This window comes from Apteryx mantelli, chromosome 25, assembly GCF_036417845.1.
Source record: "Apteryx mantelli isolate bAptMan1 chromosome 25, bAptMan1.hap1, whole genome shotgun sequence".
Lineage (NCBI taxonomy): Eukaryota > Metazoa > Chordata > Aves > Apterygiformes > Apterygidae > Apteryx > Apteryx mantelli.
In genome coordinates this window covers 79,344-150,784 of record NC_090002.1, presented here as the reverse complement: position 1 = coordinate 150,784, position 71,441 = coordinate 79,344, and positions in this window count along the sequence as shown.

Sequence of the window (71,441 nt, the reverse complement as noted above, 5' to 3'; positions counted from 1 at the left end):
TTAGACTCTGTACAAGAGCAGGGAGGAGAATGCTTCAGAGTCAGGCACTTGCTCCTCCTCTTCAGTAGATTCCTGGGCAGAATGTTGCTCATCATCATCAGCGGAGGATGGGGAATCGCTGCTGTAGACTGCGTGTTTCCATCTGCAAGCAATTCAAAGGCAATAACAAAAACAAGATTAGGTCACACTAAGTCAAAAATCAAGTGCAGTCTACCCCAGAAGGTACTGTGAGATCTAGGAAGTTTCCAGCCCATTATATGTATTTGTCGTGCATCTGATTTCAAACTGCATTACATGTTCTTCCTTGGGAGAGCAAAATTCCATCTTTGTTGGGAAGTTAAAAAAAAAAAAAGGCACATGGTACTTATATGCAGCTTGACTTTGGCATATGATAGGCCAGAGCCTTGCAAAGTAACTGTAAAGCCTTGCAAAGCAGCTGTATTTGTGAATCTATTGCCCCTGATTTCCCCTGAACTTCGTATTCACAGCTGTTACCAAAAACAGCAGGACAAGTCAAGAAGGGAGCTCCTGAGAGAGCTTCAATTAATTACGATGCATACAGGATGATAATTATGATGCATACAAGTTTTGGCTTGAACCTTTTTATAGGTTTTTATTCCCCTTGTTCAAGTCTTGCACAGGCTGCGGAACATGGGCGAGGTACTGCCTTCACGAGGTATTGCATAATTACCCCTCTTCCTCAAGGCATGATCAGCTCAACTACTGCAACATCCTCTTCTGTCCTGAAGTACAGCCTTGCCCCACTCAGATCCATTCAGAAAGTTGCTCTAAAGGTCATCTTCTGACCTTATTCCCTTCATCACAAAGCGCATTCTCCTGAAACCCTTCAAGTGTCTTCTCTCACAGCAAACAGAGTTGCTAAGGCCTTTCATGAATTACCCTCCTTCCTACATTATCTCCCACTGAGTGCCCAGAAAACAGCTCTGAATTCTGAGCTGGCCCTGACAGCACCTCTCACTGACTAACCCCTCAATACAAAAATGCAGAAGCATGTTCTCTTCTTACCTGCCACCTTCACGCTTGGGAGAAGGTTTGCATATGCACCTGGCAGTCTTCCTTACCTCCTGAAAATTCTTGCTGGGCTGCTCAAAACCCATGAAAACTGTCAGGCTACTGCTGCAGTGAGAGCAGTGCTCATCATTCAGAGTAGGACTGCGTTTCCTTGTATTCCCACCTCTTGACAGCCATCTCTTGCTTTTTCTCTTGTGCTCGGTTATAAGCATTTGGGAAAAGGACTGTTTTTGTTTGCTGACTCTCTGTCCGGAGCTTACCGGCAGGGCCCTGGAGTCCCCGACTATGGCTTGTAAGCGCTAAGGCTATACAGAAATGTGAATAGATTAAAAAAATATCCAATAGCTCAACTCATTTCAGCTGTTTCAGAGGAGGCTTTTGGCCAGAACACAGTAAAGAAAATTGAAAGCCAGAACTAACCTGCACTGCCATCTTGAGTGTCAGCGATTTCCCCATCAGTTCTCCTCGGGAGTACGTATCCAAGTTTTCCTAATGAGAAGAAACAAGAAGGGTCAGTCACAAACACGCAGAAAATCTGACGTATGCACACTTGGTGCCTACACAGTAACTTTATCAAGGCTCTGCATGGACACAAAAGATGAGCATGCAGTTCTACGATGCAGAAAGCAAGGAAGCATTGCTGGAATCCAACCATCTAGTTTTACCTATTTTCACAAGAGGCACCTTCTGGTTTAGGCCTATATCTGTCAGTCTAAGAGAGATGAGAAAATGGATGCATATTTTAAGACAAGAAGAAAACCTGTACTTTTAAATTCAGTTCATGGCCTACTTTGTCTCTCTGTTAACATGTTGATTCATGGCCCAGGACAAGTTTTTTTTAAAAAAAAAAACAAAAACCCCAGACATCCACAGAGATTCCTGAAGTATATGAATTTATCTTTGCTTTTTCTCCTAGAGTTCACAGAATCACAGAATGGTTGAGGTTGGAAGGGACCTCTGGAGATCATCTAGTCCGACCCTCCTGCTCAGGAAGGGTCACTTAGCACATGTTGCCCAGGACTGTGTCCAGATGGCTTGAATATCTCCGAGGAAGGAGCCAACCACAGCAGGCATTGCCCACACCAAGGCACCTAGGACAGGAGCCTGGAAGGTCTTGAAGGTGGTGAGCTTCAAAGGGAGCTGAGCTGACAACACAAGGGGAAACAGATGACAACACGAATCAGGCAATCGGAACACCATGGTGTGCGTTCGACTGGCTGCAAGATGGCTGTTGGCATGCAAGCGTGCTTAAGGAAGGCAAAGCGTTAAGAGAAAAAGCACGAGTCAGCTTTCAAGGACAATTAGATGTACGGGGCTGCCAGTTTATGGGGGACAGTGCGGGCAGCTTCCTAACACTCACTGCTGAGCAGGAAGCCCGAACTCTGACAAACAGGCCTTTCAAATATCCTGTGAAAGTCCATGAGCACAGAAGCAAGGCAGCTGCTAGGGGTTTCATGTCGAGACTCCACACTGGACCAAATTAGGCCCCTAATTCCAGCACCTACTCAAAAATAATTACAAAACCATATATCTGCATAATAACATCAGACACGTAAAAAGAAGTACTTGTGAACTATTCTTTAAATAACAAACAGGGTTAAAAAAATAAAACCTCTTTGGGGCAATAGTAAATGCGTACACATGACATTCTTACAAACTGCAGGATAAGGAAGAAAATTGTTTGTCAGCAAACCAATTTAACCTGACCTCTCTGCAGGGCACAGTTCAGGACACCCTCACAAGTTACATACCTCCAATTTTCTAGAGAAGGTCCAGAAAAGAAACTACCTTGATAAAAACAGTGGAACGGGGCTTGTCCAGAAAAGATGTGATTTGCTTACTTGGTTTGGAAGCTCTGCCAGCATAAAACAAACAAACAAGAAAACAAACCAAAAAACCATACACACACACACCAAAGAGTTACAAAGGGATTATTTAAGAGTCTTGTCTAAACTCTACCTTAATTTAAGTAAAGGGCTCCTAAGGATGCACAAGGAATTTATCTTCCACCGTTACTGCAAACGGCAGGACACTACAAAGGTCACCCCTAGGAGAAGGGCGTTCAGACTACGCCTAAAAGAGCCACTGGCACACTGAAGGCTCTCATTCACTTTCAACATGCATTTTCCCTTTCACGAAAACCTTACAAAGCCACTTCAGCCAGTAACTAGCCAGGAGGGTTGGTTCCCCCCCAACCCCCTTTTTTTTCTTTCTTTCCAGAGAGAGCTTGTTGTATTCTACAGCTTCCGACAGAAGCTATATTAGCATAAATGCTCCAGCTGATTTAGACCTCCTCGACCAAAAGATCTTAGACTTTCGGCTGAAATGCCCTCGCTGCTGCCCATGGGGAGAGGCACAGAGCCAGAAAACAATGCCTGGAGTCCAGGGCACTCTGCTGACGTGGGCATCTCTCCTGCTGGCACTAGAAATAGAGCATCCCGTCACATTCGCTTCGCACAGATTATATGTGACCTCACAACCACAAATTGCAGGCACATGACCAGCACTGGCCTATCAGGCACTGAGCCACAAGTGACCTCAAAACCACAAACTGCAGCCACGTGACCAGCAGTGGCCTAACAGATCCTGAGCCACAGGTGACCTCACAAACACAAAACTAAACACGTGCCCAGCACTGGCCTATCAGGCACTGAGCCACAAGTGACATCACAACGACAAACTTCAGCCACATCACCAGCACTGGCCTATCAGGCACTGAGCCACAAGTGACATCACAACCACAAACTGCACCCACATGACAAGCACTGGCCTATCAGGCACTGATCCGCAAATGACATCACAACAACAAACTGCACCCACGTGACCAGAACTGGCCTATCAGGCACTCAGCCACAAGTGACATCACAATCACAATCTGCACCCACATGACCAGCACTGGCCTATCAGGCACTGAGCCACAAGTGACATCACAACCACAAACTGCACCCACATGACCAGCACTGGCCTATCAGGCACTGAGCCACAAGTGACATCACAACCACAAACTGCACCCACGTGACCAGCACTGGCCTATCAGGCACTGAGCCACAAGTGACATCACAACCACAAACTCTATCCACATGACCAGCACTGGCCTATCAGGCACAGAGCCACAAGTGACCTCACAAACACAAACTGCAGCCATGTGACCAACACTGGCCTATCAGGCCCTGAGCCACAAGTGACATCACAACCATAAACTGCACCCACAGGACCAGCACTGGCCTATCAGGCACTGAGCCACAAGTGACATCACAAACACAAACTGCACCCACATGACCAGCACTGGCCTATCAGGCACTGAGCCACAAGTGACATCACAACCTCAAACTGAACCCACATTACCCTCACTGGCCTATCAGGCACTGAGCCACAAGTGACATCACAAACACAAACTGCAGCCATGTGACCAGCACTGGCCTATCAGGCCCTGAGCCACAAGTGACATCACAAACACAAACTCCACCCACATCACCAGCACTGGCCTATCAGGCCCTGAGCCACAAGTGACATCACAACCACAAACTGCACCCACATGACCAGCACTGGCCTATCAGGCACTCAGCCACAAGTGACATCACAACCACAAACTGCACCCACATGAACAGCATTGGCCTATCAGGCACTGAGCCACAAGTGACATCACAACCACAAACTGCAGCCACATCACCAGCACTGGCCTATCAGGCACTCAGCCACAAGTGACATCACAAATATAAACTGCAGCCACATGACCAGCACTGGCCTATCAGGCACTGAGCCACAAGTGACATCACAACCACAAACTGCAGCCACATCACCAGCACTGGCCTATCAGGCACTGAGCCACAAGCGACATCACAAACACAAACTCCACCCACGTGACCAGCACTGGCCTATCAGGCACTGATCCGCAAATGACATCACAAAAAAACCTGCACCCACGTGACCAGCACTGGCCTATCAGGCACTGAGCCACAAGTGACCTCACAACCACAAACTGCACCCACATCACCAGCACTGGCCTATCAGGCACTGAGCCACAAGTGACATCACAACCACAAACTGCAGCCAGAGGACCAGCAATATCCTATCAGGCACTGCGCCACAAGTGACATCACAAACACAAACTGCAGCCACGTGACTAGCACTGGTCTACCAGGCCCTGAGCCACAAGTGACATCACAAACACAAACTGCACCCACATCACCAGCACTGGCCTATCAGGCACTGAGCCACAAGTGACATCACAAACACAAACTCCACCCACATGACCAGCACTGGCCTATCAGGCTCTGAGCCACAAGTGACCTGACAACCACAAACTGCACCCACATGACCAGCACTGCCCTATCAGGCACTGAGCCACAAGTGACCTCACAACCACAAACTGCAGCCACAGGACCAGCAATGTCCCATCAGGCACCGAGCCACAAGTGACATCACAACCACAAACTGCACCCACATCACCAGCACTGGCCTATCAGGCACTGAGCCACAAGTGACATCACAACCTCAAACTGAACCCACGTGACCAGCACTGCCCTATCAGGCACTGAGCCACAAGTGACATCACAAACACAAACTGCACCCACATGACCAGCACTGCCCTATCAGGCACTGAGCCACAAGTGACATCACAAACACAAACTCCACCCACATCACCAGCACTGGCCTATCAGGCACTCAGCCACAAGTGACATCACAAATATAAACTGCAGCCACATGACCAGCACTGGCCTATCAGGCACTGAGCCACAAGTGACATCACAACCACAAACTGCAGCCACATCACCAGCACTGGCCTATCAGGCACTGAGCCACAAGCGACATCACAAACACAAACTCCACCCACGTGACCAGCACTGGCCTATCAGGCACTGAGCCACAAGTGACATCACAAACACAAACTCCACCCATGTGACCAGCACTGGCCTATCAGGCACTGATCCGCAAATGACATCACAAAAAAAACTGCACCCACGTGACCAGCACTGGCCTATCAGGCACTGAGCCACAAGTGACATCACAACCACAAACTGCAGCCAGAGGACCAGCAATATCCTATCAGGCACTGCGCCACAAGTGACATCACAAACACAAACTGCAGCCACGTGACTAGCACTGGTCTACCAGGCCCTGAGCCACAAGTGACATCACAAACACAAACTGCACCCACATCACCAGCACTGGCCTATCAGGCACTGAGCCACAAGTGACATCACAAACACAAACTCCACCCACATCACCAGCACTGGCCTATCAGGCTCTGAGCCACAAGTGACCTGACAACCACAAACTGCACCCACATCACCAGCACTGGCCTATCAGGCACTGAGCCACAAGTGACATCACAACCACAAACTGCACCCACATGAACAGCACTGGCCTATCAGGCACTGAGCCACAAGTGACATCACAAACACAAACTCCACGCACGTGACCAGCACTGGCCTATCAGGCACTGATCCGCAAATGACATCACAACAACAAACTGCACCCACATGACCAGCACTGGCCTATCAGGCACTGAGCCACAAGTGACATCATAAACACAAACTCCACCCACATCACCAGCACTGGCCTATCAGGCACTCAGCCACAAGTGACATCACAACCACAAACTGCAGCCATGTGACCAACACTGGCCTATCAGGCTCTGAGCCACAAGTGACCTGACAACCACAAACTGCACCCACATGACCAGCACTGGCCTATCAGGCACTCAGCCACAAGTGACATCACAACCACAAACTGCAGCCATGTGATCAACACTGGCCTATCAGGCACTGAGCCACAAGTGACATCACAACCACAAACTGCACCCACGTGACCAGCACTGGCCTATCAGGCACTGAGCCACAAGTGACATCACAATCACAAACTGCACCCACATGAACAGCACTGGCCTATCAGGCACTGAGCCACAAGTGACATCACAACCACAAACTGCACCCACGTGACCAGCACTGACCTGTCAGGCACTGAGCCACAACTGACATCACAAACACAAACTGCAGCCACGTAACCAGCACTGACCTGTCAGGCACTGAGCCACAAGTGGCATCACAACCTCAAACTGAACCCACACGACCTTCACTGGCCTATCAGGCACTGAGCCACAAGTGACATCATAAACACAAACTACACCAAAAGGACCAGCATGGCCTATCAGGCCCTGAGCCACAAGTGACATCACAACCACAAACTGCAGCCACATCACCAGCACTGGCCTATCAGGCACTGAGCCACAAGTGACATCACAACCACAAACTGCACCCACATGACCAGCACTGGCCTATCAGGCACTGAGCCACAAGTGACATCAAAACCACAAACTGCACACACAGGACCAGCACTGGCCTATCAGGCACTGAGCCACAAGTGACATCACAACCACAAACTCTATCCACATGACCAGCACTGGCCTATCAGGCACTGAGCCACAAGTGACCTCACAACGACAAACTGCACCCACATTACCAGCACTGGCCTATCAGGCACCGAGCTACAAGTGACATCACAACCTCAAACTGAACCCATGTGACCAGCACTGCCCTATCAGGCAGTCAGCCACAAGTGACATCACAAACACAAACTGCACCCACATCACCAGCACTGGCCTATGAGGCACTCAGCCACAGGTGACATCACAAACACAAACTGCACCCACATCACCAGCACTGGCCTATCAGGCACTGAGCCACAAGTGACATCAAAACCACAAACTGCACACACAGGACCAGCACTGGCCTATCAGGCACTGAGCCACAAGTGACATCACAACCACAAAATGCAGCCACATGACCAGCACTGGCCTATCAGGCACTCAGCCACAAGTGACATCACAACCACAAACTGCAGCCATGTGACCAACACTGGCCTATCAGGCCCTGAGCCACAAGTGACATCACAAACACAAACTGCAGCCACATCACCAGCACTGGCCTATCAGGCACTGAGCCACAAGTGACATCACAACCACAAACTGCAGCCACATCACCAGCACTGGCCTATCAGGCACTGAGCCACAAGTGACATCACAAACACAAACTCCACCCACGTGACCAGCACTGACCTATCAGGCACTGATCCGCAAATGACATCACAACAACAAACTGCACCCACGTGACCAGCACTGGCCTATCAGGCACTGAGCCACAAGTGACATCACAAACACAAACTGCAGCCATGTGACCAACACTGGCCTATCAGGCACTGAGCCACAAGTGACATCACAACCACAAACTCTATCCACATCACCAGCACTGGCCTATCAGGCACTGAGCCACAAGTGACATCACAAATATAAATTGCAGCCACATGACCAGCAGTGGCCTAACAGGCCCTGAGCCACAAGTGACATCACAAACACAAACTCCACCCACGTGACCAGCACTGGCCTATCAGGCACTCAGCCACAAGTGACATCACAACCACAAACTGCAGCCACATGACCAGCACTGGCCTATCAGGCACTCAGCCACAAGTGACATCACAACCACAAACTGCACCCACATGACCAGCACTGGCCTATCAGGCACTGAGCCACAAGTGACATCACAAACACAAACTCCACCCACATCACCAGCACTGGCCTATCAGGCACTGAGCCACAAGTGACATCACAACCACAAACTGCACCCACGTGACCAGCACTGGCCTATCAGGCACTGATCCGCAAATGACATCACAACAACAAACTGCACCCACGTGACCAGCACTGGCCTATCAGGCACTGAGCCACAAGTGACATCACAAACACAAACTCCACCCACATCACCAGCACTGGCCTATCAGGCACTGAGCCACAAGAAACATCATAAACACAAACTCCACCCATATCACCAGCACTGCCCTATCAGGCACTGAGCCACAAGTGACATCACAACAACAAACTGCAGCCACATGAAAATCACTGGCCTATCAGGCACTCAGCCACAAGTGACATCACAACCACAAACTGCACCCACGTGACCAGCACTGGCCTATCAGGCACTGATCCGCAAATGACATCACAACAACAAACTGCACCCACGTGACCAGCACTGGCCTATCAGGCACTGAGCCACAAGTGACATCACAAACACAAACTCCACCCACATCACCAGCACTGGCCTATCAGGCACTGAGCCACAAGAAACATCATAAACACAAACTCCACCCATATCACCAGCACTGCCCTATCAGGCACTGAGCCACAAGTGACATCACAACAACAAACTGCAGCCACATGAAAATCACTGGCCTATCAGGCACTCAGCCACAAGTGACATCACAACCACAAACTGCACCCACATGAACAGCATTGGCCTATCAGGCTCTGAGCCACAAGTGACATCACAACCACAAAATGCACCCACGTGACCAGCACTGGCCTATCAGGCACTGAGCCACAAGTGACATCACAACCACAAACTGCACCCACATGAACAGCACTGGCCTATCAGGCACTGAGCCACAAGTGACATCTCAACCACAAACTGCAGCCATGTGACCAAAACTAGCCTATCAGGCTCTGAGCCACAAGTGACCTGACAACCACAAACTGCACCCACATGACCAGCACTGGCCTATCAGGCACTGAGCCACAAGTGACATCACAACCACAAACTGCAGCCATGTGATCAACACTGGCCTATCAGGCACTGAGCCACAAGTGACATCACAACCACAAACTGCACCCACAGGACCAGCACTGGCCTATCAGGCACTGAGCCACAAGTGACATCACAAATATAAACTGCAGCCACATGACCAGCACTGGCCTATCAGGCACTGAGCCACAAGTGACATCACAAACACAAACTCCACCCACATCACCAGCACTGGCCTATCAGGCACTGAGCCACAAGTGACATCATAAACACAAACTCCACCCACATCACCAGCACTGGCCTAGCAGGCACTCAGCCACAAGTGACATCAAAACCACAAACTGCACACACGTGACCAGCACTGGCCTATCAGGCACTGAGCCACAAGTGACATCACAAACACAAACTGCACCCACATGACCAGCACTGGCCTATCAGGCACTGAGCCACAAGTGACATCACAATCACAAACTGTACCCACATGAACAGCACTGGCCTATCAGGCACTGAGCCACAAGTGACATCACAACCACAAACTGAACCCACGTGACCAGCACTGGCCTATCAGGCACTGATCCGCAAATGACATCACAACAACAAACTGCACCCACGTGACCAGCACTGGCCTATCAGGCACTGAGCCACAAGTGACATCACAAACACAAACTCCACCCACATCACCAGCACTGGCCTATCAGGCACTCAGTCCCAAGTGACCTGACAACCACAAACTGCACCCACATGACCAGCACTGGCCTATCAGGCACTCAGCCACAAGTGACATCACAACCACAAACTGCAGCCATGTGATCAACACTGGCCTATCAGGCACTGAGCCACAAGTGACATCACAACCACAAACTGCACCCACGTGACCAGCACTGGCCTATCAGGCACTGATCCGCAAATGACATCACAACAACAAACTGCACCCACGTGACCAGCACTGACCTGTCAGGCACTGAGCCACAACTGACATCACAAACACAAACTGCAGCCACGTAACCAGCACTGACCTGTCAGGCACTGAGCCACAAGTGACATCACAACCTCAAACTGAACCCACACGACCTTCACTGGCCTATCAGGCACTCAGCCACAAGTGACATCACAAACACAAACTCCACCAAAAGGACCAGCATGGCCTATCAGGCACTCAGCCACAAGTGACATCACAAACACAAACTGCAGCCACGTGACCAGCACTGGCCTATCAGGCACTCAGCCACAGGTGACATCACAAACACAAACTGCAGCCACATCACCAGCACTGGCCTATCAGGCACTGAGCCACAAGTGACCTCACAACCTCAAACTGAACCCACATGAACAGCACTGGCCTATCAGGCACTCAGCCACAAGTGACATCACAACCACAAACTGCACCCACATGAATAGCACTGGCCTATCAGGCACTCAGCCACAAGTGACATCACAAACACAAACTCCACCCACGTGACCAGCACTGGCCTATCAGGCACTGATCCGCAAATGACATCACAACAACAAACTGCACCCACGTGACCAGCACTGGCCTATGAGGCACTGAGCCACAAGTGACATCACAACCACAAACTGCACCCACATGAACAGCATTGGCCTATCAGGCACTGAGCCACAAGTGACATCACAACCACAAACTGCACACACAGGACCAGCACTGGCCTTTCAGGCACTCAGCCACAAGTGACATCACAAATATAAACTGCAGCCACATGACCAGCACTGGCCTATCAGGCACTGAGCCACAAGTGACATCACAAACACAAACTCCACCCACATCACCAGCACTGGCCTAGCAGGCACTCAGCCACAAGTGACATCAAAACCACAAACTGCACACACAGGACCAGCACTGGCCTATCAGGCACTGAGCCACAAGTGACATCACAACCACAAACTGCAGCCACATGACCAGCACTGGCCTATCAGGCACTGAGCCACAAGTGACATCACAACCATAGACTCCACCCACATCACCAGCACTGGCCTATCAGGCACTGAGCCACAAGTGACATCATAAACACAAACTGCACCCACATCACCAGCACTGGCCTATCAGGCACTGAGCCACAAGTGACATCACAAACACAAACTGCACCCACATCACCAGCACTGGCCTATCAGGCACCGAGCTACAAGTGACATCACAACCTCAAACTGAAACCATGTGACCAGCACTGCCCTATCAGGCAGTCAGCCACAAGCGACATCACAACCACAAACTGCACCCACATCACCAGCATTGGCCTATCAGGCACTGAGCCACAAGTGACATCACAAACACAAACTCCACCCACATCACCAGCACTGGCCTATCAGGCACTGAGCCACAACTGACATCACAAACACAAACTGCAGCCATGTGACCAACACTGGCCTATCAGGCCCTGAGCCACAAGTGACATCACAAACACAAACTGCACCCACATGACCAGCACTGGCCTATCAGGCACTGAGCCACAAGTGACATCACAAACACAAACTCCACCCACATCACCAGCACTGGCCTATCAGGCACTGAGCCACAAGTGACATCACAAACACAAACTCCACCCATGTGACCAGCACTGGCCCATCAGGCACTGATCCGCAAATGACATCACAACAACAAACTGCACCCACATTCACCAGCACTGGCCTATGAGGCACTGAGCCGCAAGTGACATCACAAACACAAACTGCACCCACATGAACAGCAATGTCCCATCAGGCACTGAGCCACAAGTGACATCACAAACACAAACTCCACCCACATCACCAGCACTGCCCTATCAGGCACTGAGCCACAAGTGACATCACAAACACAAACTCCACCCACATCACCAGCACTGGCCTATCAGGCCCTGAGCCACAAGTGACATCACAAACACAAACTCCACCCACATGAACAGCACTGGCCTATCAGGCACTGAGCCACAAGTGACATCACAAACACAAACTGCAGCCATGTGACCAACACTGGCCTATCAGGCACTGAGCCACAAGTGACATCACAAACACAAACTCTATCCACATCACCAGCACTGGCCTATCAGGCACTGAGCCACAAGTGACATCACAAATATAAACTGCAGCCACATGACCAGCACTGGCCTATCAGGCACTGAGCCACAAGTGACATCACAAACACAAACTCCACCCACATCACCAGCACTGGCCTATCAGGCACTGAGCCACAAGTGACATCACAAACACAAACTGCAGCCTCATGACCAGCACTGGCCTATCAGGCACTCAGCCACAAGTGACATCACAACCACAAACTGCAGCCATGTGACCAACACTGGCCTATCAGGCCCTGAGCCACAAGTGACATCACAACCACAAACTGCAGCCACATGACCAGCACTGGCCTATCAGGCACTGAGCCACAAGTGACATCACAACCACAAACTGCAGCCACATCACCAGCACTGGCCTATCAGGCACTGAGCCACAAGTGACCTCACAACCACAAACTGCAGCCACAGGACCAGCACTGGCCTATCAGGCACTCAGCCACAAGTGACATCACAACCACAAACTGCAGCCATGTGACCAACACTGGCCTATCAGGCTCTGAGCCACAAGTGACCTGACAACCACAAACTGCACCCACATGACCAGCACTGGCCTATCAAGCACTCAGCCACAAGTGACATCACAACCACAAACTGCAGCCATGTAATCAACACTGGCCTATCAGGCACTGAGCCACAAGTGACATCACAAACACAAACTGCAGCCACATCACCAGCACTGGCCTATCAGGCACTGAGCCACAAGTGACCTCACAACCACAAACTGCAGCCACAGGACCAGCACTGGCCTATCAGGCACTCAGCCACAAGTGACATCACAACCACAAACTGCAGCCATGTGACCAACACTGGCCTATCAGGCTCTGAGCCACAAGTGACCTGACAACCACAAACTGCACCCACATGACCAGCACTGGCCTATCAAGCACTCAGCCACAAGTGACATCACAACCACAAACTGCAGCCATGTAATCAACACTGGCCTATCAGGCACTGAGCCACAAGTGACATCACAACCACAAACTGCACCCACATGAACAGCATTGGCCTATCAGGCACTGAGCCACAAGTGACATCACAAACACAAACTGCACACACAGGACCAGCACTGGCCTATCAGGCACTGAGCCACAAGTGACATCATAAACACAAACTGCACCCACATCACCAGCACTGGCCTAGCAGGCACTCAGCCACAAGTGACATCAAAACCACAAACTGCACACACAGGACCAGCACTGGCCTATCAGGCACTGAGCCACAAGTGACATCACAAACACAAACTCCACCCACATCACCAGCACTGGCCTATCAGGCACTCAGCCACAAGTGACATCACAACCACAAACTGCACCCACATGAACAGCACTGGCCTATCAGGCACTCAGCCACAAGCGACATCACAAACACAAACTCCACCCACGTGACCAGCACTGGCCTATCAGGCACTGATCCGCAAATGACATCACAACCACAAACTGCACCCACATGAACAGCATTGGCCTATCAGGCACTGAGCCACAAGTGACATCAAAACCACAAACTGCACACACAGGACCAGCACTGCCCTATCAGGCACTGAGCCACAAGTGACATCACAAACACAAACTGCAGCCACATGACCAGCACTGGCCTATCAGGCACTGAGCCACAAGTGACATCACAACCACAAACTGCAGCCACATGACCAGCACTGGCCTATCAGGCACTGAGCCACAAGTGACATCACAAACACAAACTGCACCCACATGACCAGCACTGCCCTATCAGGCACTCAGCCACAAGTGACATCACAAACACAAACACCACCCACATCACCAGCACTGGCCTATCAGGCACTGATCCGCAAATGACATCACAACAACAAACTGCACCCACATCACCAGCACTGGCCTATCAGGCACTGAGCCACAAGTGACATCAAAACCACAAACTGCACACACAGGACCAGCACTGGCCTATCAGGCACTCAGCCACAAGTGACATCACAAACACAAACAGCACCCACGTGACCAGCACTGGCCTATCAGGCACTCAGCCACAACTGACATCACAAATATAAACTGCAGCCACATGACCAGCACTGGCCTATCAGGCCCTGAGCCACAAGTGACATCACAAACACAAACTGCACCCACATGAACAGCACTGGCCTATCAGGCACTGAGCCACAAGTGACATCACAACCACAAACTGCACCCACATGAACAGCACTGGCCTATCAGGCACTGAGCCACAAGTGACATCACAAACACAAACTCCACCCACATCACCAGCACTGGCCTATCAGGCACTGAGCCACAAGTGACATCAAAACCACAAACTGCACACACAGGACCAGCACTGGCCTATCAGACACTGATCCACAAATGACATCACAACAACAAACTGCACCCATGTGATCAGCACTGGCCTATCAGGCACTGAGCCACAAGTGACATCACAAACACAATCTCCACCCACATGACCAGCACTGGCCTATCAGGCACTGAGCCACAAGTGACATCACAAACACAAACTCCACCCACATCACCAGCACTGTTCTATCAGGCATTGAGCCACAAGTGACCTCACAATCACAAACTGCACCCACAGGACCAGCACTGGCCTATCAGGCACTCAGCCACAAGTGACCTCACAACCACAAACTGCACCCACATGACTACCACTGGCCTATCAGGCACTCGGCCACAAGTGACCTCACAACCACAAACTCCACCCACAGGATCAGCACTGGCCTATCAGGCAGTAGAGGAACAAGTGACCTCTCAACCAAAAACAGCAGCCCTGGACCTAGCACTGGCCTATCAAGCACTCAGCAGAAGTGGCCTCACAGATACAAAGAAGTAGCAACGTGGCTGCTGGTGGCCTAGCAGGTACTGAGGCCAAGTAACTGCACAAACACAAACAGCAGCAATATGCATCAAGGTGGACTCTCAGGTGCTCATGCTGAAGTGACCTCACAGGCAGCCATGAAGCCAAATAGCTGCTCCTGGCCTCTTTGCAACTGAGGCACAATTGACCTCAACAAGCACAAACAGCAGCAATGTCCATGCTGATCGCCAGTCACATACTGATGCACAACTCACCACAAAAGCACCAACAGCAGCAAAGGGTCTGCTCACCCTTTAGGAGGCACTGAGACACAAGCATCACCAAAGCTATGGGCATGCTGTTGGCCTACCAGCTTCAGAGGCACAACTCACCTCACAAGCACAAATGGCATCGACCTGCCTGCTGCTGCCCTATCTTTGACTGAGTCACAAGGGAGCTCAAAAGTGCAAACCTTCACAGAGGAGAAGCTCACCTGGGCCACTCGCACGTCCCTTGATTACGCTGTGATCATTCCGTACAGAACAGTCTTCTGCAAAAGGCTTTCATCTCCTGACAAGACTCTCTCCAGATCATGCAACAGCTCCACTCTGCCACCCTGCACACAAATCACAAAAGGAACAATTGGTCTCGCTTTTCCTTTAGTACCATCAAGTCCGAGCTGGGAGCCTTCGCACTGCAGCACCTACACAATGGCAGCAGCATGCCACTTCCATTTCTAGTGCATTTCTAGGGACAGAGATCAGCTGAGGGAGCAGCTGCACTGCAAAGGCTTTCTGACACTCTCAGATCAACTCGGCACTGCACCAGGCATCAACCTGACGCCAGACCTCTGCTCTGCCACCTACTCTACAAACACACTGCCTCTGCCCCACACAGCTGCCTCTTCTGCTAGATACAACCAAGTGCCAGCAAGAAGAGATGCATGCAGGACACTCGCCACTTGCACACTCCCCAGCCACTGCTCTGCTCGCTGCCTTCCCTTGGCTTCTCAATCCAGACACTCAGGCAAGCTCTTGCGGTAACACCACAAGGTGGCCAAGGCACTCTAGGCTCACAAGGCCTGTGCAAATGAGCAGCACAAGATCAGGCACAGAGCTGCCTCCTTGGGTGATGCTGCTCTTTTCAGAGGGAAGCATCCTGCTTTCTTTGGGCACAGCAGGCTGCTGCTTTCCACCCCCATCCCCTCACGAACCTCCTGCTAGGGATGGGGACATGGGGATTTTCTGTAGTAATACAAAAGTTACAGATACAACACAGAAACACTTGAGAGTCCGGAAGGCCTCCTGAGCCCAAAGGAACCTCCCTTCCTTTCCTTTAGTTACTTGGACAAGGAGCTTGGACGGGGAAGGGAAAAAGGGTGCAGAGCCTTTGAAATGAGGCCCAAGCAATGAGACAGCCCCACACTGGACGGCTGCTGAAATGACAGCTCTCCTGGCTGCGCAGCCTCTGCAGCACCAGTCCGCGCTCCACAGCTGGCTTCACAGAGCACTGAGGGCTGCGTGCCACGGGCAACCTGGCCCTGGGCACATCTTCACCCCTCGCAGAGCCGGCAGCCCAAGAGCTCTGAGACTTCCACAGGTCAAGCTATGGACGCTTTGGGGCACTCACACAAAGGCACTCCAGACATGCTGGCATCTATTATAAGGGTCTTGGACTCGTCCTATATGGCACCACAACCTCCTAGGAAAAGGAGGGGGCACCGTAGCATTTGTTGAGCGGGCTGGCAATAACAGCACTTGTGCGAGGCGGAATTTGCAGCACAGCAGAGGTACCAGGAGCTGAACCCACAACCCAAGTCACCCAGGGAAGACAGGCGCATTTATGGAAGCCTTCGCATCCATACGTAGCCTCTTCTCAGTCACTTGCAGCTGCTTTCACAGAGGGCTCACGACGCTGGCCAAGATGTTGACAGGTACAGGGACACAGCCTGGCATCCTGCCTCCATCCTCAGCGCCTCTAGCACTGCACTGGGAACCTCCATGAGTGGAGCAACCTAGAAAGAAAGAAAGAATCGGAGTGTTACTGGCAGTTCTGCTGGCCTTACAGAGTCGCAACAGGCAGGGGCAAATGTCTCCCCTCTGTGCTGAGCTCTATTGGTGAGAACACAGCCAGCAGGGCCACCAAGACGTTCTACCCCTCTTTTTGGCACAGGTGACACCATGTCTGTATACCAGGTCCTCTTTGCGCTCTCCAGTTCTGCACAGGCGCTAACACACTGCAGGGAGTCCAGCACAGGGACACCAAGACGGTCAGGGGCTGCAGCGTGGGGCATAAAAGGAGAGGCTGCGAGAGCTGGCTTTGTTCAGCCTAGACAAGAGAAGGCCAACGGGGATCTTCATGCTGTGCACAGCTACCTTATGGAGGGCACAGAGAAGACGGAGCCGGATTTTCTTGGAGGTGCACACTAGTAGCATGGGAGGCAACGGGGACAAATCGGACAATGGGAAATGCTTCTGAGACATTAAGAAGAAACCTTTTTCTCCGTGACGGTGGCCAAACTGCGGCACAGGGATCCAGAGAGGTTCCCAGATCTCCATCCTTGGAGGTAATCAAAACTTCACTGGAAAAGGCCCCAAGATACCTCCTCTACTGGCACCTGCCTGGAGCAGGGCGTTGGAGCCCTGCTACCTCCACACGGCTCCCCCATTGCAGCCTCAAGGAATATGCTATTATGAGACTCTTGCCAAAGGCACCAGAGGCTTTGGAGATGCCGCCTCCACCGCTCAACAAGGACAGGTGTCTCAGAGCCACCCATCGCCCTCACAGGCCTGACTTCTTGTGAGGGGGCATCTCCCCTCTCTGCAAGGCTCTGCGTAGGCACAACGTGCAGAAATGCCTCTGACTGCTTTCATTAACTACCCATCTCGCTGAGGGACTGGAATGGATTAGCGTCTGAGATGGGAAGATGCAATGACGGTCCAGATTCAGCAGAAAGCCTTTAAGGAGGGAGAAGAGAACTCTCTCCAGCAGTCGGTAAAATCCCAAAGACTCACGGAAGCATCAAACCCTTCCGAAACTGCAAGCCTGAACCTCAGCTGACACAAACCACCAAACTGGGAGCAGCCCTGCCTCGCACCACGATGCTCCAAGGAGGCAACACGGTCACCAACAGTCCTCACCCACGTCTCCCAGAAGGACACCGTGATGGCAGGCTGGGCCTTGGGAGCAGAGCACTGCTCTCTCCAGACACCTCCTCCCACGCTGAGCACCAAAACACTGGCGCCACCACCCGGCTCCACCACAGGGCATCTCGCACTGTAACACGCCGTTACCTCCACACCTCACAGAGGGTTGGCAACCAACACACGCCTCTGCATCAGCGACACACAGCCCACAGCACCACACACGGCACCACACAGGGCACCCCAAGCACCCCACAACACACAAAGCCCAACTCTCCAGACCTTCCATTCCTTTCTAGTCCTCCAAGGCCTTGCAACACGCTCTGCCTCTGAACAGCCACTCACAGCCCGGGGCCTGCTCACTTCCCACCTTCCCACCAGCAAGCAGAGAAGAAGTGCTCTCACAGGGGCTGATCAGGCCAGCTTTTCCCTCTCGCTTGTGCCTCAACTTCTCTGAACAAGAAATCTCTTTCAAAATGTGGCCCATACCCTTTTTGGGGGGTGACATTCCTTCCATCTCCTCCAACAGCCTTTGCACCCATTCTCCAATGACTGCATACGTGCACAGAAAATCAGAGACCCCTAAAGTGTTACAGTTCTAAACGTGTCATAAAAGCAGCTGGACACCTCAAAGACAGACACAGCATGCAGACCTTGCAATAAAATCTCACAAGCTCCCTGCTCTTTTGACAGGGGCAACTTCTAAAGCACACACACACCCTGGCAAGAAGAGATTATTCACACCACTGCTCACACCAGCACTACATTCACTTAGCAGCCTCAAAAGTCTAGCTGGACTCCCTAGCTGACTGCGAGGACGCTGCAAGCTTCTACTTAGCAACAAGTGGAAAGGCCAACTCCATGTCCATGCTCACCACAGAACATCATCTGCATTTGAAATGTAGCAGTACTAACTCATGATGATGGAGTGGAATAAAATTTGTGTCAGATGATGTGGAATATCGACTTCTGCTTGATTAATGAGTTGCATTTCTGTATTGCTGTAGAGCTCTGCAGGGGTCAATCCCTCCTCTGAGCACACGCAACAAACCCAGAAGTGACCTCACCACCAGCATCCAAGCCATGCATCTTCCCTTGACCTGTCAGCTGCTCACACAGAGGTGTCATCACATCACAGATTCACATCATGGCCTCATAATACTCACAGTGCTCTGAAACACCCATTGCCTACCAGTTACTACACCAAAAGATTAGCTTCTGCTATGCATTATCAACACCTAGCCTATGAAATTTAAGAATTGCAGAACAGCCTGCAAGTAATTCTTGGCAACATTTTCTAACGGGAGGATTGCATGGGAGCAGCGATCATCAAACTGAAGACAGCAGGGCCTCGTGTCCCAGGCACAGGGAGAAGCCTTCCCGCAACTCAGAACTCTGGTTCCTTCCCCAATGCTGAACAAAACCAGAAAATCCTCTACACATCCAGGACAACAAGCATTCTCCTATTTTAGGCCCTGACAACTGGAGGCACGTGGAAGGACTCAGGCCAGGGCATCTCAGTTGGTGAAACCAGCAGAGACACAATTCAGCAACTCTTCACCCTGACCTAGGAGCATGGAAAGAACAACAGCAAGTGCAAGCAATGGCCGTTCATCAACTTTCAAGGCCCCTGACAAGCAAAACAGCTCACACTTACAGAGCTCTTCTGCAAACACCCTTCACCCTGCTGCCAGGCTCACAGGTCTCGGTGCAAAGCAAGAGGCAGGGAGCAAAAACAACGGCTAAGGCACGGCATCACATGCGGGCACAGCCTCTCTCAGAGCCACTCGGAAATGCAGTTTTCACAACAAAAGACACCATCGGGAAGGGCACCTCGCGACGACACCAGCAGCCTGCTCACACTTTGCCCAGCACCTCCCAAACGCACCTCGAAGCAGCACCTGGGGCTGCACTGGCAGCAGCAGCTCAGGAAAATGCTTTAACAGGGATCCCAGAGCCACCACAGGGCCAAAGCTTCCTGCCCCCAAACCCCACCGAGCCGCCCCGGCCCAGCTGCTCGCGGCAGGCCACCACGTCTGGCTGCAGGGCAGCTCCCCCCTCTGGCCCACGTCGCTCTGGCCCCTGCTCACGGCCCCACCAGCCCCTGCTGCAGCGCCTGCAGCAAAGCAGCCCCGGCAAAGCCAGCACCGCTGCCCCGCCCCGGCGGGAGGGCACCCGCCGCCATTTGAACGCGCCCGCAGCCCCCACCAAACGCTCTCGCCCGCTCGCTTCTCGCCTGCTTTGCTCCCGCTCCTCTTCCACCTCTTTGACGTCTTTTTTTTCCCCACATGCTGGACTGCAATTGGCTGGCAGAGCCATCAGTGAAATCGATGCCCGCCCTCCTCCTCCTGACAGCCAATAGAAGGGCTGCACTGCGGCGATGCCATGGCAACGCTGGGCCCTCCTGCCCTGGCGGCCAGCTCCGCCCCCTCCCCCTTGGTCGGGCGCCATGTTGTGGGCGGCAGCGCGGGGCGCGGCGGGGCCTCGGTGCAGCGTGGTGCTGTGTGGGCGGGCAGTGCGGGGCCCCGGGGTGCGGCCGCTGCCCCGGCGGGGCTGGGCTGTGCGGCAGGGGCCCCGCGGGGCTGCTGGCTGCCCTGCGCCCTGGGGGCTGTGCGGGGCGTGGGGGGGGGCAGCACTGGGGCCTGTGCTGGTGGCCTCCGTGGTGCCGCTGTGGGGGCCCTGGGGCTGGCTGTGGCACCAGAGCCCTCAGGCAGCGTCCTCCTGCCCCCAGGGCAGGGCAGGGCAGGGCAGTGTCCTCTCGCCCCTCCTGCCCCGGCCGCCTGCCCACGGCAGCCCTAGGGCTTGGCTAGGTAGCGGTGGTGTGGGGTCGTGAGGGTGCTGGGGGAGATGGCTGTGTTGGGCTCACCCCAGCGCTGCCCACCCAGCTCAGAGAAAAGACCTTGGTGTCAGCCAGGACCTGTTGAATGAGGATTGCACCTCCGCCTGTTTCCAGGCTGCTCTCTCCAATGTATTTTCTTTTGGGTGCAGAGGTTTGAGCCCAATTTGCAGGAGGACAGGGGCAGTGGCCATCTAAAGATGGCATCTCTGAGCCCAAAACATGCTGCGCCAAGTTGGAAGGATAAAAGGATCGAGGGGGAAGGAAGAGAGATTTTCCCAAACACCCAGAGGACTTGGGGTTATTAAAAGGTGAAGGTTTTATTATCATATACGGACATTTCCAGCAGGGTCTTGAGAGCCCCATGGAGCTGCAGGCCACCTCAGCATCTGGGATGCAGGACCCCTTTCCTCTCAGAGCCAGACCCCAAAGAGGACCCACTCCCAGGGAAACCTGTCATGGATTCCCATGCCCCCCCCACCCTAAGAGGCGATGGAGCTGGCCGCACAGAAGCCTTGGGGCTCAGGACAGCCCCATCCCCAGGACCCAGCAGTCCTGGCTGCCACATTGTCGCCCGAGCCAGAGGGGACCCTCAGGCAGGGCTCTCGCAGCAGCCCCCAGCCCTGTCCAGGCACCCCCACAGCCCGGGATCCACAGCAGTTTTGGCAGTTAACAGTCTCTGTGCGACACCTCGGGAAGGATCTCCCAAAGCCCTTACCCTCGGTGGAGAGCCGCAGGAGCGCAGGGGACAAGGAGCTGTGGTCCTGGCTGATGGTGTCCATCCAGCAGTCCTCCATCTCGCTTGCCCTCTTGCTCTCGTTTCACCTCTCCAGCCAGAGAAACAGGACGCTCTTCCCATCTCATTACCCAAAACTCCTTTCCAACATGCCCCTGCTCCTCCATCTGTTGGTGAGGGGCCCCAACGTGGTCCCACTGCCTCCTGTCCCCTCTCCTTGCCATGGAGCCACTAGGAAGGGCAGCCGTGGGGAGGGTGTGAGCAGTGCCCAGGAGTGCCTGGGCCTCACAGGGAAGTGAGGGTCCCCACCCACGACACCGGGGAGACCTCCCTGTGATGTGGCACGTCCCATTGTGACCTCAGCTCGTGTCATCTGGGGGCTCAGTAGGTCACTGTCATGGAGATGGCACAGCCAGGGAGAGAGCAGAGAGATTTCCCCTCATGTCCTGGAAAGCCATCACTTCCCTTCACTGCAGTTATTTTCCATAATTTTCTGATAAATCCTTCAGGAATGTCTCCAGACAGTGTCAAAGACTGTGAAATATCTCAAACGGGGCACTGGAGATGTCACTTCTGCGCCCCTGCACTGACAGGTCACTGCACTGGGCAGACCTGTGCAGGAATCTGGGGTTTGGGGGTTGGCGTTTTTACAGGATCCAAGGCATGTGGGATGAACCAGCACAAAGCATGGCCACAGGCTGAGAAATGCTTTGGTGAGCCTCAAAACTGGTTTCTGCTGTGGGCCCCTCTTTTTGTGGAAGCAGGATGCAGGACAATGTGGGACAGGACGTAGCTTTCCTCCTTTAGGCACCAAGGCAGGATCTCTGCTTTTAAAAGTGCTCAGCAAGGTTTCTCAGTCGGCAGTGCTTGAGCTAGAGATGCTATGCCAGAGAAGAGCAAACATAGCCTTAACACACGTCATCCAGAGGCCCTTATCCAGGACCCTGGAGCCTGCCAGGCTCCAAAGCCATGGGCGAGGCCAGGTAGCAAATGTGGGGAAGTTTTCCCATTTCCCATGAAGTTTGCCCATCTTTCCTTCTGGCTGAGCCTGAGGAAGCCATTTCTCATCCCTGGGCCTCATTTGGTCCTTGTGCTTTTCAGTGTCACCTTGGGGCTGTGCGAGAATTCTCCCCTGGGTACGCTCCTCAGCCCCCTGCCCTCCTCCCCAAAGGCACCCTTGCTCTCCCGGGTCTGTACAGCCCCGACATCCTGGATCTCCCACATTTTATGACTCTGGGCTTCTCAGGACATGCTCACACACTGCAGTGCTGCTGTCCAGGCTCCGGTGCAGAGCCTATGAGGCAGTGCAATGCCTCAGGACGTGCATTTTGACTCACTCCCAAGTTTGTGAGATGACCAGCTCCCAGCTCTGCAGCTGCTGAAGTTTGAGAACATCCCTACAACCAGCCTTCCTGCTCTTCCTAATCTCTGCACAGTTTTGGGGCAAATCTTGCAGAAGAGAGACTCCATTTGCCTTGAATACTGTGAGAGATGTGGCTTTCCAAGTCACTGCAAAAGGAAGGACTCCTTTACTTCTTTGGGTTGCTTCTTGAGCCTGTGGCACCCCCTCTGTGATGCTGGGAGCCCCAGCTCTGCAGCCTGGTGTCTTTGCCCTTTCTCTCCCGTGTCTCCTGTTTGTCTACCCAAAGTCTTCTCTCCACACCAGGGGCATGGGAAGTGCTGCTTTAGAGAGCTCATTTGAAGCTGTGACATGTTGTGAAGCTGAAGGCCTGAAGGAGGCTAGTCTGGGACATGGCTGTGCCCACAGACCCCCTCCTGTTCCCAGCCTGAGGATCCAGGAAGGTCTCCAGGGAGAGCAGTGGGCTTGGGGGTGGGTGAGATGGGTTTCCCTCAACACCCCTGGGTCCTGCATGGGTTTCTCTGAGTGCTCAGGAAAATCCCTCTTCTCTAGTGCCTTGCATCAAGACTTTTCCAGACTTTTGTACAGAAACACAGCCTGGTCTGGGATCCCCAAGAGCAGCACGGCCCCCAGCATCGCCCGGGACCCCCAGGAGCTGTCTGGCTCTCTCTTCTGTTCCCCCATTCCCCGATTAAATGGACAGTTTGTAGCCTCACCTTTACAACACTCCATCTGGACACTGCAACATTGTGACTCCTCCCCTAGCTCATTCCCATAGGCAGCTGCTGATTTGCGACCTGCCTATTGGCTGGCAGGAGGAGGGGGGCGGGTCTGGATTTCACTGACGGCTCTGTCAGCCAATCGGAGTCCACCATGTGGAAGAAAAACAGACGTGAAAGAGAGAAGTGAAAGAGGAGAGGGAGCGAAGCAGGGGAGGCTTTGGGTGGAAAGCAGGACCGGGCTTGGGCAGCTTGTTTCTCACAAGACCGTGAGAAACGCTCTGCCCCCCCTGGCCAGTATAACTGCTCTGCCTGGCACTGAGGCACAGGAGGACTCAGGGTGGAGATCGGGCTCTGCAGAGAAGAGCCCCAGGGGCAGAGTTAGGAAACAAGAAAAGACCTCGAATGCGAAAAAACAGCATCTTTAAGTACACCAGAAACCAGCAGGGGCTGGAAAATGCCCCAAGCTGTCATAAAAGTTTCTGAGCATAAAGAAAAATCAATGAAAAAAAAAAAACCCTGTTCAAATGTGAATAATAGATGGATGTAACCGAGTAACCTTAAAAGAAATAGCTTCAGCAGTTACAGTTAAAACCAAACTATAACAACCGAATGGCCTTGGTAGGCTTTTCTTTTTGTTTGGGTTCTACAGAGTGACCCTCTGAAGAGCAACAACTTGAAAAGAAGCAGCCAGAAAGAGTGGTAGAATTGTTAGGCTAAGTAATGTGTTTTTTAAAAGTATCTAAATAATAGAATGAACCTAGGAGCCAGGAGAGAAGTAACATCAAAGGAAGATGGCAGACCTAAGAATGAGGGGATACACGTACCAGGCTGATAACGAAACTCAACGGCTGTATTCTAGTGTTTGTAAAAATTGATGATCCTAAGGAAGGGGCTAACACCTTCCCTTGATGAAAGGAAAGGAAAGAAAGAGAAAAAGATGGTAAAATTAAGCATAAATGTAACAGCTGTTGATCTGAAGTTAAAGTTGTCTGTTTCCTATAGAGAAGACAGGGAAATACGGAAAAAGAATAATAAAAAAAAGGTGACCAACTCTATTTGAAGCTCCTCTAAAGGGAACTATTCCAGCTTGGGGAACAAACTGATCTTTCGGTGCAGGAAAGAAATGCCTGCAATTAAAGGAAATAAGATTTCTGTGTTAAGATATGGAGCTGGAACAACACTCGGATTCACCGAATTTGGGTCAATAGGCCAGACCAATCATGTTGCTATTAGGATTAAGACTGTTATTTTTAACAGTTGTTTACGTGTTACTGCAAATGGGCATGCTTTGCTTTTGGCGTCTATTAATAGCAGTGCGCATTTCCCCAGTACACTGTGCTTACCCAAAAGCCGCCCACTGCACACCAAGGGGAATTAGCTGACTTCTGAAATAAATGCGTGTGTCTGGCGGTGTCAAGGGGTGGAGTGACAGGCGCCACACAGGCAAGCGTGGGACTCTGGATGGTGCAGCCCACAGAAGAGGGGTTTGCTCTGGGGTGATCCCAGGAGTTAAGGAACCCCGGGTGCATCACGGCTGGAGCCACCACACTGTGGGGTTGCTGCAGCCTGGGGGCAACCGTCTAACGACCCCACGACTGACAATTCCAGACAGAGGAGAAGTGACACCACAGACTCACCCCATAAACATCTAGGTGCTGTGGAACCATTCCCCACAGAAAGACCTGTTAGTGGGCAAGTTGTTACTAACTGAACAGTGCTGTGGGCTGAGCACTAGGTTACCTGTTGATGTGCATGCTGTTATTGACTGAGGCCATACAGCTTTTGTGTAACTGCGGTCTGGCGTTGTTTTGACTCGCTATAGAAAAGAGTAAGCCACAGAAGTTGGTGTGGACTCTGACCGACCATCAGCTGGCCTGTGGATGTCAATGGCGTGATGAGGAGAATCCAGGCAAACTACCAGGTTTGTTATAAGCTCTTATCTCTAATAAATTCTCATACTTGACAAATGATGATCTCTTGGAGTTCAGTGCAAATAACCCCCGAATCCGAAAGAATCACAGACACCCCTCTATTGGCGTGTCACAGGTAACACTCACAAGGGGCATCAAATCTCTTGAACGGGATGGTTGGTTACTGTCCAGATGGTGGTGGCAGTCTCCTTTGCCGGGGTCCTTCCAACAGTGGCTTCCACTGGATCAGATGAGACTCCCCGAACTGTTCTTCTGGGGAATTTTTATAGTCCAGCTGGCTTGTGGTCCTGTGTGACCTCTCCAGCATATGCATGATCCATTGCTACTGATTACCTTAAATTGCATATCAAAGCATCTCCTAACTCTCCTAAGAATGCACAAAAGACTGTCCTACATAGCCGCTTCTTCATTTGCAGGAGCAGTTTGTACTGTCGATTTTCAAGGGCCTTAAGTATTTACAGTTTAATCAGTTCTGCAGCAGGAGCTGCTGCAGAGATTCTGAAACAGCCAGATACTCCACCTGAGGTGGTACTCACCACATTTAAGCACAGGAATTGGTCCAGGCACAGCAGGATCTGCCTCTAGAAATCTCTAGAACTGTCTGAAATACCCACTTGGAGAGGTTCTGCACCAGTCAGTCCAACACTTAATTTGGAAAGTGGTAGGAGTTCTGTCAGTCTCCTAGTTTTAAGTCCATCCCCTGTTTCAGACGACCAGCCCCAGGGCCCCCACGCTGGCGCCAGGGCTGCCACCAGCACAGGCCCCAGTGCTGCCCCCCCCCACGCCCCGCACAGCCCCCAGGGCGCAGGGCAGCCAGCAGCCCCGCGGGGCCCCTGCCGCACAGCCCAGCCCCGCCGGGGCAGCGGCCGCACCCCGGGGCCCCGCACTGCCCGCCCACACAGCACCACGCTGCACCGAGGCCCCGCCGCGCCCCGCGCTGCCGCCCACAACATGGCGCCCGACCAAGGGGGAGGGGGCGGAGCTGGCCGCCAGGGCAGGAGGGCCCAGCGTTGCCATGGCATCGCCGCAGTGCAGCCCTTCTATTGGCTGTCAGGAGGAGGAGGGCGGGCATCGATTTCACTGATGGCTCTGCCAGCCAATTGCAGTCCAGCATGTGGGGAAAAAAAAGACGTCAAAGAGGTGGAAGAGGAGCGGGAGCAAAGCAGGCGAGAAGCGAGCGGGCGAGAGCGTTTGGTGGGGGCTGCGGGCGCGTTCAAATGGCGGCGGGTGCCCTCCCGCCGGGGCGGGGCAGCGGTGCTGGCTTTGCCGGGGCTGCTTTGCTGCAGGCGCTGCAGCAGGGGCTGGTGGGGCCGTGAGCAGGGGCCAGAGCGACGTGGGCCAGAGGGGGGAGCTGCCCTGCAGCCAGACGTGGCGGCCTGCCGCGAGCAGCTGGGCCGGGGCGGCTCGGTGGGGTTTGGGGGCAGGAAGCTTTGGCCCTGTGGTGGCTCTGGGATCCCTGTTAAAGCATTTTCCTGAGCTGCTGCTGCCAGTGCAGCCCCAGGTGCTGCTTCGAGGTGCGTTTGGGAGGTGCTGGGCAAAGTGTGAGCAGGCTGCTGGTGTCGTCGCGAGGTGCCCTTCCCGATGGTGTCTTTTGTTGTGAAAACTGCATTTCCGAGTGGCTCTGAGAGAGGCTGTGCCCGCATGTGATGCCGTGCCTTAGCCGTTGTTTTTGCTCCCTGCCTCTTGCTTTGCACCGAGACCTGTGAGCCTGGCAGCAGGGTGAAGGGTGTTTGCAGAAGAGCTCTGTAAGTGTGAGCTGTTTTGCTTGTCAGGGGCCTTGAAAGTTGATGAACGGCCATTGCTTGCACTTGCTGTTGTTCTTTCCATGCTCCTAGGTCAGGGTGAAGAGTTGCTGAATTGTGTCTCTGCTGGTTTCACCAACTGAGATGCCCTGGCCTGAGTCCTTCCACGTGCCTCCAGTTGTCAGGGCCTAAAATAGGAGAATGCTTGTTGTCCTGGATGTGTAGAGGATTTTCTGGTTTTGTTCAGCATTGGGGAAGGAACCAGAGTTCTGAGTTGCGGGAAGGCTTCTCCCTGTGCCTGGGACACGAGGCCCTGCTGTCTTCAGTTTGATGATCGCTGCTCCCATGCAATCCTCCCGTTAGAAAATGTTGCCAAGAATTACTTGCAGGCTGTTCTGCAATTCTTAAATTTCATAGGCTAGGTGTTGATAATGCATAGCAGAAGCTAATCTTTTGGTGTAGTAACTGGTAGGCAATGGGTGTTTCAGAGCACTGTGAGTATTATGAGGCCATGATGTGAATCTGTGATGTGATGACACCTCTGTGTGAGCAGCTGACAGGTCAAGGGAAGATGCATGGCTTGGATGCTGGTGGTGAGGTCACTTCTGGGTTTGTTGCGTGTGCTCAGAGGAGGGATTGACCCCTGCAGAGCTCTACAGCAATACAGAAATGCAACTCATTAATCAAGCAGAAGTCGATATTCCACATCATCTGACACAAATTTTATTCCACTCCATCATCATGAGTTAGTACTGCTACATTTCAAATGCAGATGATGTTCTGTGGTGAGCATGGACATGGAGTTGGCCTTTCCACTTGTTGCTAAGTAGAAGCTTGCAGCGTCCTCGCAGTCAGCTAGGGAGTCCAGCTAGACTTTTGAGGCTGCTAAGTGAATGTAGTGCTGGTGTGAGCAGTGGTGTGAATAATCTCTTCTTGCCAGGGTGTGTGTGTGCTTTAGAAGTTGCCCCTGTCAAAAGAGCAGGGAGCTTGTGAGATTTTATTGCAAGGTCTGCATGCTGTGTCTGTCTTTGAGGTGTCCAGCTGCTTTTATGACACGTTTAGAACTGTAACACTTTAGGGGTCTCTGATTTTCTGTGCACGTATGCAGTCATTGGAGAATGGGTGCAAAGGCTGTTGGAGGAGATGGAAGGAATGTCACCCCCCAAAAAGGGTATGGGCCACATTTTGAAAGAGATTTCTTGTTCAGAGAAGTTGAGGCACAAGCGAGAGGGAAAAGCTGGCCTGATCAGCCCCTGTGAGAGCACTTCTTCTCTGCTTGCTGGTGGGAAGGTGGGAAGTGAGCAGGCCCCGGGCTGTGAGTGGCTGTTCAGAGGCAGAGCGTGTTGCAAGGCCTTGGAGGACTAGAAAGGAATGGAAGGTCTGGAGAGTTGGGCTTTGTGTGTTGTGGGGTGCTTGGGGTGCCCTGTGTGGTGCCGTGTGTGGTGCTGTGGGCTGTGTGTCGCTGATGCAGAGGCGTGTGTTGGTTGCCAACCCTCTGTGAGGTGTGGAGGTAACGGCGTGTTACAGTGCAAGATGCCCTGTGGTGGAGCCGGGTGGTGGCGCCAGTGTTTTGGTGCTCAGCGTGGGAGGAGGTGTCTGGAGAGAGCAGTGCTCTGCTCCCAAGGCCCAGCCTGCCATCACGGTGTCCTTCTGGGAGACGTGGGTGAGGACTGTTGGTGACCGTGTTGCCTCCTTGGAGCATCGTGGTGCGAGGCAGGGCTGCTCCCAGTTTGGTGGTTTGTGTCAGCTGAGGTTCAGGCTTGCAGTTTCGGAAGGGTTTGATGCTTCCGTGAGTCTTTGGGATTTTACCGACTGCTGGAGAGAGTTCTCTTCTCCCTCCTTAAAGGCTTTCTGCTGAATCTGGACCCTCATTGCATCTTCCCATCTCAGACGCTAATCCATTCCAGTCCCTCAGCGAGATGGGTAGTTAATGAAAGCAGTCAGAGGCATTTCTGCACGTTGTGCCTACGCAGAGCCTTGCAGAGAGGGGAGATGCCCCCTCACAAGAAGTCAGGCCTGTGAGGGCGATGGGTGGCTCTGAGACACCTGTCCTTGTTGAGCGGTGGAGGCGGCATCTCCAAAGCCTCTGGTGCCTTTGGCAAGAGTCTCATAATAGCATATTCCTTGAGGCTGCAATGGGGGAGCCGTGTGGAGGTAGCAGGGCTCCAACGCCCTGCTCCAGGCAGGTGCCAGTAGAGGAGGTATCTTGGGGCCTTTTCCAGTGAAGTTTTGATTACCTCCAAGGATGGAGATCTGGGAACCTCTCTGGATCCCTGTGCCGCAGTTTGGCCACCGTCACGGAGAAAAAGGTTTCTTCTTAATGTCTCAGAAGCATTTCCCATTGTCCGATTTGTCCCCGTTGCCTCCCATGCTACTAGTGTGCACCTCCAAGAAAATCCGGCTCCGTCTTCTCTGTGCCCTCCATAAGGTAGCTGTGCACAGCATGAAGATCCCCGTTGGCCTTCTCTTGTCTAGGCTGAACAAAGCCAGCTCTCGCAGCCTCTCCTTTTATGCCCCACGCTGCAGCCCCTGACCGTCTTGGTGTCCCTGTGCTGGACTCCCTGCAGTGTGTTAGCGCCTGTGCAGAACTGGAGAGCGCAAAGAGGACCTGGTATACAGACATGGTGTCACCTGTGCCAAAAAGAGGGGTAGAACGTCTTGGTGGCCCTGCTGGCTGTGTTCTCACCAATAGAGCTCAGCACAGAGGGGAGACATTTGCCCCTGCCTGTTGCGACTCTGTAAGGCCAGCAGAACTGCCAGTAACACTCCGATTCTTTCTTTCTTTCTAGGTTGCTCCACTCATGGAGGTTCCCAGTGCAGTGCTAGAGGCGCTGAGGATGGAGGCAGGATGCCAGGCTGTGTCCCTGTACCTGTCAACATCTTGGCCAGCGTCGTGAGCCCTCTGTGAAAGCAGCTGCAAGTGACTGAGAAGAGGCTACGTATGGATGCGAAGGCTTCCATAAATGCGCCTGTCTTCCCTGGGTGACTTGGGTTGTGGGTTCAGCTCCTGGTACCTCTGCTGTGCTGCCAATTCCGCCTCGCACAAGTGCTGTTATTGCCAGCCCGCTCAACAAATGCTACGGTGCCCCCTCCTTTTCCTAGGAGGTTGTGGTGCCATATAGGACGAGTCCAAGACCCTTATAATAGATGCCAGCATGTCTGGAGTGCCTTTGTGTGAGTGCCCCAAAGCGTCCATAGCTTGACCTGTGGAAGTCTCAGAGCTCTTGGGCTGCCGGCTCTGCGAGGGGTGAAGATGTGCCCAGGGCCAGGTTGCCCGTGGCACGCAGCCCTCAGTGCTCTGTGAAGCCAGCTGTGGAGCGCGGACTGGTGCTGCAGAGGCTGCGCAGCCAGGAGAGCTGTCATTTCAGCAGCCGTCCAGTGTGGGGCTGTCTCATTGCTTGGGCCTCATTTCAAAGGCTCTGCACCCTTTTTCCCTTCCCCGTCCAAGCTCCTTGTCCAAGTAACTAAAGGAAAGGAAGGGAGGTTCCTTTGGGCTCAGGAGGCCTTCCGGACTCTCAAGTGTTTCTGTGTTGTATCTGTAACTTTTGTATTACTACAGAAAATCCCCATGTCCCCATCCCTAGCAGGAGGTTCGTGAGGGGATGGGGGTGGAAAGCAGCAGCCTGCTGTGCCCAAAGAAAGCAGGATGCTTCCCTCTGAAAAGAGCAGCATCACCCAAGGAGGCAGCTCTGTGCCTGATCTTGTGCTGCTCATTTGCACAGGCCTTGTGAGCCTAGAGTGCCTTGGCCACCTTGTGGTGTTACCGCAAGAGCTTGCCTGAGTGTCTGGATTGAGAAGCCAAGGGAAGGCAGCGAGCAGAGCAGTGGCTGGGGAGTGTGCAAGTGGCGAGTGTCCTGCATGCATCTCTTCTTGCTGGCACTTGGTTGTATCTAGCAGAAGAGGCAGCTGTGTGGGGCAGAGGCAGTGTGTTTGTAGAGTAGGTGGCAGAGCAGAGGTCTGGCGTCAGGTTGATGCCTGGTGCAGTGCCGAGTTGATCTGAGAGTGTCAGAAAGCCTTTGCAGTGCAGCTGCTCCCTCAGCTGATCTCTGTCCCTAGAAATGCACTAGAAATGGAAGTGGCATGCTGCTGCCATTGTGTAGGTGCTGCAGTGCGAAGGCTCCCAGCTCGGACTTGATGGTACTAAAGGAAAAGCGAGACCAATTGTTCCTTTTGTGATTTGTGTGCAGGGTGGCAGAGTGGAGCTGTTGCATGATCTGGAGAGAGTCTTGTCAGGAGATGAAAGCCTTTTGCAGAAGACTGTTCTGTACGGAATGATCACAGCGTAATCAAGGGACGTGCGAGTGGCCCAGGTGAGCTTCTCCTCTGTGAAGGTTTGCACTTTTGAGCTCCCTTGTGACTCAGTCAAAGATAGGGCAGCAGCAGGCAGGTCGATGCCATTTGTGCTTGTGAGGTGAGTTGTGCCTCTGAAGCTGGTAGGCCAACAGCATGCCCATAGCTTTGGTGATGCTTGTGTCTCAGTGCCTCCTAAAGGGTGAGCAGACCCTTTGCTGCTGTTGGTGCTTTTGTGGTGAGTTGTGCATCAGTATGTGACTGGCGATCAGCATGGACATTGCTGCTGTTTGTGCTTGTTGAGGTCAATTGTGCCTCAGTTGCAAAGAGGCCAGGAGCAGCTATTTGGCTTCATGGCTGCCTGTGAGGTCACTTCAGCATGAGCACCTGAGAGTCCACCTTGATGCATATTGCTGCTGTTTGTGTTTGTGCAGTTACTTGGCCTCAGTACCTGCTAGGCCACCAGCAGCCACGTTGCTACTTCTTTGTATCTGTGAGGCCACTTCTGCTGAGTGCTTGATAGGCCAGTGCTAGGTCCAGGGCTGCTGTTTTTGGTTGAGAGGTCACTTGTTCCTCTACTGCCTGATAGGCCAGTGCTGATCCTGTGGGTGGAGTTTGTGGTTGTGAGGTCACTTGTGGCCGAGTGCCTGATAGGCCAGTGGTAGTCATGTGGGTGCAGTTTGTGGTTGTGAGGTCACTTGTGGCTGAGTGCCTGATAGGCCAGTGCTGGTCCTGTGGGTGCAGTTTGTGATTGTGAGGTCACTTGTGGCTCAATGCCTGATAGAACAGTGCTGGTGATGTGGGTGGAGTTTGTGTTTGTGATGTCACTTGTGGCTCAGTGCCTGATAGGCCAGTGCTGGTCATGTGGGTGGAGATTGTGTTTGTGATGTCACTTGTGGCTCAGTGCCTGATAGGCCAGTGCTGATCACATGGGTGCAGTTTGTTGTTGTGATGTCATTTGTGGATCAGTGTCTGATAGGCCAGTGCTGGTCCTGTGTGTGCAGTTTGTGGTTGTGATGTCACTTGTGGCTCAGTGCCTGATAGGCCAGTGCTGGTGATGTGGGTGGAGTTTGTGGTTGTGATGTCACTTGTGGCTCAGTGCCTGATAGGCCAGTGCTGTTCATGTGGGTGCAGTTTGTGGTTGTGATGTCACTTGTGGCTCAGTGCCTGATAGGCCAGTGCTGTTCATGTGGGTGCAGTTTGTGTTTGTGATGTCAGTTGTGGCTCAGTGCCTGATAGGCCAGTGCTGGTCATGTGGCTGCAGTTTATATTTGTGATGTCAGTTGTGGCTGAGTGCCTGATAGGCCAGTGCTGGTCCTGTGTGTGCAGTTTGTGGTTTTGATGTCACTTGTGGCTCAGTGCCTGATAGGCCAGTGCTGGTGATGTGGGTGCAGTTTGTTGTTGTGATGTCATTTGCGGATCAGTGCCTGATAGGCCAGTGCTGGTGATGTGGGTGGTGTTTGTGTTTGTGATGTCACTTGTGGCTGAGTGCCTGATAGGCCAGTGCTGGTCATGTGGGTGCAGTTTGTGTTTGTGATGTCACTTGTGGCTCAGTGCCTGATAGGCCAGTGCTGGTCATGTGGCTGCAGTTTGTGGTTGTCAGGTCACTTGGGGCTGAGTGCCTGATAGGCCAGTGCTGGTGATGTGGGTGGAGTTTGTGTTTGTGATGTCACTTGTGGCTCAGTGCCTGATACGCCAGTGCTGGTCATGTGGGTGCAGTTTGTGTTTGTGATGTCAGTTGTGGCTCAGTGCCTGATAGGCCAGTGCTGGTCATGTGGCTGCAGTTTATATTTGTGATGTCAGTTGTGGCTGAGTGCCTGATAGGCCAGTGCTGGTCCTGTGTGTGCAGTTTGTGGTTTTGATGTCACTTGTGGCTCAGTGCCTGATAGGCCAGTGCTGGTGATGTGGGTGCAGTTTGTTGTTGTGATGTCATTTGCGGATCAGTGCCTGATAGGCCAGTGCTGGTGATGTGGGTGGTGTTTGTGTTTGTGATGTCACTTGTGGCTGAGTGCCTGATAGGCCAGTGCTGGTCATGTGGGTGCAGTTTGTGTTTGTGATGTCACTTGTGGCTCAGTGCCTGATAGGCCAGTGCTGGTCATGTGGCTGCAGTTTGTGGTTGTCAGGTCACTTGGGGCTGAGTGCCTGATAGGCCAGTGCTGGTGATGTGGGTGGAGTTTGTGTTTGTGATGTCACTTGTGGCTCAGTGCCTGATAGGCCAGTGCTGGTGATGTGGCTGCAGTTTGTGGTTGTGATGTCACTTGTGGCTCAGGGCCTGATAGGCCAGTGTTGGTCACATGGCTGCAGTTTGTGTTTGTGATGTCACTTGTGGCTCAGTGCCTGCTAGGCCAGTGCTGGTCCTGTGTGTGCAGTTTGTGGTTTTGATGTCACTTGTGGCTGAGTGCCTGCTAGGCCAGTGCTGGTGATGTGGGTGCAGTTTGTGTTTATGATGTCACTTGTGGCTCAGTGCCTGATAGGCCAGTGCTGGTCCTGTGGGTGCAGTTTGTGTTTGTGATGTCACTTGTGGCTCAGTGCCTGATAGGCCAATGCTGTTCATGTGGGTGCAGTTTGTGGTTGTGATGTCACTTGTGGCTCAGGGCCTGATAGGCCAGTGTTGGTCACATGGCTGCAGTTTGTGGTTGTGATGTCACTTGTGGCTGAGTGCCTGATAGGCCAGTGCTGGTCCTGTGGCTGCAGTTTGTGGTTGTGAGGTCACTTGTGGCTCAGTGCCTGATAGGCCAGTGCTGGTGATGTGGCTGCAGTTTGTGGTTGTGATGTCACTTGTGGCTCAGTGCCTGATAGGCCAGTGCTGGTCATGTGGCTGCAGTTTGTGGTTGTGATGTCACTTGTGGCTCAGTGCCTGATAGGCCAATGCTGGTCGTGTGTGGAGTTTGTGGTTGTGATGTCACTTGTGGCTCAGTGCCTGATAGGCCACTGCTTGTCCTGTGGGAGGAGTTTGTGGTTGTGATGTCACTTGTGGCTCAGTGCCTGGTAGACCAGTGATTTTCATGTGGCTGCAGTTTGTGTTTGTGATGTCACTTGTGGCTCAGTGCCTGATAGGCCAGTGCTGGTGATGTGGGTGCAGTTTGTGATTGTGATGTCACTTGTGGCTCAGTGCCTGATAGGCCAGTGCTGGTCCTGTGTGTGCAGTTTGTGGTTTTGATGTCACTTGTGGCTCAGTGCCTGATAGGCCAGTGCTGGTGATGTGGGTGGAGTTTGTGTTTGTGATGTCACTTGTGGCTCAGTGCCTGATAGGCCAGTGCTGTTCATGTGGGTGCAGTTTGTGTTTGTGATGTTACTTGTGGCTCAGTGCCTGATAGACCAGGGCTGGTCATGTGGGTGCAGTTTGTGGTTGTGATGTCACTTGTGGCTCAGTGCCTGATAGGCCAGTGCTGGTCACGTGGGTGCAGTTTGTGTTTGTGATGTCACTTGTGGCTCAGAGCCTGATAGGCCAGTGCTGGTCACGTGGGTGCAGTTTGTTGTTGTGATGTCATTTGCGGATCAGTGCCTGATAGGCCAGTGCTGGTGATGTGGGTGGAGTTTGTGTTTGTGATGTCACTTGTGGCTCAGTGCCTGCTAGGCCAGTGCTAGGCCCATGGCTGCTCTTTGTGGTTGTGATGTCACTTGTGGCTCAGTGCCTGATAGGCCAGTGCTGGTCACGTGGGTGCAGTTTGTTGTTGTGATGTCATTTGCGGATCAGTGCCTGATAGGCCAGTGCTGGTCATGTGTGTGCAGTTTGTGTTTGTGATGTCACTTGTGGCTCAGTGCCTGATAGGCCAGTGCTGGTCACGTGGGTGGAGTTTGTGTTTATGATGTCACTTGGGGCTCAGTGCCTGATAGGCCCGTGCTGTTCATGTGGGTGCAGTTTGTGATTGTGATGTCACTTGGGGCTCAGTGCCTGATAGGCCAGTGCTGGTCATGTGGATAGAGTTTGTGGTTGTGATGTCACTTGTGGCTCAGTGCCTGATAGGCCAGTGCTGGTCATGTGTGTGCAGTTTGTGGTTGTGATGTCACTTGTGGCTCAGTGCCTGATAGGCCAGTGCTGGTCATGTGGGTGGAGTTTGTGTTTGTGATGTCACTTGTGGCTGAGTGCCTGATAGGCCAGTGCTCTTCATGTGGCTGCAGTTTGTGGTTGTGATGTCACTTGTGGCTCAGTGCCTGATAGGCCAGTGCTGGTCACGTGGGTGCAGTTTTTTGTTGTGATGTCATTTGCGGATCAGTGCCTGATAGGCCAGTGCTGGTCACGTGGGTGGAGTTTGTGTTTGTGATGTCACTTGTGGCTCAGTGCCTGATAGGCCAGTGCTGTTCATGTGGGTGCAGTTTGTGATTGTGATGTCACTTGTGGCTCAGTGCCTGATAGGCCAGTGCTGGTCACGTGGGTGGAGTTTGTGTTTGTGATGTCACTTGTGGCTCAGTGCCTGATAGGCCAGTGCTGGTCACGTGGGTTCAGTTTGAGGTTGTGATGTCACTTGTAGCTCGGTGCCTGATAGGCCAGTGCTGGTGATGTGGGTGCAGTTTGTGGTTGTGATGTCACTTGTGGCTCAGTGCCTGATGGGACATTGCTGGTCCTGTGGCTGCAGTTTGTGGTTGTGAGGTCACTTGTGGCTCAGTGCCTGATAGGCCAGTGCTGGTGATGTGGCTGCAGTTTGTGTTTGTGATGTCACCTGTGGCTGAGTGCCTGATAGGCCACTGCTGGTCATGTGGGTGGAGTTTGTGGTTGTGATGTCTCTTCTGGCTCAGTGCCTGGTAGACCAGTGCTGTTCACGTGGCTGCAGTTTGTGTTTGTGATGTCACTTGTGGCTGAGTGCCTGATAGGCCAGTGCTGGTGATGTGGGTGCAGTTTGTGGCTGTGAGGTCACTTGCGGCTCAGTGCCTGATAGGCCAGTGTTGATCACATGGCTGCAGTTTGTGGTTGTGATGTCAATTGTGGCTCAGTGCCTGATAGGCCAGTGCTGGTCATGTGGCTGCAGTTTGTGGTTGTGATGTCACTTGTGGCTCAGTGCCTGATAGGCCAGTGCTGGTCCTGTGGGTGCAGTTTGTGGTTTTGATGTCACTTGCGGCTCACTGCCTGATAGGCCAGTGCTGTTCGTGTGGGTGCAGTTTGTGTTTGTGATGTCACTTGTGGCTCAGTGCCTGATAGGCCAGTGTTGGTCACATGGCTGCAGTTTGTGTTTGTGATGTCACTTGTGGCTCAGTGCCTGATAGGCCAGTGCTGGTCATGTGGCTGCAGTTTGTGATTGTGATGTCACTTGTGGCTCAGTGCCTGATAGGCCAATGCTGTTCATGTGGGTGCAGTTTGTGTTTGTGATGTCACTTGTGGCTCAGTGCCTGATAGGCCAGTGCTGGTCACGTGGGTGCAGTTTGTTGTTGTGATGTCATTTGCGGATCAGTGCCTGATAGGCCAGTGCTGGTGATGTGGGTGGAGTTTGTGGTTGTGATGTCACTTGTGGCTCAGTGCCTGATAGGCCAGTGCTGGTCACGTGGCTGCAGTTTGTGTTTGTGATGTCACTTGTGGCTGAGTGCCTGATAGGCCAGTGCTGGTGATGTGGGTGGAGTTTGTGGTTTTGATATCACTTGCGGCTCACTGCCTGATAGGCCAGTGCTGTTCATGTGGGTGCAGTTTGTGGTTGTGATGTCACTTGTGGCTGAGTGCCTGATAGGCCAGTGCTGGTCATGTGGGTGGAGTTTGTGATTGTGATGTCACTTGTGGCTCAGTGCCTGATAGGCCAATGCTGGTGATGTGGGTGCAGTTTGTGTTTGTGATGTCACCTGTGGCTCAGTGCCTGATAGGCCAGTGCTGGTCATGTGGCTGCAGTTTGTGGTTGTGATGTCACTTGTGGCTGAGTGCCTGATAGGCCAGTGCTGGTCATGTGGGTGCAGTTTGTGGTTGTGATGTCACTTGTGGCTCAGAGCCTGATAGGCCAGTGCTGGTGATGTGGGTGCAGTTTGTGGTTCTGATGTCACTTGTGGCTCAGTGCCTCATACGCCAGTGCTGGTGATGCGGGTGTAGTTTGTGGTTCTGATGTCACTTGTGGCTCAGTGCCTCATACGCCAGTGCTGGTGAGGCGGGTGCTGGTTGTGTTTGTGAGGTCACATTTGGCTGAGTGCCTGATAGGCCAGTGCTGGTCACGTGGGTGCTGTTTGTGGTTGTGATGTCACTTGTGGCTGAGTGCCTGATAGGCCAGTGCTGGTCCTGTGGGTGGAGTTTGTGTTTGTGATTTCACTTGTGGCTCAGTGCCTGATAGGCCAGTGCTGGTCATGTGGGTTCAGTTTGTGTTTGTGATGTCACTTGTGGCTCAGTGCCTGATAGGCCAGTGCTGGTCACGTGGGTGCTGTTTGTTGTTGTGATGTCACTTGTGGCTCAGTGCCTGATAGGCCAGTGCTGGTCACGTGGGTGGAGTTTGTGTTTGTGATGTCACTTGTGGCTGAGTGCCTGATAGGCCAGTGCTGGTGATGTGGCTGCAGTTTGTGTTTGTGATGTCACCTGTGGCTGAGTGCCTGATAGGCCAGTGCTGGTCCTGTGGCTGCAGTTTGTGTTTGTGATGTCACTTGTGGCTCAGTGCCTGATAGGCCAGTGCTGGTCCTGTGTGTGCAGTTTGTGTTTGTGAGGTCACTTGTGGCTCAGTGCCTGATAGGCCAGTGCTGGTCATGTGGCTGCAGTTTGTGGTTGTGATGTCACTTGTGGCTCAGGGCCTGATAGGCCAGTGCTGGTGATGTGGGAGGAGTTTGTGTTTGTGATGTCACTTGTGGCTCAGTGCCTTGTAGACCAGTGATTTTCATGTGGCTGCAGTTTGTGGTTGTGATGTCACTTGTGGCTCAGTGCCTGATAGGCCAGTGCTGGTCATGTGGGTTCATTTTGTGGCTCTGAGGTCACTTGTGGCTCAGTGCCTGATGGGACATTGCTGGTCCTGTGGCTGCAGTTTGTGGTTGTGATGTCACTTGTGGCTCAGTGCCTGATAGGCCAGTGCTGGTCATGTGGGTGCAGTTTGTGGTTGTGATGTCACTTGTGGCTCAGGGCCTGATAGGCCAGTGCTGGTGATGTGGGAGGAGTTTGTGTTTGTGATGTCACTTGTGGCTCAGTGCCTGGTAGACCAGTGATTTTCATGTGGCTGCAGTTTGTGGTTGTGATGTCACTTGTGGCTCAGTGCCTGATAGGCCAGTGCTGGTCATGTGGGTTCATTTTGTGGCTGTGAGGTCACTTGTGGCTCAGTGCCTGATAGGCCAGTGTTGGTCACATGGCTGCAGTTTGTGGTTGTGAGGTCACTTGTGGCTCAGTGCCTGATAGTCCAGTGCTGGTCCTGTGTGTGCAGTTTCTGTTTGTGATGTCACTTGTGACTCAGTGCCTGATAGGCCAGTGCTGTTCATGTGGGTGCAGTTTGTGATTGTGATGTCACTTGTGGCTCAGTGCCTGATAGGCCAGTGCTGGTCACGTGGGTGCAGTTTGCTGTTGTGATGTCATTTGCGGATCAGTGCCTGATAGGCCAGTGCTGGTCACGTGGGTGCAGTTTGTGTTTGTGATGTCACTTGTGGCTCAGTGCCTGATAGGCCAGTGCTGGTCATGTGGCTGCAGTTTATATTTGTGATGTCACTTGTGGCTCAGTGCCTGATAGGCCAGTGCTGGTCATGTGGGTGCAGTTTGTGGTTGTGATGTCACTTGTGGCTGAGTGCCTGATAGGCCAGTGCTGGTCACGTGGGTGGAGTTTGTGTTTGTGATGTCACTTGTGGCTCAGTGCCTGATAGGCCAGTGCTGGTCATGTGGGTGCAGTTTGTGGTTGTGATGTCACTTGTGGCTCAGTGCCTGATAGGCCAGTGCTGGTCATGTGGGTGCAGTTTGTGGTTGTCAGGTCACTTGTGGCTGAGTGCCTGATAGGCCAGTGTTGGTGATGTGGCTGCAGTTTGTGTTTGTGATGTCACTTGTGGCTCAGTGCCTGATAGGCCAGTGCTGGTCCTGTGTGTGCAGTTTGTGGTTTTGATGTCACTTGCGGCTCACTGCCTGATAGGCCAGTGCTGTTCATGTGGGTGCAGTTTGTGATTGTGATGTCACTTGTGGCTCAGTGCCTGATAGGCCAGTGCTGGTGATGTGGCTGCAGTTTGTGTTTGTGATGTCACTTGTGGCTCTGTGCCTGATAGGCCAGTGCTGGTCATGTGGGTGCAGTTTGTGGTTGTCAGGTTACTTGTGGCTCAGAGCCTGATAGGCCAGTGTTGGCCACATGTCTGCAGTTTGTGTTTGTGATGTCACTTGTGGCTCAGTGCCTGATAGGCCAGTGCTGGTGATGTGGGTGCAGTTTGTTGTTGTGATGTCATTTGCGGATCAGTGCCTGATAGGCCAGTACTGGTCCTGTGGGTGGAGTTTGTGTTTGTGATGTCACTTGTGGCTCAGTGCCTGATAGGCCAGTGTTGGTCACATGGCTGCAGTTTGTGTTTGTGATGTCACTTGTGGCTCAGTGCCTGATAGGCCAGTGCTGGTCATGTGGCTGCAGTTTGTGATTGTGATGTCAATTGTGGCTCAGTGCCTGATAGGCCAGTGCTGGTCATGTGGCTGCAGTTTGTGTTTGTGATGTCACTTGTGGCTCAGTGCCTGATAGGCCAGTGCTGTTCATGTGGGTGCAGTTTGTGATTGTGAGGTCACTTGTGGCTCAGTGCCTGATAGGCCAGTGCTGGTGATGTGGCTGCAGTTTGTGTTTGTGATGTCACTTGTGGCTCAGTGCCTGATAGGCCAGTGCTGGTCACGTGGGTGCAGTTTGTTGTTGTGATGTCATTTGCGGATCAGTGCCTGATAGGCCAGTGCTGGTCACGTGGGTGGAGTTTGTTTTTGTGATGTCACTTGTGGCTGAGTGCCTGATAGGCCAGTGCTGGTCACGTGGCTGCAGTTTGTGTTTGTGATGTCACTTGTGGCTCAGTGCCTGATAGGCCAGTGCTGGTGATGTGGGTGGAGTTTGTGGTTTTGATGTCACTTGTGGTTCAGTGCCTGATAGGCCAGTGCTGTTCATGTGGGTGCAGTTTGTGGTTGTGATGTCACTTGTGGCTGAGTGCCTGATAGGCCAGTGCTGGTCATGTGGGTGGAGTTTGTGATTGTGATGTCACTTGTGGCTCAGTGCCTGATAGGCCAATGCTGGTGATGTGGGTGCAGTTTGTGTTTGTGATGTCACCTGTGGCTCAGTGCCTGATAGGCCAGTGCTGGTCATGTGTGTGCAGTTTGTGTTTGTGATGTCACTTGTGGCTCAGTGCCTGATAGGCCAGTGCTGGTCCTGTGTGTGCAGTTTGTGTTTGTGATGTCACTTGTGGCTCAGTGCCTGATAGGCCAGTGCTGTTCATGTGGGTGCAGTTTGTGTTTGTGATGTCACTTCTGGCTCAGAGCCTGATAGGCCAGTGCTGGTGATGTGGGTGCAGTTTGTGGTTCTGATGTCACTTGTGGCTCAGTGCCTCATACGCCAGTGCTGGTGATGCGGGTGTAGTTTGTGGTTCTGATGTCACTTGTGGCTCAGTGCCTCATACGCCAGTGCTGGTGAGGCGGGTGCTGGTTGTGTTTGTGAGGTCACATTTGGCTGAGTGCCTGATAGGCCAGTGCTGGTCACGTGGGTGCTGTTTGTGGTTGTGATGTCACTTGTGGCTGAGTGCCTGATAGGCCAGTGCTGGTCCTGTGGGTGGAGTTTGTGTTTGTGATGTCACTTGTGGCTCAGTGCCTGATAGGCCAGTGAGGGTCATGTGGGTTCAGTTTGTGTTTGTGATGTCACTTGTGGCTGAGTGCCTGATAGGCCAGTGCTGGTGATGTGGCTGCAGTTTGTGTTTGTGATGTCACCTGTGGCTGAGTGCCTGATAGGCCAGTGCTGGTCCTGTGGGTGGAGTTTGTGTTTGTGATGTCACTTGTGGCTCAGTGCCTGATAGGCCAGTGCTGGTCATGTGGCTGCAGTTTGTGGCTGTGATGTCACTTGTGGCTGAGTGCCTGATAGGCCAGTGCTGGTCATGTGGCTGCAGTTTGTGGTTTTGATGTCACTTGTGGCCCAGTGCCTGATAGGCCAGTGCTGGTCATGTGGGTGCAGTTTGTGGTTGTCAGGTCACTTGTGGCTCAGAGCCTGATAGGCCAGTGTTGGTCACATGGCTGCAGTTTGTGATTGTGATGTCACTTGTGGCTCAGTGCCTGATAGGCCAGTGCTGGTCACGTGGGTGGAGTTTGTGTTTGTGATGTCACTTGTGGCTGAGTGCCTGATAGGCCAGTGCTGGTCACGTGGGTGCAGTTTGTTGTTGTGATGTCATTTGCGGATCAGTGCCTGATAGGCCAGTGCTGGTCATGTGGGTGCAGTTTGTGGTTGTCAGGTCACTTGTGGCTCAGACCCTGATAGGCCAGTGTTGGTCACGTGGCTGCAGTTTGTGATTGTGATGTCACTTGTGGCTGAGTGCCTGATAGGCCAGTGCTGGTCACGTGGGTGCAGTTTGTTGTTGTGATGTCATTTGCAGATCAGTGCCTGATAGGCCAGTGCTGGTCACGTGGGTGGAGTTTTTGTTTGTGATGTCACTTGTGGCTCAGTGCCTGATAGGCCAGTGCTGGTGATGTGGGTGGAGTTTGTGTTTGTGATGTCACTTGTGGCTCAGTGCCTGATAGGCTAGTGCTTGTCACGTGGGTGGAGTCTATGGTTGTGATGTCACTTGTGGCTGAGTGCCTGATAGGATATTGCTGGTCCTGTGGCTGCAGTTTGTGGTTGTGATGTCATTTGCAGATCAGTGCCTGATAGGCCAGTGCTGGTCATGTGGGTGGACTTTGTGGTTGTGATGTCTCTTCTGGCTCAGTGCCTGGTAGACCAGTGCTAGTCACGTGGCTGCAGTTTGTGTTTGTGATGTCACTTGTGGCTGAGTGCCTGATAGGATATTGCTGGTCCTGTGGCTGCAGTTTGTGGTTGTGAGGTCACTTGTGGCTCAGTGCCTGATAGGCCAGTGCTGGTCATGTGGCTGCAGTTTGTGGTTGTGAGGTCACTTGTGGCTCAGTGCCTGATAGGCCAGTGCTGGTGATGTGGGAGGAGTTTGTGTTTGTGATGTCACTTGTGGCTCAGTGCCTGGTAGACCAGTGATTTTCATGTGGCTGCAGTTTGTGGTTGTGATGTCACTTGTGGCTCAGTGCCTGATAGTCCAGTGCTGGTCCTGTGTGTGCAGTTTCTGTTTGTGATGTCACTTGTGACTCAGTGCCTGATAGGCCAGTGCTGTTCATGTGGGTGCAGTTTGTGATTGTGATGTCACTTGTGGCTCAGTGCCTGATAGGCCAGTGCTGGTCACGTGGGTGCAGTTTGCTGTTGTGATGTCATTTGCGGATCAGTGCCTGATAGGCCAGTGCTGGTCACGTGGGTGCAGTTTGTGTTTGTGATGTCACTTGTGGCTCAGTGCCTGATAGGCCAGTGCTGGTCATGTGGCTGCAGTTTATATTTGTGATGTCACTTGTGGCTCAGTGCCTGATAGGCCAGTGCTGGTCATGTGGGTGCAGGTTGTGGTTGTGATGTCACTTGTGGCTGAGTGCCTGATAGGCCAGTGAGGGTCATGTGGGTGCAGTTTGTGGTTGTCAGGTCACTTGTGGCTGAGTGCCTGATAGGCCAGTGTTGGTGATGTGGCTGCAGTTTGTGGTTGTGATGTCACTTGTGGCTGAGTGCCTGATAGGCCAGTGCTGGTCCTGTGTGTGCAGTTTGTGGTTTTGATGTCACTTGTGGCTCAGTGCCTGATAGGCCAGTGCTGGTCATGTGGATAGAGTTTGTGGTTGTGATGTCACTTGTGGCTCAGTGCCTGATAGGCCAGTGCTGGTCAAGTGGGTGCAGTTTGTGTTTGTGATGTCACTTGTGGCTGAGTGCCTGATAGGCCAGTGCTGGTCACGTGGGTGCAGTTTGTTGTTGTGATGTCATTTGCGGATCAGTGCCTGATAGGCCAGTGCTGGTCACGTGGGTGGAGTTTGTGTTTGTGATGTCACTTGTGGCTCAGTGCCTGATAGGCCAGTGCTGTTCATGTGGGTGCAGTTTGTGATTGTGATGTCACTTGTGGCTCAGTGCCTGATAGGCCAGTGCTGTTCATGTGCGTGCAGTTTGTGATTGTGATGTCACTTGTGGCTCAGTGCCTGATAGGCCGGTGCTCGTCATGTGGATAGAGTTTGTGGTTGTGATGTCACTTGTGGCTCAGGGCCTGATAGGCCAGTGCTGGTCACGTGGGTGGAGTTTGTGTTTGTGATGTCACTTGTGGCTCAGTGCCTGATAGGCCAGTGCTGGTCACGTGGGTGCAGTTTGTTGTTGTGATGTCATTTGCGGATCAGTGCCTGATAGGCCAGTGCTGGTCATGTGGGTGGAGTTTGTGTTTGTGATGTCACTTGTGGCTCAGTGCCTGATAGGCCAGTGCTGGTGATGTGGGTGCAGTTTGTGGTTGTCAGGTCACTTGTGGCTCAGAGCCTGATAGGCCAGTGTTGGTCACATGGCTGCAGTTTGTGATTGTGATGTCACTTGTGGCTGAGTGCCTGATAGGCCAGTGCTGGTCACGTGGGTGGAGTTTGTGTTTGTGATGTCACTTGTGGCTCAGTGCCTGATAGGCCAGTGCTGGTCACGTGGGTGCAGTTTGTTGTTGTGATGTCACTTGTGGCTCAGTGCCTGATAGGCCAGTGCTGGTCATGTGGGTGCAGTTTGTGGTTGTGATGTCACTTGTGGCTCAGAGCCTGATAGGCCATTGTTGGTCACATAGCTGCAGTTTGTGATTGTGATGTCACTTGTGGCTCAGTGCCTGATAGGCCAGTGCTGGTCACGTGGGTGGAGTTTGTATTTGTGATGTCACTTGTGGCTCAGTGCCTGATAGGCCAGTGCTGGTGATGTGGCTGCAGTTTGTGGTTGTGATGTCACTTGTGGCTCAGTGCCTGATAGGCCAGTGCTCGTCACGTGGGTGCAGTTTGTTGTTGTGATGTCATTTGCGGATCAGTGCCTGATAGGCCAGTGCTGGTCACGTGGGTGGAGTTTGTGGTTGTGAGGTCACTTGTGGCTCAGTGCCTGATAGGCCAGTGCTGGTGATGTGGGTGCAGTTTGTGACTGTGAGGTCACTTGCGGCTCAGTGCCTGATGGGACATTGCTGGTCCTGTGGCTGCAGTTTGTGGTTGTGAGGTCACTTGTGGCTGAGTGCCTGATAGGCCAGTGCTGGTCACGTGGGTGGAGTTTGTGTTTGTGATGTCACTTGTGGCTCAGTGCCTGATAGGCCAGTGCTATTCATGTGGGTGCAGTTTGTGATTGTGATGTCACTTGTGGCTCAGTGCCTGATACGCCGGTGCTGGTCATGTGGCTGAAATTTGTGATTGTGATGTCACTTGTGGCTGAGTGCCTGATAGGCCACTGCTGGTCATGTGGGTGGAGTTTGTGTTTGTGATGTCACTTGTGGCTCAGTGCCTGATAGGCCAGTGCTGGTCATGTGGGTGCAGTTTGTGGTTGTCAGGTCACTTGTGGCTCAGAGCCTGATAGGCCAGTGCTGGTCATGTGGGTGGAGTTTGTGTTTGTGATGTCACTTGTGCCTCAGTGCCTGATAGGCCAGTGCTAGGCCCATGGCTGCTGTTTGTGGTTGTGAGGTCACTTGTGGCTCAGTGCCTGAGAGGCCTGTGCTAGGCCCATGGCTGCTGTTTTCAATTGTGAGGTCACTTGTGGCTCAGTGCCTGATAGGCCAGTGCTAGGTGCCTGGGTGCTTTTTGTGGTTGTGAGGTCACTTGTGGCTCAGTGCCTGATAGGCCACTGCTGGTCACATGTCTGCATTTTGTGGTTGTGATGTCTCTTCTGGCTCGGTGCCTGGTAGACCAGTGCTAGTCACGTGGCTGCAGTTTGTGTTTGTGATGTCACTTGTGGCTCAGTGCCTGATAGGATATTGCTGGTCCTGTGGCTGCAGTTTGTGGTTGTGATGTCACTTGTGGCTCAGTGCCTGATAGGCCAGTGCTGGTGATGTGGGTGCAGTTTGTGGCTGTGAGGTCACTTGCGGCTCAGTGCCTGATGGGACATTGCTGGTCCTGTGGCTGCAGTTTGTGTTTGTGAGGTCACTTGTGGCTCAGTGCCTGATAGGCCAGTGCTGGTCACGTGGGTTCATTTTGTGGTTGTGATGTCACTTGTGGCTCAGGGCCTGATAGGCCAGTGTTGGTCACATGGCTGCAGTTTGTGTTTGTGATGTCACTTGTGGCTCAGTGCCTGATAGGCCAGTGCTGGTCCTGTGTGTGCAGTTTGTGTTTGTGATGTCACTTGTGGCTCAGTGCCTGATAGGCCAGTGCTGTTCATGTGGGTGCAGTTTGTGGTTCTGATGTCACTTGTGGCTGAGTGCCTGATAGGCCAGTGCTGGTCCTGTGGGTGGAGTTTGTGTTTGTGATGTCACTTGTGGCTCAGTGCCTGATAGGCCAGTGAGGGTCATGTGGGTTCAGTTTGAGGTTGTGATGTCACTTGTGGCTCAGAGCCTGATAGGCCAGTGCTGGTCATGTGGGAGGAGTTTGTGTTTGTGATGTCACTTGTGGCTCAGTTCCTGGTAGACCAGTGATTTTCATGTGGCTGCAGTTTGTGTTTGTGATGTCACTTGTGGCTCAGTGCCTGATAGGCCAGTGCTGGTGATGTGGGTGGAGTTTGTGTTTGTGAGGTCACTTGTGGCTCAGTGCCTGATGGGACATTGCTGGTCCTGTGGCTGCAGTTTGTGGTTGTGATGTCACTTGTGGCTCAGTGCCTGATAGGCCAGTGCTGGTGATGTGGCTGCAGTTTGTGTTTGTGATGTCACTTGTGGCTCAGTGCCTGATAGGCCACTGCTGGTCATGTCGGTGGAGTTTGTGGTTGTGATGTCTCTTCTGGCTCAGTGCCTGGTAGACCAGTGATTTTCATGTGGCTGCAGTTTGTGGTTGTGATGTCACTTGTGGCTCAGTGCCTGATAGGCCAGTGCTGGTGATGTGGGTGGAGTTTGTGGTTGTGATGTCACTTGTGGCTCAGTGCCTGATAGGCCAGTGCTGGTCACATGGCTGCAGTTTGTGGCTGTGAGGTCACTTGTGGCTCAGTGCCTGATAGGCCAGTGTTGGTCACATGGCTGCAGTTTGTGGTTGTGATGTCACTTGTGGCTCAGTGCCTGATAGGCCAGTGCTGGTCCTGTGTGTGCAGTTTGTGTTTGTGATGTCACTTGTGGCTGAGTGCCTGATAGGCCAGTGCTGGTCACGTGGGTGCAGTTTGTTGTTGTGATGTCATTTGCGGATCACTGCCTGATAGGCCAGTGCTGGTCACGTGGGTGGAGTTTGTGTTTGTGATGTCACTTGTGGCTCAGTGCCTGATAGGCCAGTGCTGTTCATGTGGGTGCAGTTTGTGGTTGTGATGTCACTTGTGGCTGAGTGCCTGATAGGGCAGTGCTGGTCACGTGGGTTCAGTTTGAGGTTGTGATGTCACTTGTAGCTCAGTGCCTGATAGGCCAGTGCTGGTGATGTGGGTGCAGTTTGTGGTTGTGAGGTCACTTGTGGCTCAGTGCCTGTTAGGCCACTGCTGGTCATGTGGGTGGAGTTTGTGTTTGTGATGTCACTTGTGGCTGAGTGCCTGATAGGCCAGTGCTGGTCACGTGGGTTCATTTTGTGGCTGTAAGGTCACTTGTGGCTCTGTGCCTGATAGGCCAGTGCTGGTCACGTGGGTGCAGTTTGTTGTTGTGATGTCATTTTCGGATCAGTGCCTGATAGGCCAGTGCTGGTCCTGTGGGTGGAGTTTGTGTTTGTGATGTCACTTGTGGCTCAGTGCCTGATAGGCCAGTGCTGTTCATGTGGGTGCAGTTTGTGGTTGTGATGTCACTTGTGGCTCAGTGCCTGATAGGCCAGTGCTGGTGATGTGGGTGCAGTTTGTGTTTATGATGTCACTTGTGGCTCAGTGCCTGATAGGCCAGTGCTGGTGATGTGGGTGCAGTTTGTGTTTATGATGTCACTTGTGGCTGAGTGCCTGATAGGCCAGTGCTGGTCACGTGGGTTCATTTTGTGGCTGTGAGGTCGCTTGTGGCTCAGTGCCTGATAGGCCAGTGCTGGACATGTGGCTGCAGTTTGTGTTTGTGATGTCACTTGTGGCTGAGTGCGTGATAGGCCAGTGCTGGTCATGTGGGTGCAGTTTGTGGTTGTCAGGTTACTTGTGGCTCAGAGCCTGATAGGCCAGTGCTGGTCATGTGGCTGCAGTTTGTGGTTGTGATGTCACTTGTGGCTCAATGCCTGATAGGCCAGTGCTGGTCATGTGGGTGCAGTTTGTGGTTGTGATGTCACTTGTGGCTCAGAGCCTGATAGGCCAGTGTTGGTCACGTGGGTGGAGTTTGTGTTTGTGATGTCACTTGTGGCTCAGTGCCTGATAGGCCAGTGCTGGTCATGTGGCTGCAGTTTGTGGTTGTGATGTCACTTGTGGCTCAGTGCCTGATAGGCCAGTGCTGGTCATGTGGCTGCAGTTTGTTGTTGTGATGTCACTTGTGGCTCAGTGCCTGATAGGCCAGTGCTGTTCATGTGGGTGCAGTTTGTGGTTGTGATGTCACTTGTGGCTCAGTGCCTGATAGGCCAGTGTTGGTCACATGGCTGCAGTTTGTGTTTGTGATGTCACTTGTGGCTCAGTGCCTGATAGGCCAGTGTTGGTCACATGGCTGCAGTTTGTGTTTGTGATGTCACTTGTGGCTCAGTGCCTGATAGGCCAGTGCTGGTCATGTGGCTGCAGTTTGTGGTTGTGATGTCACTTGTGGCTCAGTGCCTGATAGGCCAGTGCTGGTCACGTGGGTGGAGTTTGTGTTTGTGATGTCACTTGTGGCTCAGTGCCTGATAGGCCAGTGCTGGTTACGTGGGTGCAGTTTGTGGTTGTGATGTCACTTGTGGCTGAGTGCCTGATAGGCCAGTGCTGGTCACGTGGGTTCATTTTGTGGCTGTGAGGTCACTTGTGGCTGAGTGCCTGATAGGCCAGTGCTGGTCATGTGGATAGAGTTTGTGGTTGTGATGTCACTTGTGGCTCAGTGCCTGATAGGCCAGTGCTGGTCACATGGGTGCAGTTTGTTGTTGTGATGTCATTTGCGGATCAGTGCCTGATAGGCTAGTGCTTGTCACGTGGGTGGAGTTTGTGTTTGTGATGTCACTTGTGGCTCAGTGCCTGATAGGCCAGTGCTGGTCACGTGGGTGCAGTTTGTTGTTGTGATGTCATTTGCGGATCAGTGCCTGATAGGCCAGTGCTGGTCACGTGGGTGGAGTTTGTGTTTGTGATGTCACTTGTGGCTCAGTGCCTGATAGGCCAGTGCTGTTCATGTGGGTGCAGTTTGTGGTTGTGATGTCACTTGTGGCTGAGTGCCTGATAGGGCAGTGCTGGTCACGTGCCTGCAGTTTGTGTTTGTGATGTCACTTGTGGCGCAGTGCCTGATAGGCCAGTGCTGGTGATGTGCGTGCAGTTTGTGGTTGTGATGTCACTTGTGGCTCAGTGCCTGTTAGGCCACTGCTGGTCATGTGGGTGGAGTTTGTGGTTGTGATGTCACTTGTGGCTCAGTGCCTGATAGGCCAGTGCTGGTCCTGTATGTGCAGTTTGTGTTTGTGATGTCACTTGTGGCTCAGTGCCTGATAGGCCAGTGCTGGTGATGTGGCTGCAGTTTGTGGTTGTGATGTCACTTGTGGCTCAGGGCCTGATAGGCCAGTGCTGGTCACATGGCTGAAGTTTGTGTTTGTGATGTCACTTGTGGCTCAGTGCCTGATAGGCCAGTGCTGGTCATGTGGCTGCAGTTTATGGTTGTGATGTCACTTGTGGCTCAGTGCCTGACAGGTCAGTGCTGGTCACATGGCTGCAGTTTGTGTTTGTGATGTCACTTGTGGCTCAGTGCCTGATAGGCCAGTGCTGGTGATGTGGGTGCAGTTTGTGGTTGTGATGTCACTTGTGGCTCAGTGCCTCATACGCCAGTGCTTGTCCTGTGGGTGGAGTTTGTGGTTGTGATGTCACTTGTGGCTGAGTGCCTGATAGGCCAGTGCTGGTGATGTGGGTGCAGTTTGTGATTGTGATGTCACTTGTGGCTCAGTGCCTGATAGGCCGGTGCTGGTCATGTGGATAGAGTTTGTGGTTGTGATGTCACTTGTGGCTCAGTGCCTGATAGGCCACTGCTGGTGATGTGGGTGGAGTTTGTGTTTATGATGTCACTTGTGGCTCAGTGCCTGATAGGCCAGTGCTGGTGATGTGGGTGGAGTTTGTGTTTGTGATGTCACTTGTGGCTGAGTGCCTGATAGGCCAGTGCTGTTCATGTGGGTGCAGTTTGTGGTTGTGATGTCACTTGTGGCTCTGTGCCTGATAGGCCAGTGCTGGTCATGTGGGTGCAGTTTGTGGTTGTCAGGTTACTTGTGGCTCAGAGCCTGATAGGCCAGTGTTGGCCACATGTCTGCAGTTTGTGTTTGTGATGTCACTTGTGGCTCAGTGCCTGATAGGCCAGTGCTGGTCATGTGGGTGCAGTTTGTGGTTGTGATGTCACTTGTGGCTCAGTGCCTGATAGGCCAGTGCTGGTCATGTGGGTGCAGTTTGTGTTTGTGATGTCACTTGTGGCTGAGGGCCTGATAGGCCAGTGTTGGTCACGTGGCTGCAGTTTCTGTTTGTGATGTCACTTGTGGCTCAGTGCCTGATAGGCCAGTGCTGGTCATGTGGCTGCAGTTTATATTTGTGATGTCACTTGTGGCTGAGTGCCTGATAGGCCAGTGCTGGTCATGTGGCTGCAGTTTGTGGTTGTGATGTCACTTGTGGCTCAGTGCCTGATAGGCCAGTGCTGGTCATGTGGGTGCAGTTTGTGGCTGTGATGTCACTTGTGGCTCAGTGCCTGACAGGTCAGTGCTGGTCACATGGCTGCAGTTTGTGGTTGTGATGGCACTTGTGACTCAGTGCCTGATAGGCCAGTGCTGGTCATGTGGGTGCAGTTTGTGGTTGTGATGTCACTTGTGGCTCAGAGCCTGATAGGCCAGTGCTAGGTGCCTGGGTGCTTTTTGTGGTTGTGAGGTCACTTGTGGCTCAGTGCCTGATAGGCCACTGCTGGTCACATGTCTGCATTTTGTGGTTGTGATGTCTCTTCTGGCTCGGTGCCTGGTAGACCAGTGCTAGTCACGTGGCTGCAGTTTGTGTTTGTGATGTCACTTGTGGCTCAGTGCCTGATAGGATATTGCTGGTCCTGTGGCTGCAGTTTGTGGTTGTGATGTCACTTGTGGCTCAGTGCCTGATAGGCCAGTGCTGGTGATGTGGGTGCAGTTTGTGGCTGTGAGGTCACTTGCGGCTCAGAGCCTGATAGGCCAGTGTTGGCCACATGTCTGCAGTTTGTGTTTGTGATGTCACTTGTGGCTCAGTGCCTGATAGGCCAGTGCTGGTCATGTGGGTGGAGTTTGTGTTTGTGATGTCACTTGTGGCTCAGTGCCTGATAGGCCAGTGAGGGTCATGTGGGTTCAGTTTGAGGTTGTGATGTCACTTGTGGCTCAGAGCCTGATAGGCCAGTGCTGGTCATGTGGGAGGAGTTTGTGTTTGTGATGTCACTTGTGGCTCAGTTCCTGGTAGACCAGTGATTTTCATGTGGCTGCAGTTTGTGTTTGTGATGTCACTTGTGGCTCAGTGCCTGATAGGCCAGTGCTGGTGATGTGGGTGGAGTTTGTGTTTGTGAGGTCACTTGTGGCTCAGTGCCTGATGGGACATTGCTGGTCCTGTGGCTGCAGTTTGTGGTTGTGATGTCACTTGTGGCTCAGTGCCTGATAGGCCAGTGCTGGTGATGTGGCTGCAGTTTGTGTTTGTGATGTCACTTGTGGCTCAGTGCCTGATAGGCCACTGCTGGTCATGTCGGTGGAGTTTGTGGTTGTGATGTCTCTTCTGGCTCAGTGCCTGGTAGACCAGTGATTTTCATGTGGCTGCAGTTTGTGGTTGTGATGTCACTTGTGGCTCAGTGCCTGATAGGCCAGTGCTGGTGATGTGGGTGGAGTTTGTGGTTGTGATGTCACTTGTGGCTCAGTGCCTGATAGGCCAGTGCTGGTCACATGGCTGCAGTTTGTGGCTGTGAGGTCACTTGTGGCTCAGTGCCTGATAGGCCAGTGTTGGTCACATGGCTGCAGTTTGTGGTTGTGATGTCACTTGTGGCTCAGTGCCTGATAGGCCAGTGCTGGTCCTGTGTGTGCAGTTTGTGTTTGTGATGTCACTTGTGGCTGAGTGCCTGATAGGCCAGTGCTGGTCACGTGGGTGCAGTTTGTTGTTGTGATGTCATTTGCGGATCACTGCCTGATAGGCCAGTGCTGGTCACGTGGGTGGAGTTTGTGTTTGTGATGTCACTTGTGGCTCAGTGCCTGATAGGCCAGTGCTGTTCATGTGGGTGCAGTTTGTGGTTGTGATGTCACTTGTGGCTGAGTGCCTGATAGGGCAGTGCTGGTCACGTGGGTTCAGTTTGAGGTTGTGATGTCACTTGTAGCTCAGTGCCTGATAGGCCAGTGCTGGTGATGTGGGTGCAGTTTGTGGTTGTGAGGTCACTTGTGGCTCAGTGCCTGTTAGGCCACTGCTGGTCATGTGGGTGGAGTTTGTGGTTGTGATGTCACTTGTGGCTGAGTGCCTGATAGGCCAGTGCTGGTCACGTGGGTTCATTTTGTGGCTGTAAGGTCACTTGTGGCTCTGTGCCTGATAGGCCAGTGCTGGTCACGTGGGTGCAGTTTGTTGTTGTGATGTCATTTTCGGATCAGTGCCTGATAGGCCAGTGCTGGTCCTGTGGGTGGAGTTTGTGTTTGTGATGTCACTTGTGGCTCAGTGCCTGATAGGCCAGTGCTGTTCATGTGGGTGCAGTTTGTGGTTGTGATGTCACTTGTGGCTCAGTGCCTGATAGGCCAGTGCTGGTGATGTGGGTGCAGTTTGTGTTTATGATGTCACTTGTGGCTCAGTGCCTGATAGGCCAGTGCTGGTGATGTGGGTGCAGTTTGTGTTTATGATGTCACTTGTGGCTGAGTGCCTGATAGGCCAGTGCTGGTCACGTGGGTTCATTTTGTGGCTGTGAGGTCGCTTGTGGCTCAGTGCCTGATAGGCCAGTGCTGGACATGTGGCTGCAGTTTGTGTTTGTGATGTCACTTGTGGCTGAGTGCGTGATAGGCCAGTGCTGGTCATGTGGGTGCAGTTTGTGGTTGTCAGGTTACTTGTGGCTCAGAGCCTGATAGGCCAGTGCTGGTCATGTGGCTGCAGTTTGTGGTTGTGATGTCACTTGTGGCTCAATGCCTGATAGGCCAGTGCTGGTCATGTGGGTGCAGTTTGTGGTTGTGATGTCACTTGTGGCTCAGAGCCTGATAGGCCAGTGTTGGTCACGTGGGTGGAGTTTGTGTTTGTGATGTCACTTGTGGCTCAGTGCCTGATAGGCCAGTGCTGGTCATGTGGCTGCAGTTTGTGGTTGTGATGTCACTTGTGGCTCAGTGCCTGATAGGCCAGTGCTGGTCATGTGGCTGCAGTTTGTTGTTGTGATGTCACTTGTGGCTCAGTGCCTGATAGGCCAGTGCTGTTCATGTGGGTGCAGTTTGTGGTTGTGATGTCACTTGTGGCTCAGTGCCTGATAGGCCAGTGTTGGTCACATGGCTGCAGTTTGTGTTTGTGATGTCACTTGTGGCTCAGTGCCTGATAGGCCAGTGTTGGTCACATGGCTGCAGTTTGTGTTTGTGATGTCACTTGTGGCTCAGTGCCTGATAGGCCAGTGCTGGTCATGTGGCTGCAGTTTGTGGTTGTGATGTCACTTGTGGCTCAGTGCCTGATAGGCCAGTGCTGGTCACGTGGGTGGAGTTTGTGTTTGTGATGTCACTTGTGGCTCAGTGCCTGATAGGCCAGTGCTGGTTACGTGGGTGCAGTTTGTGGTTGTGATGTCACTTGTGGCTGAGTGCCTGATAGGCCAGTGCTGGTCACGTGGGTTCATTTTGTGGCTGTGAGGTCACTTGTGGCTGAGTGCCTGATAGGCCAGTGCTGGTCATGTGGATAGAGTTTGTGGTTGTGATGTCACTTGTGGCTCAGTGCCTGATAGGCCAGTGCTGGTCACATGGGTGCAGTTTGTTGTTGTGATGTCATTTGCGGATCAGTGCCTGATAGGCTAGTGCTTGTCACGTGGGTGGAGTTTGTGTTTGTGATGTCACTTGTGGCTCAGTGCCTGATAGGCCAGTGCTGGTCACGTGGGTGCAGTTTGTTGTTGTGATGTCATTTGCGGATCAGTGCCTGATAGGCCAGTGCTGGTCACGTGGGTGGAGTTTGTGTTTGTGATGTCACTTGTGGCTCAGTGCCTGATAGGCCAGTGCTGTTCATGTGGGTGCAGTTTGTGGTTGTGATGTCACTTGTGGCTGAGTGCCTGATAGGGCAGTGCTGGTCACGTGGGTTCAGTTTGAGGTTGTGATGTCACTTGTAGCTCAGTGCCTGATAGGCCAGTGCTGGTGATGTGGGTGCAGTTTGTGTTTGTGATGTCACTTGTGGCTCAGTGCCTGTTAGGCCACTGCTGGTCATGTGGGTGGAGTTTGTGGTTGTGATGTCACTTGTGGCTCAGTGCCTGATAGGCCAGTGCTGGTCCTGTATGTGCAGTTTGTGTTTGTGATGTCACTTGTGGCTCAGTGCCTGATAGGCCAGTGCTGGTGATGTGGCTGCAGTTTGTGGTTGTGATGTCACTTGTGGCTCAGGGCCTGATAGGCCAGTGCTGGTCACATGGCTGAAGTTTGTGTTTGTGATGTCACTTGTGGCTCAGTGCCTGATAGGCCAGTGCTGGTCATGTGGCTGCAGTTTATGGTTGTGATGTCACTTGTGGCTCAGTGCCTGACAGGTCAGTGCTGGTCACATGGCTGCAGTTTGTGTTTGTGATGTCACTTGTGGCTCAGTGCCTGATAGGCCAGTGCTGGTGATGTGGGTGCAGTTTGTGGTTGTGATGTCACTTGTGGCTCAGTGCCTCATACGCCAGTGCTTGTCCTGTGGGTGGAGTTTGTGGTTGTGATGTCACTTGTGGCTGAGTGCCTGATAGGCCAGTGCTGGTGATGTGGGTGCAGTTTGTGATTGTGATGTCACTTGTGGCTCAGTGCCTGATAGGCCGGTGCTGGTCATGTGGATAGAGTTTGTGGTTGTGATGTCACTTGTGGCTCAGTGCCTGATAGGCCACTGCTGGTGATGTGGGTGGAGTTTGTGTTTATGATGTCACTTGTGGCTCAGTGCCTGATAGGCCAGTGCTGGTGATGTGGGTGGAGTTTGTGTTTGTGATGTCACTTGTGGCTGAGTGCCTGATAGGCCAGTGCTGTTCATGTGGGTGCAGTTTGTGGTTGTGATGTCACTTGTGGCTCTGTGCCTGATAGGCCAGTGCTGGTCATGTGGGTGCAGTTTGTGGTTGTCAGGTTACTTGTGGCTCAGAGCCTGATAGGCCAGTGTTGGCCACATGTCTGCAGTTTGTGTTTGTGATGTCACTTGTGGCTCAGTGCCTGATAGGCCAGTGCTGGTCATGTGGGTGCAGTTTGTGGTTGTGATGTCACTTGTGGCTCAGTGCCTGATAGGCCAGTGCTGGTCATGTGGGTGCAGTTTGTGTTTGTGATGTCACTTGTGGCTGAGGGCCTGATAGGCCAGTGTTGGTCACGTGGCTGCAGTTTCTGTTTGTGATGTCACTTGTGGCTCAGTGCCTGATAGGCCAGTGCTGGTCATGTGGCTGCAGTTTATATTTGTGATGTCACTTGTGGCTGAGTGCCTGATAGGCCAGTGCTGGTCATGTGGCTGCAGTTTGTGGTTGTGATGTCACTTGTGGCTCAGTGCCTGATAGGCCAGTGCTGGTCATGTGGGTGCAGTTTGTGGCTGTGATGTCACTTGTGGCTCAGTGCCTGACAGGTCAGTGCTGGTCACATGGCTGCAGTTTGTGGTTGTGATGGCACTTGTGACTCAGTGCCTGATAGGCCAGTGCTGGTCATGTGGGTGCAGTTTGTGGTTGTGATGTCACTTGTGGCTCAGAGCCTGATAGGCCAGTGCTAGGTGCCTGGGTGCTTTTTGTGGTTGTGAGGTCACTTGTGGCTCAGTGCCTGATAGGCCACTGCTGGTCACATGTCTGCATTTTGTGGTTGTGATGTCTCTTCTGGCTCGGTGCCTGGTAGACCAGTGCTAGTCACGTGGCTGCAGTTTGTGTTTGTGATGTCACTTGTGGCTCAGTGCCTGATAGGATATTGCTGGTCCTGTGGCTGCAGTTTGTGGTTGTGATGTCACTTGTGGCTCAGTGCCTGATAGGCCAGTGCTGGTGATGTGGGTGCAGTTTGTGGCTGTGAGGTCACTTGCGGCTCAGTGCCTGATGGGACATTGCTGGTCCTGTGGCTGCAGTTTGTGTTTGTGAGGTCACTTGTGGCTCAGTGCCTGATAGGCCAGTGCTGGTCACGTGGGTTCATTTTGTGGTTGTGATGTCACTTGTGGCTCAGGGCCTGATAGGCCAGTGTTGGTCACATGGCTGCAGTTTGTGTTTGTGATGTCACTTGTGGCTCAGTGCCTGATAGGCCAGTGCTGGTCCTGTGTGTGCAGTTTGTGTTTGTGATGTCACTTGTGGCTCAGTGCCTGATAGGCCAGTGCTGTTCATGTGGGTGCAGTTTGTGGTTCTGATGTCACTTGTGGCTGAGTGCCTGATAGGCCAGTGCTGGTCCTGTGGGTGGAGTTTGTGTTTGTGATGTCACTTGTGGCTCAGTGCCTGATAGGCCAGTGAGGGTCATGTGGGTTCAGTTTGAGGTTGTGATGTCACTTGTGGCTCAGAGCCTGATAGGCCAGTGCTGGTCATGTGGGAGGAGTTTGTGTTTGTGATGTCACTTGTGGCTCAGTTCCTGGTAGACCAGTGATTTTCATGTGGCTGCAGTTTGTGTTTGTGATGTCACTTGTGGCTCAGTGCCTGATAGGCCAGTGCTGGTGATGTGGGTGGAGTTTGTGTTTGTGAGGTCACTTGTGGCTCAGTGCCTGATGGGACATTGCTGGTCCTGTGGCTGCAGTTTGTGGTTGTGATGTCACTTGTGGCTCAGTGCCTGATAGGCCAGTGCTGGTGATGTGGCTGCAGTTTGTGTTTGTGATGTCACTTGTGGCTCAGTGCCTGATAGGCCACTGCTGGTCATGTCGGTGGAGTTTGTGGTTGTGATGTCTCTTCTGGCTCAGTGCCTGGTAGACCAGTGATTTTCATGTGGCTGCAGTTTGTGGTTGTGATGTCACTTGTGGCTCAGTGCCTGATAGGCCAGTGCTGGTGATGTGGGTGGAGTTTGTGGTTGTGATGTCACTTGTGGCTCAGTGCCTGATAGGCCAGTGCTGGTCACATGGCTGCAGTTTGTGGCTGTGAGGTCACTTGTGGCTCAGTGCCTGATAGGCCAGTGTTGGTCACATGGCTGCAGTTTGTGGTTGTGATGTCACTTGTGGCTCAGTGCCTGATAGGCCAGTGCTGGTCCTGTGTGTGCAGTTTGTGTTTGTGATGTCACTTGTGGCTGAGTGCCTGATAGGCCAGTGCTGGTCACGTGGGTGCAGTTTGTTGTTGTGATGTCATTTGCGGATCACTGCCTGATAGGCCAGTGCTGGTCACGTGGGTGGAGTTTGTGTTTGTGATGTCACTTGTGGCTCAGTGCCTGATAGGCCAGTGCTGTTCATGTGGGTGCAGTTTGTGGTTGTGATGTCACTTGTGGCTGAGTGCCTGATAGGGCAGTGCTGGTCACGTGGGTTCAGTTTGAGGTTGTGATGTCACTTGTAGCTCAGTGCCTGATAGGCCAGTGCTGGTGATGTGGGTGCAGTTTGTGGTTGTGAGGTCACTTGTGGCTCAGTGCCTGTTAGGCCACTGCTGGTCATGTGGGTGGAGTTTGTGGTTGTGATGTCACTTGTGGCTCAGTGCCTGATAGGCCAGTGCTGGTCACGTGGGTTCATTTTGTGGCTGTAAGGTCACTTGTGGCTCTGTGCCTGATAGGCCAGTGCTGGTCACGTGGGTGCAGTTTGTTGTTGTGATGTCATTTTCGGATCAGTGCCTGATAGGCCAGTGCTGGTCCTGTGGGTGGAGTTTGTGTTTGTGATGTCACTTGTGGCTCAGTGCCTGATAGGCCAGTGCTGTTCATGTGGGTGCAGTTTGTGGTTGTGATGTCACTTGTGGCTCAGTGCCTGATAGGCCAGTGCTGGTGATGTGGGTGCAGTTTGTGTTTATGATGTCACTTGTGGCTCAGTGCCTGATAGGCCAGTGCTGGTGATGTGGGTGCAGTTTGTGTTTATGATGTCACTTGTGGCTGAGTGCCTGATAGGCCAGTGCTGGTCACGTGGGTTCATTTTGTGGCTGTGAGGTCGCTTGTGGCTCAGTGCCTGATAGGCCAGTGCTGGACATGTGGCTGCAGTTTGTGTTTGTGATGTCACTTGTGGCTGAGTGCGTGATAGGCCAGTGCTGGTCATGTGGGTGCAGTTTGTGGTTGTCAGGTTACTTGTGGCTCAGAGCCTGATAGGCCAGTGCTGGTCATGTGGCTGCAGTTTGTGGTTGTGATGTCACTTGTGGCTCAATGCCTGATAGGCCAGTGCTGGTCATGTGGGTGCAGTTTGTGGTTGTGATGTCACTTGTGGCTCAGAGCCTGATAGGCCAGTGTTGGTCACGTGGGTGGAGTTTGTGTTTGTGATGTCACTTGTGGCTCAGTGCCTGATAGGCCAGTGCTGGTCATGTGGCTGCAGTTTGTGGTTGTGATGTCACTTGTGGCTCAGTGCCTGATAGGCCAGTGCTGGTCATGTGGCTGCAGTTTGTTGTTGTGATGTCACTTGTGGCTCAGTGCCTGATAGGCCAGTGCTGTTCATGTGGGTGCAGTTTGTGGTTGTGATGTCACTTGTGGCTCAGTGCCTGATAGGCCAGTGTTGGTCACATGGCTGCAGTTTGTGTTTGTGATGTCACTTGTGGCTCAGTGCCTGATAGGCCAGTGTTGGTCACATGGCTGCAGTTTGTGTTTGTGATGTCACTTGTGGCTCAGTGCCTGATAGGCCAGTGCTGGTCATGTGGCTGCAGTTTGTGGTTGTGATGTCACTTGTGGCTCAGTGCCTGATAGGCCAGTGCTGGTCACGTGGGTGGAGTTTGTGTTTGTGATGTCACTTGTGGCTCAGTGCCTGCTAGGCCAGTGCTGGTCATGTGGATAGAGTTTGTGGTTGTGATGTCACTTGTGGCTCAGTGCCTGATAGGCCAGTGCTGGTCACATGGGTGCAGTTTGTTGTTGTGATGTCATTTGCGGATCAGTGCCTGATAGGCTAGTGCTTGTCACGTGGGTGGAGTTTGTGTTTGTGATGTCACTTGTGGCTCAGTGCCTGATAGGCCAGTGCTGGTCACGTGGGTGCAGTTTGTTGTTGTGATGTCATTTGCGGATCAGTGCCTGATAGGCCAGTGCTGGTCACGTGGGTGGAGTTTGTGTTTGTGATGTCACTTGTGGCTCAGTGCCTGATAGGCCAGTGCTGTTCATGTGGGTGCAGTTTGTGGTTGTGATGTCACTTGTGGCTGAGTGCCTGATAGGGCAGTGCTGGTCACGTGGGTTCAGTTTGAGGTTGTGATGTCACTTGTAGCTCAGTGCCTGATAGGCCAGTGCTGGTGATGTGGGTGCAGTTTGTGTTTGTGATGTCACTTGTGGCTCAGTGCCTGTTAGGCCACTGCTGGTCATGTGGGTGGAGTTTGTGGTTGTGATGTCACTTGTGGCTCAGTGCCTGATAGGCCAGTGCTGGTCCTGTATGTGCAGTTTGTGTTTGTGATGTCACTTGTGGCTCAGTGCCTGATAGGCCAGTGCTGGTGATGTGGCTGCAGTTTGTGGTTGTGATGTCACTTGTGGCTCAGTGCCTGATAGGCCAGTGCTGGTCACATGGCTGAAGTTTGTGTTTGTGATGTCACTTGTGGCTCAGTGCCTGATAGGCCAGTGCTGGTCATGTGGCTGCAGTTTATGGTTGTGATGTCACTTGTGGCTCAGTGCCTGACAGGTCAGTGCTGGTCACATGGCTGCAGTTTGTGTTTGTGATGTCACTTGTGGCTCAGTGCCTGATAGGCCAGTGCTGGTGATGTGGGTGCAGTTTGTGGTTGTGATGTCACTTGTGGCTCAGTGCCTCATACGCCAGTGCTTGTCCTGTGGGTGGAGTTTGTGGTTGTGATGTCACTTGTGGCTGAGTGCCTGATAGGCCAGTGCTGGTGATGTGGGTGCAGTTTGTGATTGTGATGTCACTTGTGGCTCAGTGCCTGATAGGCCGGTGCTGGTCATGTGGATAGAGTTTGTGGTTGTGATGTCACTTGTGGCTCAGTGCCTGATAGGCCACTGCTGGTGATGTGGGTGGAGTTTGTGTTTATGATGTCACTTGTGGCTCAGTGCCTGATAGGCCAGTGCTGGTGATGTGGGTGCAGTTTGTTGTTGTGATGTCATTTGCGGATCACTGCCTGATAGGCTAGTGCTTGTCACGTGGGTGGAGTTTGTGTTTGTGATGTCACTTGTGGCTCAGTGCCTGATAGGCCAGTGCTGGTCACGTGGGTGCAGTTTGTTGTTGTGATGTCATTTGCGGATCACTGCCTGATAGGCCAGTGCTGGTCACGTGGGTGGAGTTTGTGTTTGTGATGTCACTTGTGGCTCAGTGCCTGATAGGCCAGTGCTGTTCATGTGGGTGCAGTTTGTGGTTGTGATGTCACTTGTGGCTCAGTGCCTGATAGGGCAGTGCTGGTCACGTGGGTTCAGTTTGAGGTTGTGATGTCACTTGTAGCTCAGTGCCTGATAGGCCAGTGCTGGTGATGTGGGTGCAGTTTGTGGTTGTGATGTCACTTGTGGCTGAGTGCCTGATAGGCCACTGCTGGTCATGTGGGTGGAGTTTGTGGTTGTAAGGTCACTTGTGGCTCAGAGCCTGATAGGCCAGTGCTGGTCACGTGGGTGCAGTTTGTTGTTGTGATGTCATTTGCGGATCAGTGCCTGATAGGCCAGTGCTGGTCCTGTGGGTGGAGTTTGTGTTTGTGATGTCACTTGTGGCTCAGTGCCTGATAGGCCAGTGCTGGTCATGTGGGTGCAGTTTGTGGTTGTGATGTCACTTGTAGCTCAGTGCCTGATAGGCCAGTGCTGGTGATGTGGGTGCAGTTTGTGGTTGTGATGTCACTTGTGGCTCAGTGCCTGATAGGCCAGTGCTGGTGATGTGGGTGCAGTTTGTGTTTATGATGTCACTTGTGGCTCAGTGCCTGATAGGCCAGTGCTGGTGATGTGGCTGCAGTTTGTGTTTATGATGTCACTTGTGGCTGAGTGCCTGATAGGCCAGTGCTGGTCACGTGGGTTCATATTGTGGCTGTGAGGTCACTTGTGGCTCAGTGCCTGATAGGCCAGTGCTGGACATGTGGCTGCAGTTTGTGTTTGTGATGTCACTTGTGGCTGAGTGCCTGATAGGCCAGTGCTGGTCATGTGGGTGCAGTTTGTGGTTGTCAGGTTACTTGTGGCTCAGAGCCTGATAGGCCAGTGCTGGTCATGTGGCTGCAGTTTGTGGTTGTGATGTCACTTGTGGCTCAATGCCTGATAGGCCAGTGCTGGTCATGTGGGTGCAGTTTGTGGTTGTGATGTCACTTGTGGCTCAGTGCCTGATAGGCCAGTGCTGGTCATGTGGGTGGAGTTTGTGTTTGTGATGTCACTTGTGGCTCAGTGCCTGATAGGCCAGTGCTGGTCATGTGGCTGCAGTTTGTTGTTGTGATGTCACTTGTGGCTCAGTGCCTGATAGGCCAGTGCTGGTCATGTGGGTGCAGTTTGTGGTTGTGATGTCACTTGTGGCTCAGTGCCTGATAGGCCAGTGTTGGTCACATGGCTGCAGTTTGTGTTTGTGATGTCACTTGTGGCTCAGTGCCTGATAGGCCAGTGTTGGTCACATGGCTGCAGTTTGTGTTTGTGATGTCACTTGTGGCTCAGTGCCTGATAGGCCAGTGCTGGTCATGTGGCTGCAGTTTGTGGTTGTGATGTCACTTGTGGCTCAGTGCCTGATAGGCCAGTGCTGTTCACGTGGGTGGAGTTTGTGTTTGTGATGTCACTTGTGGCTCAGTGCCTGATAGGCCAGTGCTGGTTACGTGGGTGGAGTTTGTGGTTGTGATGTCACTTGTGGCTGAGTGCCTGATAGGCCAGTGCTGGTCACGTGGGTTCATTTTGTGGCTGTGAGGTCACTTGTGGCTGAGTGCCTGATAGGCCAGTGCTGGTCATGTGGCTGCAGTTTGTGGTTGTGATGTCACTTGTGGCTCAGTGCCTGATAGGCCAGTGCTGGTCACGTGGGTGCAGTTTGTGGTTGTGATGTCACTTGTGGCTCAGGGCCTGATAGGCCAGCGTTGGTCACATGGCTGCAGTTTGTGTTTGTGATGTCACTTGTGGCTGAGTGCCTGATAGGCCAGTGCTGGTCACATGGGTGCAGTTTGTTGTTGTGATGTCATTTGCGGATCAGTGCCTGATAGGCTAGTGCTTGTCACGTGGGTGGAGTTTGTGTTTGTGATGTCACTTGTGGCTCAGTGCCTGATAGGCCAGTGCTGGTCACGTGGGTGCAGTTTGTTGTTGTGATGTCATTTGCGGATCACTGCCTGATAGGCCAGTGCTGGTCACGTGGGTGGAGTTTGTGTTTGTGATGTCACTTGTGGCTCAGTGCCTGATAGGCCAGTGCTGTTCATGTGGGTGCAGTTTGTGGTTGTGATGTCACTTGTGGCTGAGTGCCTGATAGGGCAGTGCTGGTCACGTGGGTTCAGTTTGAGGTTGTGATGTCACTTGTAGCTCAGTGCCTGATAGGCCAGTGCTGGTGATGTGGGTGCAGTTTGTGGTTGTGATGTCACTTGTGGCTCAGTGCCTGATAGGCCAGTGCTGTTCATGTGGGTGCAGTTTGTGGTTGTGATGTCACTTGTGGCTCAGAGCCTGATAGGCCAGTGCTGGTCATGTGGCTGCAGTTTGTGGTTGTGATGTCACTTGTGGCTCAGTGCCTGTTAGGCCACTGCTGGTCATGTGGTTGGAGTTTGTGGTTGTGATGTCACTTGTGGCTCAGTGCCTGATAGGCCAGTGCTGGTCCTGTATGTGCAGTTTGTGTTTGTGATGTCACTTGTGGCTCAGTGCCTGATAGGCCAGTGCTGGTGATGTGGCTGCAGTTTGTGGTTGTGATGTCACTTGTGGCTCAGGGCCTGATAGGCCAGTGCTGGTCACATGGCTGAAGTTTGTGTTTGTGATGTCACTTGTGGCTCAGTGCCTGATAGGCCAGTGCTGGTCATGTGGCTGCAGTTTATGGTTGTGATGTCACTTGTGGCTCAGTGCCTGACAGGTCAGTGCTGGTCACATGGCTGCAGTTTGTGGTTGTGATGTCACTTGTGGCTCAGTGCCTGATAGGCCAGTGCTGGTGATGTGGGTGCAGTTTGTGGTTGTGATGTCACTTGTGGCTCAGTGCCTCATACGCCAGTGCTTGTCCTGTGGGTGGAGTTTGTGGTTGTGATGTCACTTGTGGCTGAGTGCCTGATAGGCCAGTGCTGGTGATGTGGGTGCAGTTTGTGATTGTGATGTCACTTGTGGCTCAGTGCCTGATAGGCCGGTGCTGGTCATGTGGATAGAGTTTGTGGTTGTGATGTCACTTGTGGCTCAGTGCCTGATAGGCCACTGCTGGTGATGTGGGTGGAGTTTGTGTTTATGATGTCACTTGTGGCTCAGTGCCTGATAGGCCAGTGCTGGTGATGTGGGTGGAGTTTGTGTTTGTGATGTCACTTGTGGCTGAGTGCCTGATAGGCCAGTGCTGTTCATGTGGGTGCAGTTTGTGGTTGTGATGTCACTTGTGGCTCAGGGCCTGATAGGCCAGTGCTGGTCACGTGGGTTCATTTTGTGGCTGTGAGGTCACTTGTGGCTCTGTGCCTGATAGGCCAGTGCTGGTCATGTGGGTGCAGTTTGTGGTTGTCAGGTTACTTGTGGCTCAGAGCCTGATAGGCCAGTGTTGGCCACATGTCTGCAGTTTGTGTTTGTGATGTCACTTGTGGCTCAGTGCCTGATAGGCCAGTGCTGTTCATGTGGGTGCAGTTTGTGGTTGTGATGTCACTTGTGGCTCAGTGCCTGATAGGCCAGTGCTGGTCATGTGGGTGCAGTTTGTGTTTGTGATGTCACTTGTGGCTGAGGGCCTGATAGGCCAGTGTTGGTCACGTGGCTGCAGTTTGTGTTTGTGATGTCACTTGTGGCTCAGTGCCTGATAGGCCAGTGCTGGTCATGTGGCTGCAGTTTATATTTGTGATGTCACTTGTGGCTGAGTGCCTGATAGGCCAGTGCTGGTGATGTGGCTGCAGTTTGTGGTTGTGATGTCACTTGTGGCTCAGTGCCTGATAGGCCAGTGCTGGTCATGTGGGTGCAGTTTGTGGCTGTGATGTCACTTGTGGCTCAGTGCCTGACAGGTCAGTGCTGGTCACATGGCTGCAGTTTGTGGTTGTGATGGCACTTGTGACTCAGTGCCTGATAGGCCAGTGCTGGTCATGTGGGTGCAGTTTGTGGTTGTGATGTCACTTGTGGCTCAGAGCCTGATAGGCCAGTGCTGGTGATGTGGGTGCAGTTTGTGGTTGTGATGTCACTTGCGGATCAGTGCCTGATAGGCCAGTGCTGGTCCTGTGGGTGGAGTTTGTGTTTGTGATGTCACTTGTGGCTCAGTGCCTGATAGGCCAGTGCTGTTCATGTGGGTGCAGTTTGTGGTTGTGATGTCACTTGTGGCTGAGTGCCTGATAGGCCAGTGCTGTTCATGTGGGTGGAGTTTGTGTTTATGATGTCACTTGTGGCTCAGTGCCTGATAGGCCAGTGCTGGTGATGTGGGTGGAGTTTGTGTTTGTGATGTCACTTGTGGCTCAGTGCCTGATAGGCCAGTGCTTTTCATGTGGGAGCAGTTTATGATTGTTAGGTCACTTGTGGCTGAGTGCCTGATAGGCCAGTGCTGGTCACGTGGGTTCATTTTGTGGCTGTGATGTCACTTGTGGCTCTGTGCCTGATAGGCCAGTGCTGGTCACGTGGGTGCAGTTTGTTGTTGTGATGTCATTTGCGGATCAGTGCCTGATAGGCTAGTGCTTGTCACGTGGTTGGAGTTTGTGTTTGTGATGTCACTTGTGGCTCAGTGCCTGATAGGCCAGTGCTGGTCACGTGGGTGCAGTTTGTTGTTGTGATGTCATTTGCGGATCACTGCCTGATAGGCCAGTGCTGGTCACGTGGGTGGAGTTTGTGTTTGTGATGTCACTTGTGGCTCAGTGCCTGATAGGCCAGTGCTGTTCATGTGGGTACAGTTTGTGGTTGTGATGTCACTTGTGGCTCAGTGCCTGATAGGCCAGTGCTGGTGATGTGGGTGCAGTTTGTGGTTGTGATGTCACTTGTGGCTCAGTGCCTGTTAGGCCACTGCTGGTCATGTGGGTGGAGTTTGTGGTTGTGATGTCACTTGTGGCTGAGTGCCTGATAGGCCAGTGCTGGTCACGTGGGTTCATTTTGTGGCTGTAAGGTCACTTGTGGCTCTGTGCCTGATAGGCCAGTGCTGGTCACGTGGGTGCAGTTTGTTGTTGTGATGTCATTTGCGGATCAGTGCCTGATAGGCCAGTGCTGGTCCTGTGGGTGGAGTTTGTGTTTGTGATGTCACTTGTGGCTCAGTGCCTGATAGGCCAGTGCTGTTCATGTGGGTGCAGTTTGTGTTTATGATGTCACTTGTGGCTCAGTGCCTGATAGGCCAGTGCTGGTGATGTGGGTGCAGTTTGTGTTTATGATGTCACTTGTGGCTGAGTGCCTGATAGGCCAGTGCTGGTCACGTGGGTTCATTTTGTGGCTGTGAGGTCACTTGTGGCTCAGTGCCTGATAGGCCAGTGCTGGACATGTGGCTGCAGTTTGTGTTTGTGATGTCACTTGTGGCTGAGTGCCTGATAGGCCAGTGCTGGTCATGTGGGTGCAGTTTGTGGTTGTCAGGTTACTTGTGGCTCAGAGCCTGATAGGCCAGTGCTGGTCATGTGGCTGCAGTTTGTGGTTGTGATGTCACTTGTGGCTCAATGCCTGATAGGCCAGTGCTGGTCATGTGGGTGCAGTTTGTGGTTGTGATGTCACTTGTGGCTCACAGCCTGATAGGCCAGTGTTGGTCACATGGCTGCAGTTTGTGTTTGTGATGTCACTTGTGGCTCAGTGCCTGATAGGCCAGTGCTGGTCATGTGGCTGCAGTTTGTGGTTGTGATGTCACTTGTGGCTCAGTGCCTGATAGGCCAGTGCTGGTCATGTGGCTGCAGTTTGTTGTTGTGATGTCACTTGTGGCTCTGTGACTGATAGGCCAGTGCTGGTGATGTGGGTGCAGTTTGTGGTTGTGATGTCACTTGTGGCTCAGTGCCTGATAGGCCAGTGCTGGTCATGTGGGTGCAGTTTGTGGTTGTGATGTCACTTGTGGCTCAGTGCCTGATAGGCCAGTGCTGGTGATGTGGGTGGAGTTTGTGTTTATGATGTCACTTGTGGCTCAGTGCCTGATAGGCCAGTGCTGGTGATGTGGGTGGAGTTTGTGTTTGTGATGTCACTTGTGGCTCAGTGCCTGATAGGCCAGTGCTGTTCATGTGGGTGCAGTTTGTGGTTGTGATGTCACTTGTGGCTCAGGGCCTGATAGGCCAGTGCTGGTCACGTGGGTTCATTTTGTGTTTGTGATGTCACTTGTGGCTGAGTGCCTGATAGGCCAGTGCTGGTCATGTGGGTGCAGTTTGTGGTTGTCAGGTTACTTGTGGCTCAGAGCCTGATAGGCCAGTGTTGGCCACATGTCTGCAGTTTGTGTTTGTGATGTCACTTGTGGCTCAGTGCCTGATAGGCCAGTGCTGGTGATGTGGGTGCAGTTTGTTGTTGTGATGTCATTTGCGGATCAGTGCCTGATAGGCCAGTACTGGTCCTGTGGGTGGAGTTTGTGTTTGTGATGTCACTTGTGGCTCAGTGCCTGATAGGCCAGTGCTGTTCACGTGGCTGCAGTTTGTGTTTGTGATGTCACTTGTGGCTCAGTGCCTGATAGGCCAGTGCTGGTCATGTGGGTGCAGTTTGTGGTTGTGATGTCACTTGTGGCTCAGTACCTGCTAGGCCAGTGCTGGTCACGTGGGTGCAGTTTGTGTTTGTGATGTCACTTGTGGCTCAGTGCCTGATAGGCCAGTGCTGGTGATGTGGGTGCAGTTTGTGGTTGTGATGTCACTTGTGGCTCAGAGCCTGATACGCCAGTGTTGGTCACATGGCTGCAGTTTATGTTTGTGATGTCACTTGTGGCTCAGTGCCTGATAGGCCAGTGCTGGTCACGTGGGTGGAGTTTGTGTTTGTGATGTCACTTGTGGCTCAGTGCCTGATAGGCCAGTGCTGTTCATGTGGGTTCAGTTTGAGTTTGTGATGTCACTTGTGGCTGAGTGCCTGATAGGCCAGTGCTGGTCACGTGGGTTCATTTTGTGGCTGTGAGGTCACTTGTGGCTCAGTGCCTGATAGGCCAGTGCTGGTCATGTGGGTGCAGTTTGTGGTTGTCAGGTTACTTGTGGCTCGGAGCCTGATAGGCCAGTGCTGGTGATGTGGCTGCAGTTTGTGGTTGTGATGTCACTTGTGGCTCAATGCCTGATAGGCCAGTGCTGGTCATGTGGGTGCAGTTTGTGGTTGTCAGGTCACTTGTGGCTCAGAGCCTGATAGGCCAGTGTTGGTCACATGGCTGCAGTTTGTGTTTGTGATGTCACTTGTGGCTCAGTGCCTGATAGGCCAGTGCTGGTCACGTGGGTGCAGTTTGTTGTTGTGATGTCATTTGCGGATCAGTGCCTGATAGGCCAGTACTGGTCCTGTGGGTGGAGTTTGTGTTTGTGATGTCACTTGTGGCTCAGTGCCTGATAGGCCAGTGCTGTTCATGTGGCTGCAGTTTGTGGTTGTGATGTCACTTGTGGCTCAGTGCCTGATAGGCCAGTGCTGTTCATGTGGGTGGAGTTTGTGGTTGTGATGTCACTTGTGGCTCAGTGCCTGATATGCCAGTGCTGGTCATGTGGCTGCAGTTTGTGGTTGTGATGTCACTTGTGGCTGAGTGCCTGATAGGCCAGTGCTGGTCACATGGCTGCAGTTTGTGTTTGTGATGTCACTTGTGGCTCAGTGCCTGATAGGCCAGTGCTGGTGATGTGGGTGGAGTTTGTGTTTGTGATGTCACTTGTGGCTCAGTGCCTGATAGGCCAGTGCTTTTCATGTGGGAGCAGTTTATGATTGTGAGGTCACTTGTGGCTCATTGCCTGATAGGCCAGTGCTGGTGATGTGGCTGCAGTTTGTGTTTGTGATGTCACTTGTGGCTGAGTGCCTGATAGGCCAGTGCTGGTCACGTGGGTTCATTTTGTGGCTGTGAGGTCACTTGTGGCTCTGTGCCTGATAGGCCAGTGCTGGTCACGTGGGTGCAGTTTGTTGTTGTGATGTCATTTGCGGATCAGTGCCTGATAGGCCAGTGCTGGTCCTGTGGGTGGAGTTTGTGTTTGTGATGTCACTTGTGGCTCAGTGCCTGATAGGCCAGTGCTGTTCATGTGGGTGCAGTTTGTGGTTGTGATGTCACTTGTGGCTGAGTGCCTGATAGGCCAGTGCTGGTCATGTGGGTGCAGTTTGTGGTTGTGATGTCACTTGTGGCTCAGAGCCTGATAGGCCAGTGCTGGTCATGTGGCTGCAGTTTGTGGTTGTGATGTCACTTGTGGCTCAATGCCTGATAGGCCAGTGCTGGTCATGTGGGTGCAGTTTGTGTTTGTGATGTCACTTGTGGCTCAGTGCCTGATAGGCCAGTGCTGATCATGTGGCTGCAGTTTGTGGTTGTGATGTCACTTGTGGCTCAGTGCCTGATAGGCCAGTGCTGGTCATGTGGCTGCAGTTTGTGGTTGTGATGTCACTTGTGGCTCAGTGCCTGATAGGCCAGTGCTGGTGATGTGGGTGTAGTTTGTGGTTGTGATGTCACTTGTGGCTCAGTGCCTGATAGGCCAGTGCTGGTCATGTGGGTGCAGTTTGTGGTTGTGATGTCACTTGTGGCTCAGTGCCTGATAGGCCAGTGTTGGTCCTGTGGCTGGAGTTTGTGTTTGTGATGTCACTTGTGGCTCAGTGCCTGATAGGCCAGTGCTGGTCATGTGGCTGCAGTTTATATTTGTGATGTCACTTGTGGCTGAGTGCCTGATAGGCCAGTGCTGGTGATGTGGCTGCAGTTTGTGGTTGTGATGTCACTTGTGGCTGAGTGCCTGATAGGCCAGTGCTGGTCACGTGGGTTCATTTTGTGGCTGTGAGGTCACTTGTGGCTGAGTGCCTGATAGGCCAGTGCTGGTCATGTGGCTGCAGTTTGTGTTTGTGATGTCACTTGTGGCTGAGTGCCTGATAGGCCAGTGCTGGTCACGTGGGTGCAGTTTGTTGTTGTGATGTCATTTGCGGATCAGTGCCTGATAGGCTAGTGCTTGTCACGTGGGTGGAGTTTGTGGTTGTGATGGCACTTGTGGCTCAGTGCCTGATAGGCCAGTGCTGGTCACGTCGGTGCAGTTTGTTGTTGTGATGTCATTTGCGGATCACTGCCTGATAGGCCAGTGCTGGTCACGTGGGTGGAGTTTGTGTTTGTGATGTCACTTGTGGCTCAGTGCCTGATAGGCCAGTGCTGGTGATGTGGCTGCAGTTTGTGGTTGTGATGTCACTTGTGGCTCAGTGCCTGATAGGCCAGTGCTGGTGATGTGGGTGCAGTTTGTGGTTGTGAGGTCACTTGTGGCTCAGTGCCTGTTAGGCCACTGCTGGTCATGTGGGTGGAGTTTGTGGTTGTGATGTCACTTGTGGCTGAGTGCCTGATAGGCCAGTGCTGGTCACGTGGGTGCAGTTTGTGGTTGTGATGTCATTTGCGGATCAGTGCCTGACAGGTCAGTGCTGGTCACATGGCTGCAGTTTGTGGTTGTGATGGCACTTGTGACTCAGTGCCTGATAGGCCAGTGCTGGTCACGTGGGTGCAGTTTGTTGTTGTGATGTCATTTGCGGATCAGTGCCTGATAGGCCAGTGCTGGTCCTGTGGGTGCAGTTTGTGTTTGTGATGTCACTTGTGGCTCAGTGCCTGATAGGCCAGTGCTGTTCATGTGGGTGCAGTTTGTGGTTGTGATGTCACTTGTGGCTCAGTGCCTGATAGGCCAGTGCTGGTGATGTGGGTGCAGTTTGTGTTTATGATGTCACTTGTGGCTCAGTGCCTGATAGGCCAGTGCTGGTGATGTGGGTGCAGTTTGTGTTTATGATGTCACTTGTGGCTGAGTGCCTGATAGGCCAGTGCTGGTCATGTGGGTGCAGTTTGTGGTTGTCAGGTTACTTGTGGCTCAGAGCCTGATAGGCCAGTGCTGGTCATGTGGCTGCAGTTTGTGGTTGTGATGTCACTTGTGGCTCAGTGCCTGATAGGCCAGTGCTGGTCATGTGGGTGCAGTTTGTGGTTGTGATGTCACTTGTGGCTCAGAGCCTGATAGGCCAGTGTTGGTCACATGGCTGCAGTTTGTGTTTGTGATGTCACTTGTGGCTCAGTGCCTGATAGGCCAGTGCTGGTCATGTGGCTGCAGTTTGTGGTTGTGATGTCACTTGTGGCTCAGTGCCTGATAGGCCAGTGCTGGTCATGTGGCTGCAGTTTGTTGTTGTGATGTCACTTGTGGCTCTGTGACTGATAGGCCAGTGCTGGTGATGTGGGTGTAGTTTGTGGTTGTGATGTCACTTGTGGCTCAGTGCCTGATAGGCCAGTGCTGGTCATGTGGCTGCAGTTTGTGGTTGTGATGTCACTTGTGGCTCAGTGCCTGATAGGCCAGTGTTGGTCACATGGCTGCAGTTTGTGTTTGTGATGTCACTTGTGGCTCAGTGCCTGATAGGCCAGTGCTGGTCATGTGCCTGGAATTTGTGGTTGTGAGGTCACATATAATCTGTGCGAAGCTAATGTGACGGGATGCTCTATTTCTAGTGCCAGCAGGAGAGATGCCCACGTCAGCAGAGTGCCCTGGACTCTAGGCATTGTTTTCTGGCTCTGTGCCTCTCCCCATGGGCAGCAGCGAGAGCATTTCAGCCGAAAGTCTAAGATCTTTTGGTCGAGGAAGTCTAAATCAGCTGGAGCATTTATGCTAATATAGCTTCTGTCGGAAGCTGTAGAATACAACAAGCTCTCTCTGGAAAGAAAGAAAAAAAAAGGGGGTTGGGGGAGGAACAACTCTCCTGGCTAGTTACTGGCTGAAGTGGCTTTGTAAGGTTTTTGTGAAAGGGAAAATGCATGTTGAAAGTGAATGAGAGCCTTCAGTGTGCCAGTGGCTCTTTTAGGTGTAGTCTGAACGCCCTTCTCCTAGGGGTGACCTTTGTAGTGTCCTGCTGTTTG